Genomic DNA, 72,089 nt, shown 5'->3' on the forward strand with positions numbered 1-72,089 from the left:
CATATATATCGAAGCAAACAATGCTTGGTTCACTCTGTATAAATACTTTAAAATTTCCATTTTTGAACCAAACAGCGTTCCACTCAAAGACATTGTACTCAAAATATAGCAAAAACTAGCAGTTGATTTTAAGATATGCTTTTATGAGGCTTTCATTTATCCAACGGTATATAATTAACCACGGCGACCGACAGCGCAAGCTATATTTTTGCTTCCGAAAAAAATAGAGTAAATCGAAAAAAATTATCATCAAATTTTCAGTGCTAAATCAAGCGAAACTTTATTAGTTCATGATATTGAGGACGATTTTCATCTCTAAAGTGTGAAATAAATTATATTATATCACTTTGGTAAAGACATTTATAAATTTTTAAAGATTTATATGCATTTTTAGTTGTTTTGAGTTGAGAATAAAAATCCTATTTTTAATTCTTGTGTTTAAATTGTCGTCGTTCATGTTTGTTCCATGGAAGGTGTAAAAAAGTTCCTAGAAAATATCTAATTACATCATAATATTCCTTGAATATTGGAGATTCGATTCCAACATAAAAAAATTGGTTGTCGCTGACTTGAAAAATTGACTTTTTTCCAGCTTTTTGGGGATTTGAACCACTGTGCGGTGACTTGATTTGTTTGTAAAACACGGACTTTTGCCAATCGTCAGGATATTGTTCAGACAAAGATTTCGTCTTCATTTTTGCAAATATATTCCATTGAAATGGGAAAAATCTTCCGGCTGAGTTCCGGCCAGTTTAGCTAAGTTGGAGAGGTTGGATCGATAGACGACTTTGCCGGCTTGGTTGGTAGCGGTGAGTAACATAAATTATCCTTTTCTCTGTTGAATAAGCAGAAATTGGTTATAAGTTATAACACATTTATGCTTATTCAACACTATTTTCTTCCAGGAGCTGTTTGATAACTGGAAGCAGCAGAAAGTCATCGAATCGAACGGAAAACTGGCGAGGCATGGCATTCCATCGTCTGAGAAGCGGCTGGTCTTCCTGCAGGAACATCCGATCTTAAACAAGATGAAACATGGCTGAACGTGCGATTTGGCATTTGAGATCACCATACTAGATTTATCATGGAGAAGATCATTTTTCGATCGTCTATTGTTTACACTGAAAATAAATTTCACATAAAATGTAAGTGACCTGTGAAGTGAATTTTGGCCATTTGTGAATTCATGTGAATTTTAGGTGACCGTCAAGTGAAATTCTTATTAAAAGACTGGTCAGGTGAATTTCAAGTGAGTGACGAAGTGAATTCCAAGTAAGCCTGAAGTAAATATGAAATGAATACTCAGGTCGTTTAAATCTTTCAATAATAGTGATTTAAAGATGAAATTTCAAAATATCAATGATCAATCATCATTGTTTAATCAAAACTATTATTTATTTATTTACGAATTCAAAAAAAGACATTATTTTTTATTAATTTATTGATGGGTTCAAATCAAAGTTTTGACTTGAAAACTTGCTTGCTTTGCGCTTTTTTCCCAAAATTTTGGTTGATGATTTCTAGAAGTAATAAAAAATAATTATGTTTCTAGGCATTTTCTTTCTTATGATATGTACTTAATTTTATTTGCACTGTACTTGAAAATTCCAAAATTAATATACCATCCTGAAGCATTTCCGGAACCTGTTTTTAAAGGAAGCAGAAAGAAAAGTAAACATAAATTCAAATATTTTGGTTATTAAAAATTTATTACAACTTACATCCAACAAAAATTTCCCACCATAACAAGTTTATTCATAGTTGCACTGTAGAAGTTACAACTTCTGCCTATTCCTATTTTGGTCCCTCATTCGGACGTATAGTTGCACTATAACGTGTTACCCGATTCACAGGATGATTTGTCGGCCCCTGGAAGTACATATATATTTGTTATGAAACTTATAAATTACTCTTTTTCTGCAACTTTCTGTTACGTTTCCATAATAAAAACAATCTTTCACAACATTGCTGACATTCGCTAACTGTACACCAGGCTTTTAGAAACACAAGGTTCTCCGACTTTTACAGTAAGTAGGCGAGAGGAGTGCGCGGGGTGATCAATGATTTTGTTTACAAACATAAAATTATCAACTCAGCTGTTCAGTGGTTTGTTGGTAAACAAACTTCATGAGTTTCGCAATTGCAAAACCAAAATGACCAAAATGGCTGAATCTGGAATTTGACATACGGTAACACCTCCTATGATATACACTTTGTCTGTACATTTATTTAAGCTTTAAGTGACCAGTCAAGTTGAAATGACAATTAAGTGACGGGTCAAGGGAATTTAAGGTGAACATGTAAGTTGACATTCAGAGGAATTTCAAGTGCCAGTCATTTCAAGAAATGAGTTAGTGAACATTGATTCGGTCACTTGAAACTTATGTGAGGTATCCAGAGGATTCAGAACAAAGTTCTGAAAATGATTTTGCGGCTTCCACCTTGGCACAGCACCGAAGATCTTCATCGGATTGCGGGCATTGAATCGATCGGAGAGATGGCCAACAAAATTATCTCCAACTTCAGAGGCAAATCGATGCAGTCTTCCATCGCAGAGATTCGTTCTCTTTATGTTTAGTTTAATTTTAGGATAGTGTTTAGTTTTAAGTATAAAATATTTTTGCTATTACAGGATGTTCTCCTACATTAAAAACTTGATTGCGCTCAGCAAATTTAAATCTTATAAATAAATTTTTATAATCTAGTTAACTATAGGGCTATGAACAGTTCATTATTGAGCTGAACACCTAGTTTAATGCAATAATGTAATATAAGTGTAATGATGATTTGATACAAATAAAGACATATTTAAAAAAAAAAAAAACTTATGTGAGAGGTGAGTGAAATGTACATGAGCCACTTGAAATGAAGAAATTCACTGAACTTCCACTTTCAAGTGAAACTTCAGGTGTATTTTAGGTGTGATTTTGAGTTCAGCGCACGATTGTGTAAACCTCTCCCAGTGGCCCACCATCTGGGTTGCTATATGCCCTGATTTGTCTGTAAAACACAGACTTTAGACCATTCGTCCAGACATTCCTCTAACACAGATTTTTCCCTGATTTTTACGCAGAGTACACAGATTTTTCCAATTTTTAAATTGATTGTAGTAATCAATATTGATATATCATATACATATGTATGATCTATTAGTGCTAGATTGTACAATGCACGTGGCACAAAAGTTTTTTTTTAAATATTTTTTAACTTGAAAACAACTAAATACGAGAACACCCTTCCCCCCAGCCATACGCATCGATTAACCTTTGTTTGGTGGACTTCGCTTGTGCACAGTCATCCAGACTTTTTTTTCAAAAATGCCCTGATTTTTTTTCTTAAACACCTGGCAGCCCTGCTCACCGTACCGATAGGTCGATTCACGCACTGCCTAGCCTCACTGTTTTTGACATTTCCCGATTCCTGTTTTGATTCCTTATTTTCCAATTCTACACGCTGAAGATAGCAAAGCAAACATTTAATAGTTCTCTGCTCAATTTTTGGGATAAAAAAAATTAAAAAAGAAACTATTAGTTAAGAAATTAGATGTATCAAATAATGAAAAGTCAATCATTTTGTTTATTAATCCAGCTAAAAACATGTTTAGCTGGTTTAGCATTGGTTTCTATATTGGATTCTTCTGTCTCTGAATAGTGTTGTCGTACAAGTATGTTCATTTGTTTACAGTTTCTGGTAAAAATAACACAAGAAACTTCCGGACAATCGATACATTATGACATTCGATGGGATTTTTAGTTTAAAGTCGGCGATGTCCCAGAATATTCAATGCAAAGTCGGATGGTCCAGAACAAATAAGTTGAAAAAAGGGTTTTGAAAAGATGTATAAAATTTCAATTTTTTTTCGAAATTTTTGAGAATTTTCAACATTCTATTCATTCCCGGAGAGATAATTTAAGAAATCAAAAATTGCGCTTTTCAAATAGTTTTTTTTTGTTTATGCTCCTAGCAATTTCCGGAAACACATTTCATCTTACTTACGAACTGAGGGATTTTTTTGAGCATTTGATAGCTGATAGACCTTTTTTTTTGGCTATGAATTACGCAAAAGTGAATGATTGTAGCTGAATATTGTCTGAGAATAATACTAAAAATTATTTGGATGTGTCTGAAAAATGTTACAAGCCCTCTAAACTTCTAATAGTGTCAATTTGCACTCTAGAGCGGATGAAGATTAAGAATTATAGAAATGCTAAATAATTTTACAACTTTACATAAATTCTATGAATTTATATACGCATTTAATGCGTAATAATATTTGGGAAAAAATCAATACTCTTTCTTACTATAAAAGAACATTCATAGCTTTTTTCAAGTTTTTCAAAAAAAAAGGACATTCACATAAGACACTACTCTCTTTATAACATCCTTGAGTGTTGAAAAATTGGCACAAACTGCTGTACCAAATTGGCATTGGCATTGCCCGCTTAGCGCAACGCATTGCATATCTCTGAAATAAACCAAATAAAGAAACTCGTATCTCATTCATTATGCCACACGGAAAAAAACAAAAAGGTAAAATCTACCGAGATAGCAAGGTGAACGCTAGTGAAAACCAAAAAAGGTAATTTCTACCTCTTCGAGGTGAAAGTCACCACGTAGCGAGGCAACATTTACCTGAATCGAGCTGAAAAATAGGTACAGTTACCCTAGAATAAAGGTAAACACAATAAAGGTACTTTCTACCTTGTAGCGAGATCCAATGCATATTTAGCAAATCTCTGTGCGGAAAATGTGCTGAAAAGTGTACTGTACCAAAGATGATGTGATTGGAAAAGCATTACTGGCATAAAGACTCCAGCTCCCAAGCAAAATGAAGCATGACCACTACATTCAAACGAAACAAGAAAAACATTTGATAAGATTTTCATCCTATTGGATAATTCTTTCCAAAAAAAACATCATTCAACAATATCAATATCCCTACTGACTGATTGATTTTATCCTGCTTTGTCTTGTGTTAGGATATGGGATATGTTTTATTTGGTTTCTTTCAGACATATGCAACGTGGTTGCGCTGGGAGGACAATGCCAGTGATGAGGAAGCTAGTTAGTGCCGGTATGGCATAGAATATTATGCCGATAAGGAAGTTCAGTACTGGAGTAACAAGATTGCCAAAATCACAGAAAAATCTATAATTTCAATCTGTGTCACAGAACACAGAATTTTCGAAACATTCACAACACTCATTGAATTTTTAAATTTTGTAATTTTTTTTTAAATTATAATTTTAAGCCCTTTTTTGGATTTCTTAATTTGAGTTAGAAAAAATATGATACAATTGGTAATGTAAATTGATTTTTATGAAGTAAAATGTAAAAAAGGCCCAATTTTAAATAACTTTTCAATAAAATTCATGGAAATAGCATCACAGAAAACCATCACAGAATTTTCGGGTAGAATCACAGAAAGTCAGAATATTTTTTCGTAAAACACAGATTTTTTTTTCGGCAACCTTGGTTATAAGATCAAAGTTCCCCTCTATTTTGAATAAATATCAAATTTTGAATAAATATCGTTATCGTTATTTAACCAGCTGAGTATCATTTACTTATTAGTCAGTGAATGGGAAATAGTTAGAATCACCTTTTTGCTCAGTGAATCTCAAAAACGTAAAATTTACCTTTTTGCTAGGGTAAATGAGAAAACGGTAAAATTCACCGAGAAACTTGGGTGGAGAAAATCACCTCGGCTTCTCGGTAAATTTTATCTTTTTTTATTTCTCGTGCATCATGAGACAAAGGAGGATAGAAAGAATCACCTGCCAAGTGTCAGGATGCCAGCGAGGATAATCTCGAATGAATCAACCAAGCGCTGTGCGTGTGTATGTATATAAGCCGGCAGTTAAAAAAAACTGCACAGCAAAAAAAAATTCTGGAAAAGGTTAGAAAGTCAGAAAAATTTGGTGAATCGTCTTCGAGCTACGGTTCAATTCTTGATTGGCCGTGACAAAAAGACTATGACAATTAACCCACGTTTTCCAACTGACACATGCAGAACAAAGTGGTCCAACTGATAAGATGAGTTAAAATAGTTGTTTTGAGGTAGGTGACATTTTTTTAATAATTAAAAATTATTGTTTTTGTTTCTCGGATGAATTAACCAATAGGATAAAGATATCTTAAAAGAAATCTGTAGAATGTAGAACTCAGAATGATAATGTAAATTTTGTTAGTAAAGTTCCAAATGATGGTTTTGAGTACAAAATGTTAAGGCTATCAATTTTTTTTAATTTGGAATTAGTATAGTTTTTAACCTAAAAAAAATGTTCTCCCTGATCCAGTTCTCTTCAGTCCTCCCTAAATTTCAAACTTCGCCAACCCTATTCAACCCAAAAGGATGCAATCCACCAGAACGGAAATGACGACGACTGCCAGACAGCCAGTCGAGGTACTACGGATTCAAGGGTTAAACCTCGAAGGTCCGGGCTGTCATGCACTTCTGGCTCTTGTTGTTCATTAATCTTCGCTCGTCATCCCCGTGAAGCGAGAAGAAAAAAGAGAGAGAAATTTATCAAAAAAAAACCGACCGAATGAAATATCCGACTTTTTTTCGGAAATCTATCGAATCGAAAAAAAAAAACGCTGTCCAAACAGACAAAGCAGTTGCGTAACCTTAAACCATTTACGACCCGAAGCAGTAATACCTGGCACCTCTATTCGGATTCGGAAGGATCCCTTCGGCAGAAAGAAGAAATTCTTCGGGATCTCTGCTCAAGGGTGAAGCATATTTTGATAAATCGTAATCGAGCATTTAGGAGAAAATTTACGTGCGTTTTCTGCCATTCGCTTTCGTCTTGCATTTCGTAGGTTTCTCTGGCTGGACCAGTTTTCTCGGGTCCCGGGATGCTGTGAGGATCAAGTGGGTTTCGAGAGTTGAATTTTTTTCCGAAAAAAAATTCTTACAATAGGGAAAGAGTTTTCGGGATTGGAGTTTTCTAAAAAGTTTACTTTCTCACAGTACTTTTTTACGGTCGTTGCATTTCCATGCGTTTCCAGGCTAGGCTGTCATCGTCGTAGAGGTCCAGCTGTTTTGAAAAATGAATTCAGTGGAGAAATTCGAAACTTTCGTTGATTGATTCGAGAGTTTATCGGTTGATGAAGTTGTGGATGTTGGGTGATAAATCGATTGCGCGGTGATTGATGACATCGCGAAAAATTTCGCCAACGGATTTTTTCCAGTTAATAATGGACCGGAACCGTTCGTTTTCGTGGGAAATTGTTTTGCGAAATGTTGAAATTTGAAAAAAAAAGCATTCGATGGAGCGATCCTTTTAAAGAACACATCGCTTGACGAAGTTATCAACCTTTCAATGGATTGCTAGTAAAAATATATAGGTAAATTTTTTATTCTAAGTCTCTATTAAGGGTGGCAATGGATGAATTGGAAAAATTTCATAGTCGAATTTTGAAAATCGACCAATTGGCCCAAACAATGACCTGTGCAAAATTTCAGCTCAATCGAACTTGGTTTGGGGATGCTTCAAAACGCTCAAATTTTATTTTTTTTAACCTAAAAATCACCTAAGGGGAAATAAAAAAAAATAGGAGACATAGGAATTATAATTTCGATGTCAATTGAATTAAAACCAATTGACTTTCTGGTTCTAAGCCGTTTTCGGAATTCCGGTGCCTTTCTATGAAATGTTTCAGAGTTGCCTTATAAACTCGCTCTAAACGAAATGTTAAATACAATTTTTCAACAAGGTGGTCTAAACCAAATTTAAACAAACCAACAAATGGAATGAAAACTTAATTCAACGACAAATTACATCAAGATTTGTAAAGACTTATTACAAACATGTCCAAAATGCAAAAAAGCGAAACAAAGGAAAAATTTAAATTTTTGTTATTTTTGCCATTTTGTAATTTATTTTTGTCATTTTTAATTATTTTTTTTTATTTTGGTCATCTGTTATCGGTTTGCGATGAGCGGAAATTATTGATTAACTTTTAGCGGTTTCGATTGGCAGTCGCTAACTTTTCTGTTAATGATGCCAAACATTAGATATTCAAAGTATTTAAATATCTCGACCGTATTACAATCATGTAAATAATTCTGATTCTTTATAGTTTAGTTTAACTTAAAGGTTTTGTAAAAAAGTATCGATGTTGATCACAAATATTTTGGTAAAATTTTACCAAGATAATTTAATAAGAAGTTGGTTTTATTTCAGGCTCAAGCAAATAAAGTTTTTTATTTTCAAAAACTTAAAAAAAAATCAAATTAATTTTTGTTATGAATTTTTTTTGAAACCGTTAATCAAACATAGTTTTATCCAAGTCCCCATTGCGTTCACGATATCAATTTTGAAATTCTGATTTCAAAAACTCATTTTATTGGGCAACAAGTTCCACAGTTCCACAGTTCCAGTTTAGAGTTTTGGGGATTAATTAACAGCATATTTATGTTTAAAATATAAAATAAAATATTAAAAGAAAAAAATGTTTCTTTTCAATTAAAATTCATTCACTGTATTTTAATTTAAATTGAAAAATTTCAAGTGCTAAATAAAAATTTAAAAAAAAATAAGCAAAATGAATTCAAAACTATGATTTTAAAATTTATGATAATGAAATCAGAAGTTAACAATCAGAAATCAATAAAAATTAGAAACTCATTGTTTAATTTCAAAGCGTAGTAACATTTTGATTTACTGTTTTGCAGTACAAATTGATGGAAGTTCGAATATCAGTATATAAAGTACGCATAGGTACTTATCAAAAAATACTCAAATCTAAATGCAGAACCCATTTATTTGAAGTTCAAGAAAAAAATGTTATGCCTATATGCTTTTAGAAGAAGAAAGTTTAAATCAGTGATTCAGAGTAAAGCTACTCTTCTACGCATATGAGTCATATGTCCATTTTTATCATTTTCGAGTTAACTATGGAGAACATTCACTTTCATCTTCAATTTGAATTTAGAAAATCAGTTTTTGTGCAAATTTTGTTTCCAAAGTTTTGAGGAAAAGGCCACTTAAAGTGCGTTGACCTATATCTATGGATAAACTTATAAAAATTTATCAACGTTAAAAAAGCGGTTTTAATATGAGGCTGGTTTCGGGCAACAGGGAACTGTAACTGGTCTAAAAAATGATATACCTCCCTCAAGAAACATCTTTATTTTGAGTGTGGTTCTTCGGGTGGAATTTATGAAAAAAATAACTGTTCCGGTTAATGGTGTAGCTATAAAATTTGCTGTAATCTGCGCTGGGAAACAACTTGTTTATCAGGAAGACAAATTTTACCTAAGTTTCTGTAAAATCAAGCTGAGCTAATCTTGCTAAGCTGAAACTAATTTTAAGGATTTATGCAAAAATTAAGTATACTAGTGTAAAAAAATAAGGTGTTAAAATCGATGAAACTTAATAGTTAACATTAAATTTTCAACTATGGAAGTTAAGTTGAAAAATAAAAATTATTATAAATCATAATATGTTCTTGATTTCATATCTGTAAACCAACATAACTATATCAAAATTATTAAGCTTTGAGTAAAATCAATCATTAATAACAAATGGGAACAGTTTTTTTTTTGTGCCTCTATTTTAATAACTGATTTTGGAAGATTAAGGCGTCCTGAATTCAAATCATTCGTCAGATTTAGTCTACTTATAGTTTTGGTGAAAAGACGTGTAGAAAATTTAAAACTTACAATTGCGAGTAAAACCGATTTTTTATAACTGATAAATTAATAAACCTACATGAAATCCATGTACAGATTTTGAATCTATTTATTATCCTTCGTTCAACAAGAATTCAGACCTTGCTTATATATTTTAGATTCAGAAATACACCACTAAAAAATTAAATTCTATAATTTTTAGAAACTAGAATAAATGAGATTACAACTATTTCCATTTGCTTATAATCTTCTTTGAAATTTCGTCAAAAGGCTCGTGTTTTGAAAATTGGAATAAATTGACAGAAATAAACTTCTATCACTTTTTTCCTCCGAATTCTAAATTAATCGCGGTCTTCGGGAAAGTTGATCATCTAATAACCTCAATTCTTAGAAGCTATGTTACATAGTATTGCCAAAAAAGTGCACAAATTTGTTTAAGAAATTTTTACCAACCCTCTCTCAACTATTTCAGACATCACTGAAGGCCAAGGCAATGCGAAAGGGGGGGGGGGGGGGGGGTTTAGGGAGGCTCATGGAGATTTTTTTCAAGAAAAATTTTCACCGTTGTATCGGAGAATTATTTGATCTTCAAAGTAGTCGAAGATTCCTTTGAATTCAGCTACAGTAGCTGTAGCTACATACTGTAGCTGAATTCAAAGGAATCTTCGACTACTTTGAAATCATAGTTTCATTCAGCTAAGAGGTTCTTCAAACCTTTGATTATTTGATCTTAAAAAGTGATTAAAAAAAAATAAGTGTTAACAAACAAGTCAGAAATTACGGCGGAATTTACTCTTCAATCACCCTAGGCTTGAGACGTTTCGTTTTTCGACACTACATGACGTTCACGAATTGAAAGTGATTTTTAATTGTAAATTTTGATTTGCAATTCCATTATCCTTTTGTATTGAAACTCTAAACTTGACATACTAAAACGCTACCTCATCTTTAGAATGGATTTTTATAAAGAAGTGTAACTAAACAAGAACAGAGTTTAAAACGAGCCTTGAAATTAATTCATCGAATCCTTCTCATCGAATTTTTTCTGTTAGACATGTTTTAACCAACTTTTGGTAATTCGCGTCTATGAATGAGGAAAAATTTCTTACTAACTACTAACACCTTACATTTTAAGTATCCTCTACCTTATTACTAAACATTTTGATTTAAAATAAATCGGCTATGCCATTAGAAATGTTATGCTTATATGAAATATTCTTCATGGCCCTAATTTCAGTCTCAATTTTATGTTGTGATTCTCGTTGTTCTAAATGCTCAACATTATATTTAAAAAGGTTTTGATAAATTGCACAATGCCACACAATTATTATTTTTCAGAGGTGCATTGAATTTAAAACGTAATTTTGCCTAATGCGAATGCCCTGAATCTAAATAAGCTATTATTCTATCAACTTTTTTTTTATTGAAATAGCTTTTCAAAATAGGTTAAAATTATTTAAGGAAGTTCTGATCTTTTTGACAAAACTTGAAAGTAAAAACATAACATTTTAAAATAAAAGTTTTGAATCATTTACCAATTTTCATCGAGGCTTCAAATAATTTTGAGTTCTGCGAAAAAGTTCTAGAAGTTTTCTATTTGTTTACTATTCCTCATTTAACGAATTTTCTAAGAAGTTTTAAACCAAATTGAATTTTAGTTACTTTTAAAAGCCTAAATCTAATAGCTTTGCCGATTCAAACAATTTTGTGGATGAAATTATGTTTTTAGATTTTAATTTATCGGCCTAGCGGTGAAAAGTGATGTCCTTTTTAGTAGGGCCATCTAAAGATTATGATTTTTTTTATAGGTGGATAAAAGGTTAGATGAAATGAAAGATGTTGAAAATGAGCGGGTAAAATTTATTTAGAAGCATATCATCACATATCATATTTTTGTTCCACCATCACTTTTCACCGCTAGGCCGATAAATTAAAATCTACAAGTATGAATTACGGTGATTAATCCTTCATTAAATTATTATGTTTTTATTTAAACTTTCTGCAGCAATGTCAAAAATACTTGTGATGATATCTTCCAAAATTAAAAAAAAAAAACTGTTGATTTTTACTTCTTTAGCTCATGCATCATCATCAAAATGTTATTCCTTGATTGAATTAAGTATAATAAGTGAAATCAGAATCAGTTTTTTCTTGAATATTAGTTGATTTCACTTTAAACTGACACATTTAAATACTCTATATAATCAAAACTAAACGTGATAGTTCAATTTGACAAAATATTTGAGTCCAGGACGCTAAAATATAACAAATCAATCATTAGAACATAATCACCAAAAAGCTGTTTCCTTGAGTTATCAATTAAATTCTGTAAATAAGTTTTTATAATGCTTAATGGTAAGGCGTGTTATAGAAAAAAATCCTGTTTAAATGTTTAAAAACTTATCTTTTTTATCTTCATATGTATTTTGTTTTAATTTTCAAATGAACGTACCGGATTTTATAGTTATGTTTGTTTTTCAATTTTTGAATAAATTTACCGAGTTTTAAAGTCAAGCTTTTTAAATTTTAAGAAATATTTTTGTTTGTCTATGTTTTTTTCAATTCTGAATTTTTGTGTTCGAAAAGCATAAACCTTTAATTTTTCTCCTAATAAAAAACTCACATTTCAAATCGCGATAATTTTTTTGAAATTCAAAACACTACAGCGGAATTTTTCAATCAACTCTTCAGTTGAGAATGAAGAAAGAAATGTAAACTGAGAGCTTTTTTATATTTTACCAGATCTGACATTTCTTTTAGAATTCTGATTGCTTTGGAATCTGTGTTTTGAAAATAATTACTTCAAATTTGAAAACTCTACAGCTTGGAAATTATTTTGAAGCCAATTTATAGTTTGGCATATAGGACATCATTTTGAACAATTTATAAATGACTTACCGAAAATATCATTGATTTGAAACTTTCATTGTTATTTGTTTTGGAAATTTTGATTTATTTTATTAAAAAAAATTGAGTTTATGTGATAGTCATGAGCAAGAAAATGAAATTATAAATTCATTTTCTTGTTGTCTCCACATAAAAAAACACAAAAAAAATTAGAATGAGGCACAATTCAATGTTGAATAATGGTAAATTTTTTCAAGGATTTTAAGCGTTTCGTCTTCAATCTACATCAACACTGCCATTACAAAGCTTTTGGGTATTTTTTACGGTATAGCTTGAAATTCCTATGGCTATTTCGAGATAATTTTCATTGCAAATTTTTAGGTTTTCTTCAAATTTCTGCCACGGGTCAGGTTAGAAATTAGTTCACTGTAAATTTTATAAATTTCCGTGAATTTTAAAAGAAATTGTGACATAATAATCTGTAACAGTTCATCGAAAAATTGATTTTGAATGCTCAACTTAAAAAAAATAGTTTTAGATCCTTGTTGATGTTTTTTTTTTCAAACAGTGCGTTTGATAGGATATAGTTTCCTATTTAACACCGCAAATTTTCAGAGATGGCGAATTTGTTGTAAAAAGTTTCAAAAATCTCACCCTTCCGTGCGTTTGTTTTTTTTTTTTTTTAAATCGTGTCCTGTGATAAGCTCTTGAATATTTATTTATTTATTTCTGAAGTCTTTGACTATTGTCATACAGACTGATTGCTTAAGATTAGCTTATAACTAAATTACATAGCAATTAAGTTAGGTGACATCACGGATTGCACATTTAAACTTTGATTTAGTAACATGATAGTCAAACAAGTGAGAAACAGCATTGAAAACTTCACAACGTCGAACGAGGGGGTGATTCTGTCCGAAGACTGTCCTTTTTCTTGGCAGCCAAAACATGGTTTGATTACGCAGTCGGCGTGCTGGAACGTACATGTTCAATCTCTGGAGCAATTGCGTGCAGTCAACGGCATTTGTCAAGATATCGTGGACGAAGGTGCGCTGTAGAAAAGTTCTTCTTTGGCTCAGAGACGTCATTGATAGCAAGGCACACCTCTCAGAATAGGGTGGTAACCGTACGGGATCTTGCCATGGCAATCGTCGCAGTGCGTAGCGGAGGAATTTTGTCTGGATCCTTTCGAGTCTTTCGCTGTGGACAGAGTGGTAGGGTGCTCAGACTGGTACTGCGTATTCCAGAACACTGCGTACCAATGAGCAGAAAATTGTTTTCAGAGCATACGGGTCCTCAAAGCTGAGTGTATTCCGACACAGGAACCCGAGCAAAGCAAAGGCTTTAGCTGCAGTGGTCGCGGTGTTGAACAAATGAGAGCTTTTGGTCAAACGTTATTCCGAGGTCTTTAATAAAGGTTACTCTTTCGAGAGAGGTGTCACTCAAACCGTAGTCGTAGACAACAGAGGCTCTGGTTCTAAAAAAGCTTATACACTTACATTTTTCGGCGTTAACTTCCATACCGTGTAATCCACACCATGCTAATAATCGATCGACTCCTCCTGAAGCGCAACACAATCCAATATCGAATCAATGGTCCGGTAGATTTTAAGATCATCTGCGAAGAGCAGTTTCGGCGACTGAAAGAATGTAGCCAGGTCGTTAATAAAAATCACGAAGATGAGCGGTCCAAGATGACTACCCTGCGGAACACCAGACGGCATGTCGAACACGGAGGAGTGAGTCCCACGATTGTTTATGAAGCCTTGACGGTTAAGCAGATACGAATACAGCCATTTAGTTGCCCACTCGGGAAATCCATATCGATCAAGTTTTTTTCTTACGATTCTGCGAGGTACTTTGTCAAAGGCCTTGGCGAAATCTACGTAAATCGAATCCACTTGCAGTTTTTTACCTGTTGCAGAATGCAAATCGCTGGCATAGATCATTAGGTTTGTCAAGGTTGAATAAAACACTATCATTGGAATGGAAAATAAAAAAAATACGTTTTTTTTACATTTTCAAGTTTGCAACAAAGAGTTCTGAAATGAGAGTTTTTTTCTTTCAATTTAGACGCTATTGATGAGGGATCAGAGTAGTTTGAAAATTTCAAAACTAATGATAACTGCTGAATTCTGATATGGAAATTTAAACAATAATTCTGACCTTTGAATTTTAGGTGAATCCTTAATCTTGAAATCAAAACTGATTTCTTGGTTTCCTTTTGCATTTTTTTTTCCAGGTTTTGAGTTTGAACTTTCCCAGTTTTCCTGGTTTTGTGTTCACTCTGCAGTGTTATGGAACTTTTTGTTTTTTCAATTAATTTCAATATATGAGATGAATCCGGTATCGTGTGAGGTTGATTCAATAATGCAGGATTTCTCAGCGGTCAACTGTTGAAATAGATGGTACATGGTTTATTTGGTTATGCTTTTTAGAAGTTGGGAATTCATAATGTTGGGTATTTTGGATGCTTAGTTCGAACTCGCGGTGCGGTCAACAAAACAAGATTTCTCAAACTTTGATATGCAGCTGATAGTCGAGTTGTTTTTTTTGTAATTTCAATCAAAAATTCAATAAATCTGAAAAGATATTTTTTATAAAAGAAAACGTTCATACATCATTGGTCTTGGCTCAAAATATTTGCTTTCCAGGTGTGATCTCGATTGCAATCCGTTTAACTACAAAAGCATCCTCAATCTGCCAGGAAAATCTTTCCCGCGGGATCTCTGGTAGCGTCGAGTCGATCACATCCAACAGATACCCATCGTCATCATCATCCTCAAATAGCAACAACACGGTATTGTTGTATCGGAAACAACCCGAAACAGCTGAACGGCGGCAGTTGTCCCGGCAAAAAATCAATAAAATAGAATTCCCGAAAAAAAACTCAAAAGTTTACAAACGAAAACTTCAAATAAACCCTTTTCCCATAAAATTATGCGTCATCCCTTTTTTTTCGTTGGTTGTTTGGTGCGGATCGAAATTTCACCCCCTCGCTACCGTCTAGTTGCTGCTGCTAGATTTTCCATTCCAATTTTTTTTTCAAATCTGAGATTAAAAACATAGGCACACAAAGGTAGCAAGCAGCCAGCAGCAGTCAAAAGAATTCAACAATTTTTTTTCATTCGTTAAATCCTTCGTCGATCTAACGAATAAAACCCTTTTCATACCCTTTTCTTGCGCCACCTAAACCCAAAAAAAACCTCCCTCTCTTCACCTCTTTCTTTGGACCCAAAAACACATTTCATACACATTCGCACACGTAACATTTCGCCAAAGGACGAAAACGTGAGGAATCCGAATTTCAGAAGTTTCCTTTTTTTTGCGCGACTCATCATCCGATACAGGATGAAATCTTGAAATCGGAAAATAAAATAAGAAAAAAAAAACGAACAAATTTTTCAACCCTACTTATTATCGTTTGCTCGTCGCGTTAGGTCGATCTCCTGCTGACTGACTGATTATATTATTGTTGCCGATTTCCTAGAAGAGTTGGACGTCCTGTTTTGTATTTGTGATGGAAATGTCCGGGGCGCTTCGGAAAAATACCGTTGGCTTCCAGGCGGGATTTCTTTATCGGTTGACGCATAGCAAATTTTCATATTCTCCGCCGGTGTGTAGCCGATTTGTGTCAATTTTGATTGATTAATAACTCGATTATACAAGAAAAAATAACGTTTAACCCCATTTACAAGGCGTATTTAGAAAAACGGTTGAACCTGCATTATAATTGTGTACAATTAAGAGCTCGCTTTATTCTAAACGTGAATTCTAAACGTAATATTTATATGAGTTTGTTCTGAAAAAGGTTTCAAAATCTTTGGACAATCCAATTGATCCAATGCCAAACCAAATAATTGACACTATTTTGAAAGCAGGTACTCCAACCAGGGAATATTATTAACAGTTCTTGGTTTTTTGATCATTGATTTCGACGTTTTCCTAAAAAAACATGAAATGCGCTTACAGAAATTTATACCTTAAATTTTTTTAATGGTCTCAGCTAATAAGTTGTAATATAGTTAAATATGTGTAGTTTTGAAAGATCTACCACATGGTATCCTTACTATAATGATTTTTTTTCTTTTTTTAAATAAATGCGACGACGCAATATTTTAAATAGTTTTTATTTTTTTTTACATTTTTAATTTGTATTATTTTATTATTTATTGGATTGTTTTTAATTTTTTTTTTATTTATTTTGTTCGGTAATAATTTTTAATTTTTTTTTAAAATGGTATTTATTCAATTAATTTTTTATTAATTTTTTAGTTTTTTTTTATTTTTTTATGTTTTTAATAATTTTTTTTTATTTATTTTATTTTTTATATTCTTTATTATTATTAGATTTTAATATATTTTTTTACTTTATTTTTTTTTTTTGGTATTACAGGCTTTTTTCGTTTTTAGCAACTCGCTCAAGAACTTTGTACTGCCAAAATCGATCCGTGCCGAAATCGAAAGGTTTTTTCATCAACTTTGTTTTTACCTTTTAATAAAAATAACAACAACACTTAGTTGTTAGTCACTTTTTGTTATCTTTTATCATGTTTGAGACCCATTTAGAACTTTTTTGTTATGTTTAGAATGTTCGTAATTTTTTATTTTATCATTTTGGATCTTTTTTATATTTTTTGGCATTTCTAATCATTTGTTTGCATTTCTTTTGATATTTTCGATTTTTTTTATGATTTTCGTAACTTTTAAATGCTTTATAATTTGTTTTGAGAATGTCGTTTCCTGTGTTTTTTTTATTTTTTCATTTTTTATCTTTTTTTTATTCATTTATTTATTAATTCTTTTTCAAATTATTATTTGTTTTTATATTTATTTATTAATAATTTTCAAATTCATTTTAATTTTCTTAATTTTCTTTTTATATTCTTACATATGTTTTCATTTTTAGATTTTATGTTCATTTTATTAAATTTTTTGTTGATTTTTATATAGATTTTGTTTTTCAATTTTTAAATAAATTTTTAAAAATATTTTTATTTTGTTTTGAATTGTCTTTCTAAATTTTCTTGTTTGTTTTTTTTTAAGTTTATGTTTTTTTTCAGTTTTTGTTTATTTTTTCAGTTTTTCTAACTTTTTTTTCAGTTTTTGTAAATTTTTTTCAGTTTTTGTTTATTTTTTTAGCTTTTTTTTTGTTAATTTGTTAATTTTTTTATTTATATATTAATTTATTTTATATATTGTATTTTTAAAATAAGGTTTTTTATTTCTTTGTTAAGGTATTTTTTTGATTTTCTTTTATTTTCTTGTTCATTTTGTAGTTTTTTTGTTCACATTTTTATTTTTTTTCGCCTATTTTTTTTTGTTTGTTTGTTATATGTTTTTGTTTATTTTTGTTATTTTTTTTGTTTCTTTGTTGACTTCCTTTGTAACTTTTTTTCAATTTTTGAAATATTCTTTTTGTTTTTTTTTTATTTTTAAATTTTTGAGTTCTTTTGTTTTTTTCGTATATGTGTTTATATTTTGTTTTAATGTTCTTGTTATTTGTTTATTTTTTTAAATTTTTTGTTATTTTTTATATATTTTAATTTTATTTTATTTTAATCCATATTATTTTATTGCATTTTTCTGTTATTTTTGGTTTTTTTTTATTTCTTTATTTAACATTAGTTTTTTGTTTATTTATTTTTTTCATTTAGTTATTTTTATGTATTTTTTCAATTTATTTTTAAATTTATTTTTAAATTTTATTTTAGGTAATTTTTATTTTTTCTTTTGTTTTTTTTTAATAGAATTTTTATTTGTTTATTTATTTTGAAATTTTTTTGATTACAGTTTTGTTTATTGATTGATTTTTATGTTTTTAATTGTTTTTTTCTATTTTTTTTTTGTTTTTTTATGTTTTTTTTTATTTTTTTTTTTTACATTTTTCTGAATTCTACTTTTTTTATTTTTTTTTTTCTGAATTCTACTTTTTTAATTTTTTTGGTTACATTTTCGTTTACTTTCTTAATTTTTTTTATTTTTTGTTTATTTTTTTATTATTTTTATTTTTTGTTTATTTTTTTGTTTATTTTGTTTATTTTGTTTATTTTTTGTTTGTTCATTTTTTTAATTTTTTTGTTCATTTTTTTTATTTTTTTGATTTTTTGTTTACTGTTTTATGTTTTAGTTTATATTTTTGTTTATTCTGTTTATTTTTTTGTTTGTTCTGTTTATTTTGTGTTTATTTATTTTTTTTCATTTTTTGTTATTTTTATATTTTTTGTTTTGTTAATTGGAATTACATAAACAATTTTGTAATTTTTAATTTTTTTTGTTTTATTTTTTTTCTTCTTCTTGTTTTTATTTTTTTAATTTTTTTTTATTTTAATTTTTTTTTTATTTGTAAATTTTTTTTATTTTTCAATTTCTCTTTATTTTAATTTTTTTTTAATTTTCAGTTTTTATTTAATTTTTTTTTATTTTTCAATTTTTTTTAAATTTTTTTTATTTTGCATTTTTTTTTTAATTTTTCTATTTTTTTTTTTATTTTTCAATTTTTTTTAATTTTTTTGATATTTTTAATTTTTTAGTTTTTTATTTTTTTTATTTTTTTTATATTTTTTTATTTTTTTTATATTTTTTTATTTTTTTTTATTTTTTTTTATTTTTTTTTATTTTTTTTTATTTTTTTTTATTTTTTTTTATTTTTTTTTATTTTTTTTTATTTTTTTTTATTTTTTTTTTATTTTTTTTTATTTTTTTTTATTTTTTTTAATTTTTTTTTATTTTTTTTATTTTTTTTAAATTTTTTTTTATTTCTTTTATTTTTTTTTAGTTTTTTAATTTGTTTTTGTTTTTTTTAAATTTTTTTTAATTTTTAATTTTTTTTTTTTAATTTTTAATTTTTTTTTTATTTAATTTTTTTATTTTTTATTTAATTTTTTTATTTTTTATTTAATTTTTTTATTTTATATTTAATTTTTGTATTTTTTTTATTTTTTTTTATTTTTTTATTTTTTTTTTATTTTTTTATGTTTTTTATTTTTTTTTGATGTTTTTTATTTTTTTTTTGATGTTTTTTATTTTTTTTTTTTTGATGTTTTTAATTTTTTTTTTTATGTTTTTATTTTTTTTATGTTTTTTATTTTTTTTATGTTTTTTATTTTTTTTTATGTTTTTTATGTTTTTTATTTTTTTATGTTTTTTATTTTTTTATGTTTTTTATTTTTTTATGTTTTTTATTTTTTTTTATGTTTTTTATTTTTTTTTATGTTTTTTATTTTTTTTATGTTTTTTATTTTTTTTATGTTTTTTATTTATTTTATTTTCTAGATCTTTTTCCGTAAATTTTTTAGATCTTTTTCCGTAACTTTCTTAGATCTTTTTCCGTAAGTTTATTAGATCTTTTTCCGTATTTTTTTTAGATTTTTTTCCGTAAATTTTTTAGATCTTTTTCCGTTAATTTTTTAGATCTTTTTCCGTAAATTTTTTAGATCTGTTTCCGTGATTTTTTTATATTTTCATATTTATTTGCGTTTTTTGTATTTTTTTAATTCCTTTGTACATTTTTTCATATTTTTTTAAATTTTTCTGTAATGTTTTTTTTAATTTGTTTTCAATTATTTTTCAATTTTTTTTAGTTATTTTTTTTAATAAATTTTTTTGTTTGTTTTGTTGTTTATTTTATATATTTTTGTTTATTTTTTTATGTTTTTGTTTATTTTTTTTAATTTTTTTTTTTTGTTTATTTTTCGTCACTTTTCATATTTTAAATTTTTTTAAAATATTTTTCTATTTTTTTTTTTGGTTTTTTCATTTTTATTTTTCATTTTTTTTTTGTTAACGTTTTCTTTTGTTTATTTTTTTTAATTTTTTTATGTTAAGTTTTTTCTATTTTTGTGTTTATTTTTTTTTATTGTTTATTTTTTTGTTTATTTTTTCTTTTTTTGTTTGTTTTTATTTTTTTTGTTTGGTTTTGTTTTTTCTAATTTTTGTTTGGCTTTTTTTTTAAATTTTTGTTTGTTTATTTTTTAAATTTTTCTCTTTATTTTTATATGGTTTTTTAATTTTTTTTGTTGATTTTTTTTAATTAAATTTTTAATGAGAATAAACCCCAGAAATGTGTGTGCGTAAAGGAATTGCCACAACTTCTTGGTTTTTAATGAATTTTGGGCAACAGATTCACTTCAAACGTAATTTCAAGCAATAAACACATTAATAATAATAAATAGCCGAAGACTTAAACACTTTTTTGGCTATTTTTTCCGAAATATGAATTTTAGAGAAAGAACACCATAAAAAAATATTTCTTGTTGCTGAAAAACAGTGATCTGATTATTAAAGTAGGTACGTAATTTGTTTGTCTTGTTATTTTAATGACCGTTATACGTTTTGACTGAAGATTTTTAAAGATATTTGAGTTTTTCCCTTAGTTTTATATGCTATATTTAACTTCGAAATTTTAAAATGTTTACCCAAAACCTCGATTTGATTTTGTATTTTATTTTGAGGTTTTGAAAACGAAGCATATGTTCCATTTTACACAGACAGTTTCAATTTGACCAGCATCAATATTTTAGAATACCTCTGAATGAGTGAAAAATGGAATAAATCATGATAAAATAAATACCCCGCAGGCTACCATCATAACCTCTTTTTTCTCGCCAAATTTACCCCTGTAATATCTTATTGAGTTATGGAATAGAAAAAAAAAAAACCAGCTGGACCAGAGGTCGTTGAAACGGGATAAAAAAACAGCCAATGTTGATTTTTTTTTTAAATCACCCATTCCATTCCCTAGGGGTAAGCTACCAGCCAGAATCCTTTATCGCTAAAAGTATTTTTTTTGCCAATTTCTATTTTGCGGGATTCATCTCCAAAACAAATTCAATAAAAAAAAAAACTTTAAAACCCCGCTGTGACTCTCTCGCCGATATTTGCACACGATCGACCCGAAGAAAATCCTTCCGATTCGACCGAAGAATCTATCGGAAATAATAACAAAAAAAAAGGCAAGGAAAAGTTCAACGGTCCCCTCGATTTTTTTTTGGGTTCGACTTCGACTTGTCCTACGTTCGATCGGATGTCCTGGTCCTTTTTGCCCAGCTCGGTTCCGTTTTAATTTCAAATCCGCTGAAGGCGCCTCAATTTTGGCACCCATAATCTTCGGGTAAGATTATTTTTGAAAATTCGTTACTCTTCTGTCCCGAAGAAAAGCGATGCGATGAGAGAAAAATTCGGGATAAGTTTAAACGATTTAAATCTTTGAAATAATTTGGAAATAGGATTGTGGTTTTAGTTCATACGACGTTTCGGCATTTTTTACGTATTTTTCAAGGAAAGAGTCTTGATACATAATTTCTATTGCTTTAAAAAAACACAGAAGAAGATGGATAAATGAGAATCGCCTTTGCAGAAAACTTTGGCATATTTGCTTTAAAATATTTGTGCATAAATAAAAGAAAAACGTAACAGCCCAATATGTCTGGCAACACTTTTAAACATGGTTTTATGACTAAGGTTTTAGAAAAGACAATACTAGTAAATAGGCATAAATTTATACTCAAATCTCATTTTTCCGAATGATTTTTTCAATGATGCAAGCATTTGAGGCCATAAAGCATTCATATTCACAAAAATATGAATAAACAAAAATGTCAATAGTGACCAAATAAATTAAAAGAACAGTATGAATCAAACCAAAATGTTAATAAATAAATCAAAAAAATAATTTTACAGCAAAATCTGGCTTTCAGAAACATATTTTCCCGGTTAGATTGTGAGAATGTCGATCCAGATTTTTCATACTCATTTTCAGTATTCAGTGAGAAAAATCCAAGCCACCCTTCAAAGTCATTCAATTGATCTGTTCATGCCTGCCAGAAACTTAGCAAAACTGAAGTGTGCAAAGTGCGTTTGTCATTTTTCTTCATCGGCATTCTTTTTCTACTTTTTGGAAATTTCTACCGCACCGCAGTTCAATTTTTCAAATTGGGGTAATTTAGCTTCGGAAAAAAAAAGTTTCTCACGGGTGACCTCTTGGTGCAGATTTTTTTTTCTTTTTCGAAAAAAAAAATTTAAAGTCCCTCTGTTTTTTTAAAGGGCACACCAGCAAATAACTCATTACTATTATCATCGTTTGAACCCGGCAGGGGACGACATTTGATACCCGTATTTTATTTTATTTCATTTTTCAAAAACCTCGGGGTCCGGGATCTTCTTTCGGCTTTGTTTCCCGATTTCGGAGGTATCTGTCTCTTACTTTTTAGGGAATTTAAAGGGATTCGATGTTTGCAAAATTGTGTGCCTATTACCGGAGTTTGAAAAAAAAGACGAGGGGAAGGCAAACTTCTTTTTAGATTTTTGAGGATAAAAATAATTTTTAAAATGGGCAGAAGGTTAAATGTATCATTAGGCATTGATTTCCTCATTTTTTTTATCTCTCAACTAAGAAGCAGGATATGCAAAGGCGATCTTCTGCGAGACGATTTATGGGTCTCTTAATGGAGGGGTCACAGCATTGAGAGATCTCAAAAATTCAAATGGGACTCTGGTGCTAATTGAAAGCTTATGGTCAACACTTAATACAATATAAATATTCGAGCGGATTTTTTTGGGATCGGCAGGAGGTCACCGTATTGACAGTTTGAATTGCAAGAAATGACGTTTCCACTTAATTTTTTTACCTCAATTCGTTTTTTTCCTATTTTCTAATCAATTAGACCAGGAACCGTTGCAAAAATCGTGAGAAATTCTTAGAAATTTGAAACGTCTAGAGAAACACATCAGTTACTGATTTTCGATGGTCTCGAATTCGAATCAAAAGGAAAAAGGGTTAACTTTCGATAACCCCTGGTCATTTGTTTGTGGTTCTCCGTTCAATTGAATTAGGGTTAGTTGTAGCTAGTCGTAATTTCAGCCTCAAAAGAAAAAAAATGAGAAATGAAACCTTTTCTCGTTAATTTTTCGGACTACTTCGGCTTTCGATTCCAGTTAGGACCTTTGGACCGACCGATGATGGACGTAACCCAAGGCTTAAAAAAATTAATTTTGAAAAAAGGTTTGCAATTTGCAATGACCTCTGCTAATTGCAGGCGTTGTTGTCCAGGAAAAAAATATTGAATTACCGGCAAAAAATATCCCAAAAGTAGAAAATAAATAGAAAATGCAGCTGGTGAGATTTTTTTGAGACATTTTCCTTTTCTTATCACTTTCTACTGTCGGTTAATCGTTGAGAGGAGTTAAATCAAATCCAATTAAAACGTTTTTCACTTGGGAATATTTTTCAGAAAAATCCAGCTTATTTTGAGTTTTTTTTTTTACAAAAGATTGAAATTATCAGAAGGAAATGTTATATTGAGACAATTTAATTTTTAAATTATTATTTTAAAAGGATTTTGAATTTTTTATATACAGGAACCAGGGTTGCAAGCTATTTTTCATCATTATTCAAATGATGTTCCTTAATATGAACTAGAAATTAGCTTGAAAATAAATTCTGAGCAGTCTAGTTTTCAATTTTGAAATCAATATTTCCGAAATACCAGAAAAAAAATGCAAATCAAAATCTCGAAAAATGCTTCGGACATACGAATTGATGCACATAAATAAAATACATAAAATATATCGCCTGATTTTTTTAAAATCTGAATTCTCAAATTAATGTCAGATCACGTTAAAATTTAACCATGATTAAAAATTCTTAGAAAATGTTTAATGATTGTTATTTATTATTCATCTTATTTTACATCTCGTTTCTTAATTTTCAATGGGAGGATTAATGATGAAAATCCGCTGATTAGGAAAAAAAGAGCTAACAATTTATTCAATAGTTGATAATTCAATTTTCTTTGATAAAAAGAAGAAAAAAATTAATTTTATTTCTATACTGCCAGTGATTAAAGTAAAAAATAAAACCCTTTTTTTTATTACAAATCAATTAGTTATTTAAATAAAACGCTAAAGAAGTTCTGAAATTCTAAATAATAACTTTATATATTTATAATACAACATGTTCAATCATACTGACAAACTACAGATTGGGAAATAATCTGATAAACTAAAAATAAAAATAACGAATTCCAAGTTTTGTTGTTAATGTTGAAAGCACAAAGATAATTCAAATCTAGTTAACATTGCGCATCACAATTAATCTTAAAGTTGCTACTTCGTATCAATTCAACTATAGATAAGATCAATTAAAAATCATTATCGATTAAAAAACATAATTTAATACAATGAAAATTAGAGAAACGTTGAAAATTTTCAATCGAAGGTTTTAAAGTTTAAATTTCAAGATCTGAATATTTTGTCGCAATCAATTGGAATATTGGGTCCTGAAAGGACAGAAGGTGGAAACTGTGTTTTTCTTATTTAAAAAGTTAGTTTCAATGGCATGCAGAGGATTATGGTTTCAGACACCCAAAAATTCAGCATTGAAAAACAAAGACAATTTTATGAAAAATATTTCAAATAATTGAAATAGTTTTACATTAAAATTCGGTAAATTTATTTTAAAATAAAACCGAAATATGAAGATGAAAAAGATAAGTTTTTCAACATTTTCAAAGGTTTTTTTTAAATTCGTATGATTATTTAAAAACAGTTAAAAAAAGAATTGTCCCTTTTTCCCTGAATAACAAAGTATGCATTATAGAAGGCGCACGTGGCGCCCAAAACTCAAAGTCGATGAACTTTTTTATTGGACGCTATTTCAAAAACCTCTTAACAGAATGTTACAAAACATTTCACATGTGAACATTCTATTACTAGGCAGCTTCACTGAAAATATCCATCCATGCATTCAAAAGTTGTTCACAAAAAAATCCTTTTTTTTTCGAAGTTATCAATCTTGGTTGTATCAATCTTGGTTTTCGAGATGAACATTCCTTCAATAAATACCTGATTTAACTGGATACAATATAAAAATGGTGATGTTAGTAAGAAACAAAAATAGTACAATTTGATGCATTTTAGTTTCTATCTCATCAGATAGGTGCAGCGATCAGCTGCTCATTAGAGATGTTTACAGCTTCCTAGATGAATCTCTCTTTATTGTCTGTTATCCTCACATAATGACTCAGTGTTGTAAGAAGCGTGTTCGATACATTATGAATTCACACCACACTTAAAAAAAATGTTTTACAAGCTTTGATACTTTTCACTCATTAAAGATAATTGGGTCTATTTTTTCCTGAGTTTCGTAAAGCAAGGGCACCACTATTACCAAAGTATTATATTCTTACATTAATTAAAGCACCAAAATGGATTACCAGAACTTAGCTAAGCTTCACATTTCTTAAAAGTTTATTCTTTTAGTAAAATTTTTATCGACTGGTTGGGTAATGAATAAATTGATTTTCGGCGATTTCAGTCACGAAATAATCCTTAAACGATTTTTATTCCTTCATCCGACGTTTCGGCATTTATTATGCCTTTTTTAATTCAAAACTTGCAAAGTGTTCTATCCATCTCAACCAGATCAATAGTAAGTACACAGAAAAAAATTTGGAATATCACGTGTCATTGAAAATGGTTATCTGTAAATTAATACAAACTGTAATTTCGAAATCACGTAATTTTTAGTTGATTGGTTGAAAAGAAATGTTAAAATTATTTAATTTTACAGCAAATGTCCTGTAACAAAAAGGAGCAGGACATGTACTGTAGTTTTACAGGTCACAGCATTTATGTTTAAGTGAGAGCATTATTTACAGGCTGGTTTTGAATTTCAGGACTGTAAAATACGAACGATTGTGGCTAGTGTTTGTGAATGCTGTTTAGAGAATGTTCGTTTTGCGGGATGTGAATATCAATTGGTACAGTTCACAAGTAGATCATGAAATGAAAACTACGCATCAATTGTGAAAATTGCAATATTGATTGGCCAATGTATATCAGCGCGATTAGACTCGTTTGCACACATTTCGATTGATTCCGTCGATTGATGGCTTTGTTGACGCGCTGAGGTAAATCTTCCGGCTAGGAAGATGCAACACCAGTATCGACGGTGGAAGGGACCGGAAAATCAGGAGCTGAACATGATGGAGGGGAACTGCATACAGGATAACTAACAGGACAGACCGCTGAGAAACGCCTGCAAACGGGACTAGCACCGGGTGGATTCGAACGGGTACATCCGGCTGCATTATCTGCTGTGAAAATTTTGGTTTGATTGCTAGAAATTTATTCTACGGGAAATTTCACTTTGACTAAGATTTTTCTGTATGCTATCGTGTTCTGTAGCAAATATTTCACATAACTTCCCATAAACATACTCATGAACGTAAACTAAGTGGATGATAGAAAATCATTTTTGATTACTTTTTCACGAAGGTGTAGGTGTACGAGGTGAAAATTCTTATAAGAAAATCGAACAGCTGACTTGCACTTGCTGCTGCGCTTGTTTATATTCATTTTCAATCGAGTGTAACGAGATTTCGCGACCTTTTTGTAATATTGTCAGTATTGTGATGTGTTTTCCTTCCGTGAATTTACTACCTGCCCCAACGAATGTTCACGTAATCTTCACTTCTAAATCACCAGCATAGCGGCACTTCCAAATCACCCCAAAGGTAAGAGTCAAAGTTGAAAAAAAAAACAAACCCGACCGAATCTGTTTTGTTTGATACCACCGCTAATTTGGTTGCCTTTTGCAGATCAAAGTGGTATAACACCGTCGAGTGCCACGGAATTGTCGTTCCACTGTTCCCCTGGGTTAAAGAAGAATCGAAACTAGTAACGGAAAGAAGTAAAAAATCGTTGAGGTCCGTCACGGAGCATCCAAGTGAGACCAGAAGGAAATATAATCACGGAAAATCCTGCTATGCCAGCCTTATAGACAGAGGTAAGTTGATTTTCTAGAATATGAAAATGTAATCATTTTATAAATTGTTACAGTTATTAAAACTTCATTGCTAAGCCTGGATTATTCTTGCTTGATATTGCTGATTGGGACAAATTCACAATCGAGCATAACGGAGCTCCTGCCGAAAACATGTCGATAGCAGTTTGCTTAAAAATGATTCTCCTTGGACGCTGGTGCAAATAACAACAGAAGTTTGCTATACTGAATCAAAGATACCCTGGTCGAGAATATTGAGATCCAAAAACTGTCTTCGATGATTTTCACTCCCGAGATGAAATGGTACCTGGATTCACTATGAGCCATTCCCTCACGGAAGAGGGATCCGCACCACCACAGGTGAGCAGTTTTAGCGAAACGAAAATGTTTTGTTTTGCTATTAAAGAAGTTTCTTTTAAATTCTAGTACAGCGGGTAATACGGAACAAATTCAAAGAAGAACTACGACCAAACCAGGAGCTGGAGATGGAGGTTTTCCGGAAAGGAACCGTTAAAGGTAACAAGCATAGCCAAATTGATTTTCATTCATTCAACATTCGTCCTTTTGATGATCGAATATGTTTAAAATACTGTAAATAATGCTTATTATTTTGTTGAAGGTTGGTTCACATCGTTTTAATCTTCGAAATCGGATTCTAAGACATTCTAGAACTAAAAGATTTAAAAAACAAAAAAATGCATAGGGCTTTTACAATTTACAAAAGTTTATAAGGCACTAAAACTTTTGAAGACAGCATTAATTGAAATTAAGGATATTACAGTCAAAACAATGTTCTCATCAACCTTACGATGTGAATCGGTCATTCAATTTAAACATTAACATTTGTTATTTTTACTAAAATATCCAAATGGTAACATATTTTTATATTTTTATTTTCGAATTCAGGCAACCGGATAATAATGTAGCTCCTTCAAAGAGGCCACCTGGAAAGGATATATTAAACCTAATTGAGGTCACCTATCAGAGTTGAACCCTCAGCCAAACAGATTCAGATAAGGTATTTTATTTGTATTTTGTAAGATAGACTCCAACACCTTTCTCATTATGCACATTCATTGTTTTTTTTATTAATTCAACAGGACATACCGGAAGATCAACTCCCACATCTGCTGTTACTAGTAAAGCTAGTACCATTTTATCATGCGCCCGGCAGCTCTACAAGCCCCAATTGTTCAACCAGATGGTATTGGAACTGAACGCCTTGGCCTCGAACCTCAAAGTATCATCGAAAAGTATACCGACTATATGCAGTTTTGTTTCATCTGTAACTAACTGAGCAAGATTATAACGGTTGTGTAGTCAAATTGCATCCGGTTTCGGTTTGCACCGCTGGCTGCAGCACAGATTCTTCCCCGGCTGGAGCATGTCGTTGAAGCCGAAAAGTGAGCGATTTAATACATTCCTAAATGAAATGTCATTTTTTAAAATGTTTTTTTTTTCAGTTTAAAATTTCTGAAGACGTAAGAAAGCCCTTATAAGGTTCTGAACGTGTTGCAAGTTGCAAGTACCTGGATAGCATTTAAAGATGTAACCGAGCGTAAAAGCCACATTACCAACATCGTTAATTGGTTGCTGAATGTCGGAAAATTCCGGGAAACTTTAGAAAGTATGATTCCATTATTTTCAATGTTTTTGTGAAATTTCAAATTTACCAATTTTTTGTTTCAGAAATTCAAAAGCTGAAATCCAATAAAGGTTGAGCCCTGGAGGATATTCACTACTATATTCATCGGATGGAATTTCCTGGAAATCGCAGCCTTCGAACAAAGGTTGGCCGGACTGTTTTAGCAACGCCCGCCGTATTGGAAACGATTGTATTGACTTGCCAGCCGCATTTAGACGGAGGAAAAGCATCTTTCGAATATTGAAATTGAACAATAAAATTGTCATGAATGGCATTTAAAAATAGATACGTTTTAGTTTTTATTATTTCTCATCTCATTTCATTCATTTGTTTTATAATGTATCTGAAAAATGAGGTAGAAACTACAACCCTGAACAGTGTACACGGCTTTTAATTACAGGCCCGTAATTTTACAGCAGCCTGTAAAAAAATATGCTCACGTAAAAATAAATGTCGAGTAATTTTTTTTACGACCTGTACAATCACGGTAAATGTCCTGCTCCTTTTTGTTACAGGATATTTGCTGTAATTCTACAGTAAATAATTTTTGCTGTGTAGAACAGATTTCAAGGAAGATTGCATGCAAGTAGAAAGCTCAACTTTGAATATTTTTGCTATACACCACAGACAACTGGACTTACATTTCCCGATTAGACAGTTTAGCAGATTCAAAAAACTTTTTGGACAATTAAAACGAGAAATTTCAGTAAGTACACCATTTATTGTAACACCTTTTTAAACACATCATTAATTTTGTTATATTAATAGACTCCTTGAAAAAGGCATAATAAATGCCGAAACGTCGGTTGAAGAAATAAAAATCGTTTCAAGATTATTTCGTGACTGAAATTGCCGAAAATCAATTTATTCGTTTATTCTTTTTAAAGACATGTTTTCAATAGCCACTGCATAATATCTGTGAGCTAAGCAATAGTTTATGCTCAAGAATTTTTTTTCTTCTATATTTCGGAACTGAACTGAAACACTTCAGAGAACTTAAATGAGTGCGCTGAGCTCAAATATCCTAATTTTTTTAAGCAATTTCCGACTTTTCTCCGCTTTTTCCGAATCGAATTTGAATCTCGAATCTTTTCCGCTTTCCTCGAATGGTTGGCCACTCTGAAATAAACGACTTTGAAATGTAAAGCTTCTGGGAAAAAATAGTCATGAAAAAATGAATGAATTTTAGAATTTAACAGGTTTATGTTTGAGAAAAATTATCCATAAAAAAAATCTAGGTTTTAAATGAAAATTGTAGAAACTTATGTTAAGCATACGTAAAAGCTGAAATTATATAGATATTACTAATCCTTTGCATAAAACATGATTAGGGATGCCATATGGCCATACATGGTATGGGAGAGTGGGGAATCATGGGCCACTTTTTTTCGTTGTTCCATAACTTCTTTGTTATAAAAGATAAAATGAAAATAAAAAATGGTATGGTTTTCTACATTTTCGAGGTATCATAAGGTATTTTTTTATAATTTTTAATAAGTTTTTTTCCTCAAATTCTGACTGTTTGAAAAAAAGCAATATTTTTTGGATTTTGAAAAATGGTGGGGAATCGTGGGCCACCAAATCCAAATTGAACAAATAACATGCAAAGTTTATGAGTTGACCCAAAACTGTGATTTCCTAATTCATTACGTTATTTTAAAGCAATTTCAGATGAAGAAATAAAAAAGAAAGCTGTGTATGATCGCATAGATTCGAAAACCTGGCTCGCGAACGTTTTGGCAAAATTTCTTATATAGGATAGAAAATATTTTTCATAACTCTTCATTTGGCATAAGAAAACTTTACAGATAGGAAAAACGTATTTTAAGTTCTGAATGTGTATAAAAACATAAAAATATAGGTGGTTCAAGATGTGTGGCCCACTATTCCCCACAAGCTTTGATTTGCAAATTGGTTGCGTTTGAGTGACTTATTGATGTTTCATCAAAAATTCCTTTTTCACGTGAAAGATCCTGACAAAACTAAAATCATAAGCGTATGAGCATATTTTTGTTATGCACTTTAGGTTCCCCATCTATGAAATAAGCGGGTGTTTTTTTAATTTATGTAAGTAAATTTTTCTAACTTTTTTTAGCTTGTTAAATAAAAGAAGCATATGATGTGTATTTCAGTTAACAACATATAGAAATATATGCTCACGCAAAGCGACGACGATTGCAGTTGGTTTGAGATTTTTATCTCAACACACATCTGAGATATTAAAAGTGGCCCACGTTTCCCCATGGCCCACGATACCCCACTCTCCCCTAATATTTTATTCATACCCTATTTTTATCCGATCAGTATTAAGCTCTTTTATTTTCACAGTAAGATTGTAATCAGAGCGAAGATTTGATGTTTCTATGATAAAAAGTTTAAAAAATTATATGGCTAACCTATTTCTTCTCGAATGAGGCATTCAAAAACAACTTCATAGAACAACAAAATAGCTTACATTAGTTTTAAGTAGTTTTAAGTATTGTAGTCTACATAGTTTGACTTGACTTAATAAATAAATTTAATCTGACTGATATGGGCATTCAAAACCTGTCCCTTATTCCAATGCATTATCATTTATAGCTTTGCTAAAAGCTTCAATTTGATGAATAACAGATTTTCGGATGAATCAGAAAGAAAAATCATTCACATTTTGTTTACAGATTCTGTACGCACGATTGTTAAAGTTCAATATATTTGAACAAGGCTGTTAAAAATCTTGTTTATTTTTTTATTTTTTTGACTTTGTGTAACAATACAAATTTTTCATGCCATGTGCAGTGCACTGCACTGATTAGATATGTTGATCTATTAGCCATTTTGTCAATTGCCTGTATGCGTATATTAGCCAATATGCATATTTACACTAACACTTTTTTCTACTAGTAATTTCAATCTGGCAGCGCTGGTTTTTGATCGACCGTCTCGTTTTATTGTCCCGCAGTTTTATTGAAATTTATAGTAGTAATACGTATTTTTTAATCCGTGATGAGTTTAAGTGGCGTTATTTAGTGTTCAGTGTGCAAAACCGTACTATGATTTTCTACTTTGGATTGTCCTAAATGTGTTAAAATTGAATTTTCCTCTGTGCTAAAATACATAAAAAAACATACCCCAAGCGTTCGTGTGGTGAGCTGTGTATTGAAAGTCACTTCTCTAGGTTGGTGAGTAAAGTGAACTTTTCTTTCTTATTACTTTTCACAACTAACATTCTCAAGAGTATATTGCACAGCAGCAAATCGTTGACCAAGCATATATCTCAACCATATCTGCATGCGTCCACCGTTTGTCGGTCTATCTGAGTGAAAAAAAACTGCCGCTGTTCAACTTCTTGTGGTTCTATCATTTGCTCAGCTGTTAGTAAATCTCGTCGCTGAGCGGTGTAGTATTTGGCCAACCTCGGGGCACTTGCAAGTAGTGCGAAAGTGTGTGTCTCTGTTATTAGCGCACTTCAAAGGGTTGTGTTTCTTGCACTTGCTAGCTTGTTAGTGAATCTCGATCGCTAGCGGTGAAGATTAGGCAAACGCAGCCAGCGCACATGAGTAGGTACGAAAGTATTGTTGCTTCCGTTAGTAGCACACATTGTTGGAACTAGCGTTTGCTGGTTTTCATGGTGACTCGTCACTTGTATTCTTGATAGTCGTACACAGTGCAACATAAACTTGAAAATTGTTCTTTTTGGAAAGCAATGATTTTAACTTTCGATTTTATTAGATTTTTTTTTTATTGTGCGTTTAATATGTAATCAATTTTCTTTTATTTCAACGCTTTTAAATTGAATTATCTTCATCTCCGTACACACACATAATTTAGGTTTGTCTTTGTCCTTAAAATTTTATTTGTTTTGCGATTTTGACATTGAACCCTTTTGAAAAACGCTTTTTAATTAAATATTTCTCATCTCCGTACATACAAATAATTTAAGATAGCTTATGATTTTTTTTTTAATTTAATTTTTTTTTCCTCTTTTCATAACACTTTTTCTTTGAAATATTTATTTGTATTGTTTTCTTAAATAATCTTAGTTTGTGCGTTTGTTAAAATAAACTTATAAGTCTTTTATTTCTTAACTTTAATAATTTCTAGCTTTAGTTGTGCGTTTCATCAAAAGAGTTAGTTCCTTTTTAGCTTTTAATTGTTGTATTATGGCGATGGCGAACATGGAATGTGATGATGAAGTTATTTGTATTGAATGTAATAATGTTGAAAATAATCTTGATAAAATACTTACTTGTGCATATTGTTTCAAGAGCGTTCATCTTCGCTGCAAAAATCTGATTGGAAGTGCAGCTCGCAAAATGAAAGCGCAGCAATACTTTTGCGATGCCAACTGTGCATGTATTTACGCCAAAATAATAAGTTTACGGAAAGATCATGAAACAATTATCGAAAATATCCATACTAAAATTGAAACGACCGTACATAATGTGGTTTCACATGAATTGACCTCAATCAAAACGGATATGAGATCAGTTACTACTGCGATAGAGGCTTCGCAGGAATTTTTGTCCACGAAATTCGATGAAATTCAGACTGATTTCAAAGACATAAAATTCCGAAACGATGCTCTTGAAAAAGAAGTAACTGATCTCAAATCTAAGCATTCAAATCTTACCAATCAGGTCCATAAATTGGAAATAAACCTCGACCGATTTAACCGGGAGGCTGTTTCAAAAAACCTCTTGATCTTCGGATTGCCATACAATAATAGAGAAAATACACAAGAACTTGTACGCAAAACATGTGGCACTTTTGGCTACGACCTTAAAACTGAATCCATTTTAAACGCTGTTAGATTAATATCATCCAATAAACCCAATGAAAAGTCTCCACCAATTAAAGTTCTATTAAAAGATACAGTAATAAAAGAAGAAATTTTCAGTAAAAAAAGAATTTTTGGGAAACTTGCCTCTTCTTCAATAGATCCTTCATTAGTAGTTGATGGTAAACCACTAAACGTCACAATAAGGGATGAATTGACGCCCTTATCCATGGAAATTTTAACTGAATTGCGCGAATATCAAGACTTAATTGGAGCCAAATACATTTGGCCCGGAAGAAATGGTGCCATTTTGGTCAAACAAACAGATAATTCAAAACCTGATATAATCAAAACTAAATTTGAAATGAATCGCTTCATGAGCATGCATGTCACTCAGCAAAGAAATAACACATCCACGATTCCAAATGAAAGTCCTTCACCCAAACGAAAAAGGAACAATGCTGATCCACGATCAAAATAAGATCTTAGATCTACAAATGTTTAAAACTGAAATATATTTTATTCAATGGATAGTTTAATGAATAGATACCATGAAAATGTAGAAGATTTTAATTTAAGTACTTTTAATAATGATTCAAGATCCTTTAGAATTTTGCAATGGAACGTACGTAGTATGAATAATTTAGATAAATTTGATTGCATATTACAGACCATTGATCATTTTAATGTTTGTATCGATGTTATTGTTGTTTGTGAAACCTGGCTTGGTAAAGATAACTGTTGTATTTACAACATTCCGGGATATACATCGATTTTCTCTTGCCGCGACCAACCATATGGAGGCCTAGCTATGTATATAAAGACAAATTTGAAATTTAAAACTACTGAAAATATAACTTTTGATGGCTTTCACCGAATTAGTGTCGAAATTTGTACAAGTGGTCAAGTAATTTGTGTTCATGGCGTATATAGACCCCCTTCATTCCCGTTTAACATGTTTTGTGATCAAATTGAATCTCTTCTAACGTCTGTTGCTGATAATCACTCCTGCTTCATTGTCGGTGACCTAAACGTTCCTGTGAATTTGATTAACCTGAATACCGTAGCAAAATATAGATCTATCTTAGAATCTTTTGGATACGCTTGTACAAACACCTTTCCTACTAGGCCAACAACTCAGAATATTCTAGATCACGTTATATCGAAGCAAATTGACTTAGATCGATTGAAAAATGATACAATCTTTTCTGATGTTAGTGACCATTTACAAATACTCACATCATTCAATTTATTATGTGATAAAAATGTAACAATTCTTAGGAAAGAGATAGTTGATAACGCTAAACTAAACAGCTTATTTGTGAATTATTTAAACAGTATTCAACTACCAGAAAATGTTGATGAAGGCCTACAAGAAATCACATCAACTTACAATCGCTTTGTGAAAATTTCTTCTCGAACACTTAATAAAAGGGTAAAACTTAAAGGAAATTGCTGTCCGTGGATGACATTTGACCTCTGGACACTCATCAAAATAAAAGAGAATTATTTAAAACGATCGAAAAAGCATCCAAATGATATCAATTTAAAAGAGATGCTAATTCACATAAATAAAAAATTGAGTTCAAAAAAACAAGAATGTAAAAGGCTCTATTACGAGCGCTTATTAAATAATTCACCACATTCAAAGCTCTGGAGAAACATTAATACGCTCTTAGGTAAATCTAAAACGACTTCCTCAATTAACCTTTCAGATGAAAGAGGTGTTATAACCAATAGTACACAGATTTGTGAGAAATTTAACAAACACTTTTCCACAATTGGAAAGAACCTGGCTGAAAAGATTCCAGTAAATACTGAAAATGATCATTTGACTCAAATCGAACAGGTAGAAAATACAATATTCTTACGGCCCGCTAGTGTAAACGAGGTTCGACTTGTAATTTTTTCACTTAAAAATAAAAAGGGTCATGGACCAGATGGTTTCCCTGTTAATGTCTTGAAAAATAACCACGAAACATTCTCGCACATACTTACACAATACTTTAATAAAATTTTGGAGTCAGGAGTTTTCCCGAACTGTCTAAAAATTGCGAAAGTCATCCCTGTTTTTAAGGCTGGCGATTTGCTTGACGTCAATAACTATCGCCCTATCTCGACTTTAAGCGTTTTTAGTAAAGTGTTCGAGAAGCTTCTTGTTAATAGAATTGTAGACTTTCTAAATCAGAACAATATACTTTATAAACTGCAATATGGATTTAGATCAGGTTCGAGCACTCAAATTGCCATCTCAGAATTAGTTGACTCCATCATATGTAAAATAGAGTCAAAAAATATTGTTGGGGCACTATTTTTGGATCTCAAAAAAGCCTTCGATACTCTAAATCATGACATATTATTGTCCAAACTGTATAAATACGGGATAAGAGGAACAGCAAATAATATCCTTCGTAGCTACTTAGAAGGTCGCAAGCAGTTTGTGGCTATTGAAAACACAAGAAGCGAATTAAGAAATATTGATATCGGTGTACCACAAGGGAGTAATATCGGGCCATTACTTTTCCTTTTATATGTCAATGATTTATGTAACCTTCAACTTAAAGGCACAGCACGTTTATTTGCCGATGATACAGCAATTTTTTATTCTGAAACTTCACCTGATATTATAATTCAGCACATTGAAGACGACCTAAAACTGCTTTCAAAATATTTCAATTCAAACCTACTTTCACTAAATTATACTAAAACAAAATACATGTTGTTTCGTTCTTCGCATAAAAAGCTACTTCGTACTAATGACCCAGCTATGAATGGAAATACTATTGAGAGAGTTAGTTATTTTAAATACTTGGGAATTTACTTAGATGAAACTCTCTCATGGAATCGTCACATTGAACACTTGGAAAAAAAAATTACTCCTCTTTGCGGTGTTCTTTGGAAACTGAGAAATTTTGTTCCACAACATGTTCTCTTTAAATTTTATTTTGCGTTTATCCACTCTCAATTGAACTACCTTATTATGATATGGGGAAGAGCCTCCTTGTCCCACTTACAGAAACTTCAAACGCTCCAGAATAGATGCTTGAAAAACATCTTAAAGCTCCCTTTGTTATTCCCTACCCTTCAGCTTTACTCTTTAAGAACGCATAACGTTCTTCCAATATCTGAACTCTGTGATTTGCAAACTGTTGTATATGTCTATGATAATCTACACTCAATTGAAAATATTCAAAACCTCCATTTTACTACGGGGTTGCGAACTCATAACACTCGCCAGTCAGATTTCTTGCAACGAAGCCGATCCACAACATCATTAGGGCAAAAAAGAATTTCATTTATTGGACCTACTAAATACAACACCTTACCAACGGATATTAAAAACATAACCAATCGTTCCATGTTCAAAACCAAAGTGATACAGCTTTTGAAAGAAAAATTGAACCATTAAAACAGTCGATCATCAACCAGTCTTTGTTTTGTTTACCTTTTGTACTTTTGTAGCGTTAATATCTAATATTATTTTTCTTAAAAATCTTGTAGTTTGTATTTTATCTTATAAAATTATTGAACATAACATAATAAAATTAGCAATAAATAAATAGTATATTAGTAAATATCGAATAATGAATCTCTTCAAAGGAAATTATTTTCCATTGAGATTTCATATTGTAGTCAATTTAGTTAAATAATACATTTCCTCGCACGACATTATAAATATTTGTGTTCTCAGCATGATTAAAATTTGCTCGCGTTTACTCTTATTATCATTTTGCTGCCAGACATGCTGAGAACAGTAGCGTCCATTACCAGGGGGCTCAATTGAGCCTTTTGGTGTGGGGGAGTGTGGTGGGCCGCTACATAAAAAAAAAAAAAAAAAAATACGAAATTTTAATTTGAGAATCAATTTTAAGTCAGTGTCTACTTATGAGACGATTTTCATGAGCTATAATCCCGGTCAAAACTTATCTCGTAGCGAGGTATAATTGACCTGGATTGAGCTAAACAAAACGGTACAATTCTTCTAAAAAAAAAGTAACTATTCGCCGAACCCGTTCATTGAGGTTAAGCTGTTTTGTCATTCTAGGAACAAGTTTTGCTTTGTGCCTAATATGTGAAAATCGGAATAGAATGGTAAGTGTTCTTAAATATCATTTAGTTGTGCTGGTTGTGCTGGCATAATACTATTGATTTTGTTTCAGATCGGCCCATAGAGCTTTGAGGTGTATTCCACGTCATCCTGCAGCCGGAAAAGCCGAACCTGACCGGATAAGTCGAACGGAGGAGGCCATGAATGTACGCAACGCAGGTGGATTCAGCGGCCATAGCGGCTCAGAAGAACGTGAAGCCGAATTACCAGTCCCTATTTATCTCCAATAAATATCATTTTTGAAAGAATTTTGTGTTTTTTTAATCTTATTGAAGAAAACAATCAAACCAACCAGCATTTACCTTTTAAATCAGTAAATGGAAAAACGGTATTATTTACTATTTTGCTAGGTGAATGCGAAAAAGGTAAAATTTACCCTTTTGCTAGGTAAATTGAAAAAAGGTAAAATTTACCTATTTGCTAGGTGAATGAAAAAAAGGTAAAATTTACCTCGAAAGAGGGGTGGAAAAAATTCACCTCGCAAAAAGGTAAATTTCACCTTTTTTTTATTTTCCGTGAGGTTTTGCGTCAGAACAAAGCATTTTTCGTATCGGGGTTCTTTACGAAACGTTTGTTGGACAATTTTAACACCATGAATTTGGAAAAAAAATATGATCCATACATAACCAGAGAAAATATCAGATCGTGCAACAATTGGTCCGCTCAATCCCCTTCTGTCCTATTGCTGTACATAAGTCAACTACAAGATTTGTATGGAAATTTCAAATGTATTAATATGTTTACCTTCAAAAACTTTGTTTGCTTGTTTTTACTGCCAAAAATAGCATTTTTTTTTTTGGAAAATTAGTCCTGATTTAGCGCAACGTGTTTTGATTTGTACGGGAAATGAAAATTTTTATTCAAAAACCACCAGAGATGTACTAAAAATTCAAAAACTTTATTTTTTTTTATTTTTGAAATATTTTTTGGTACTTGCATTACATTTCCTGGAACAAAATCAAATCCTTACTTGTACTTCAGTAATAATTTTCGTTGTCATACGAAAAATTCAAAATAAAAATTTAAATTTTAGTGATTTTGTTTGCTAATTTGAAAGCTGTTCAACCGTAGAATGGAAATAAAACTCGCAATTAACTAACTTTTCATAGCCAATGAGTTTGTTGATTTATAAAACCTTCGCAAAACGATGTCATGAAAATATTGAAAGCTCCAGCAAGCAATACCTGCAATTTTACAATACTTTCAATTTTTATTTCGAAATGGTTATAACTTTTTTCGTGAAATACTTTGCATCTGCTCATGTTGGCAAAAAAATGAAGCTTAAGAATAGGTAAAATCAATATTTTATCAAAGACAAACTTCCTTTCAAGCTTATTTGAATTTTCTGAATGATTTTATTTGCATTCTTGCAAAAATTTTGCATACAGTTTTTCATACAAAATTTAACACGTTCATTGATTACATGCAAGTGAAAAAAACTTGAATTGTCTTTTAATATGACATTTTTTTTGCTAAACAAGTGGATATTTACGTTTAACTATTAATTTTATTAATTTCTGTGCTCTAATTGACTCTTTTCCACTCAGAATTTTCATATTTTGTGCACTCAATGTTGATTTTCAATAATTCAACATTTATTCAAAGACACTTCATATTTCCATGAAAATATTTTTTCTATATTAAAATATTAAAATTGAAATTTTGAAATAATTAATTTCATTGAAAAACATATCAAAGTATTAAAAAGTCGGACAACTTGCTATGTCCGAAAAGTGTCAAAATCACTTAAACTGCTTTGGCTTTGAGGCAGTACTTTTTTATCAGATTTATTTTGAAATCTTTTATCCCAACCATTCACTCAACTTTTTATGTAAAGTATCTAAAATTTGTTTTAAAAACCTGTTTGACAAGTTTCGAGACGAGAAATTTAAAAGAGCTGTATTTCATGTTAACCGAAAAATTAACAGTCATAACTTCTTGAAACTTCATTTGATCAAAACAGTTTTTCAGCCGGAAAATTGTTTGGAAGGGTCGCAATGTGAAATGATTGTTTCTTGACATTTATTACAAATAATCCCACTTTCATGAAAAAGATATACAAAATAAATAAACGTTTTGAAAAGAAATACTCAATAAATCAGACGAACGATCTGAAATTTTTTGGCGTAGTTGAGTCCAATACACTAGTTTACAAAATTTAAAAAAAAAATCGTGAACTTGATTGACTGACCAATATTTTTAATGTAAAATCGGGCGCTGAATCCGAAAATGAAATTCAAAAAAAAGTTGTACTTAGATTAAAATATCTCGGACGGCATAACAGTAATTTGAAATCCCTCTTTCGCATATTGAAGGTGAATAAATTTTCTATCGATCATCTGAACACTGTTTTTGCGTATGATCAACAGTATTGTTGATATTAGTGACTTTATGGTAGAAAAAAATAGAAAAAACGCATTTTTTTAGAGAAAATTTTGTTTCAGCGAAAGTTTTAGACTCGATGGTAACATTAAAAGCCTAAGTTGAGACAAATATTTCACCCGAAGACTGCAACACGATTGGACTTGAAGTAAAAAAGTTATTGCAATTCTAAGGCCGCAAATTTTGTCCAACACTCAATGAGTACTTTTTACGCATTGCGTTTTATACGAGAATTTTCGACCAAAATACAATCTTGGAACCACAATAACTTTCCTGTTTCAAACCCAATCGAGTTACAGTCTTCGGGCGAAATATTACGCATTAAGAAAATCAACCATAAAAAACAATCGGCTAGTGATGAAAAACGTTATTGATAAAAAACCAGTATTTTTCCTTCCTCCCGGGCAAAATACCTTAAAATTTTATTCACGTTTGAGACTCAAGCAACCCCTCCCTATGGTTAGATCTTACTGAAATTTGGCATGTGACCTTTTGGTAAGCTAATTAATAATTTTGACTTGGAGCGAGTGAGATTTATCATGTTTCATTCTTCCTATACTATGATAAGTGTACTGCGGTTCGTTAAATTATTAAAAACTGCTAAAATACTGTTATGGTAAAGTAGCCATAACTTCTTCAATTTTCAACCGATTTTGATAAATAACCACTTGAAATCTTTGTTTTAAATTGACATTCAAGCGCAAAAGAAAATCAGATTTTTTAAATGTTACCATCGAGTCTAAAACTGTCGCTGAAACAAAATTTTCTCTAAAAAAATGCGTTTTTTATAATTTGTTCTATCATAAAGTCACGAATATCAACAATACTGTTGATCATACGCAAAAACAGTGTTGAGATGATCGATAGAAAATTTATTCACCTTCAATATGCAAAAGGGGGATTTCAAATTACTGTTATGCCGTCCGAGATATTTTAATCTTCATACAAGAACTTTTTAAATTTTTCCAAAATTTCATATTTGGAGCATAACTTAAAAACGGTTCTACTGAGATTTTTCTGAATTTCATTTTCGGATTCAGCGCCCGATTTTACATTAAAAATGACCTTCAGTTCACTTAGTTCAAAAATGCTGTAAACTAGTGATTATTAAGCTTTAAATTGATATTCATTATGTAACAATCGATTGACTTCCAAGTGAGTCCTAAAGCAATTATTTTATAAAATCCCACTTTCTTCATAGGGGTAGAGGGGGGCAAAACAGAATGGGTCCTTTTATCCTTTCACCTGTAAATGGGCACGTTAAAAAAGTTTTAAGTTCCTTTCAGTTCCTTCTATGGGATTTCAATGAAACAAAATTTTATGTTGATAGGACATACATATAAAGAAAAAACTCAATACTGGGCAAATAAGGTCAAATAAAATTCGCTCAGATGACTTCGGTTAAATTCAGCGGCAGATTTGAGTTTCTGAGGAAATTTCACGTGTGATAAATGATATTCTAGACTTTCAAACCGGCGGCTTCGTGTTTTTTTTTCGATTTTAGGTCCGAATTTTCCCATTGTGCATTGAACGGTTTATATGGAAGACCCCCCCTCAAAAGGGGCCGCCTTCAAATTGGTTTTCATTTGAACTAGAAGTTCTCATAATAAGCTTCCTCAACAAATGTCAGCTTGTTTGAATATATAATGGCTGAGCCTTAAGAAGGTTTTTAAAATGTTCAACCATTGGAAAAAATTGGACAACATTAGGCACGATGTAAATTTTGCCTGTGTAACTATTAGGCACAGACAAGCTGTTTTAAATGATTTTTTTAAATTTTTATGTCACTTTTTTCGATGACTTGAGCTTTTGGATCTTGTTGACCAATCCTGTATGAGTGCAATCGACAAAAAAAAATCGAGTGAATTCGATTGAAATGACTAAAATACAGCATAAAAACCAAAATCATGTGCTTAGCTGTTCAATGATTGGCAAATTACCCTACACTTTCTGTGGTCTGATAGTTTAAGCATTTGTATGATGCTAGCCATCATAACTGTATGCTTAGAGATCTTATCAAAAAAGATCTTATCAAAGAAACACGAAGTTTTACTGAGATCACATGTGTGTGTTTGTTTATAGTAAACAAATTTTGATAATTATTATCTTTTCATCATAATGAACAGTTCGAATATTCATAAATCCTAAAACTACACCTGAGCATTAAGAATATCGCAAAACAATAAAAATAAAAACGATGGTCAAAATTTTCGTCAGCTAAAGATAATGTAGTAAAACATCAGCATGCGGAGATAACAGCTTTCTTCATCACGTTTCATCATTTAAATAGTTCGCCTACCCACCGCTTGGGTCGCTAAGGAATGTTGACTTCAACCCACCTTCATTAACCAACTCCTCTACCAAACAGAACCGTGTCGAAAACGGTAGAATCAGTATCACCTTTTGCCTCCTCTCTAACATCTGTTTCCGTAGTGTAGTGGTTATCACGTCTGCTTCACACGCAGAAGGTCCCCGGTTCGAACCCGGGCGGAAACACAAGCAATTTTTTGTTGGTGTAGTTTGTGAAAATTCACAAATTCACGTTTTAATAAATCGATGCCTAGACATTAGTATTCGTAATTTTATTTGTTGAAGATTGTTAAAACGACAAGAAATAAAACAAATTTAGGTTCTAATAGTGTACGAATGGTGTAAGGAAACAGTACGATTGCTAAGCTTTTGGGCGAAATGTCTTATTGGATTGAAATCAGGTAGATATCTATATATAGACATTTGCTGCATGGGCATGTTGTGTTTGTCATCCAGAAGATATTTACCTCTTTTGAAATAAATTTTTGAAAATTGAAAAAAAAACTATGATTTTTTTATTTAGAAACACTAAAATCTTTATTCTAAAATCTTTTCGACTTAAAATATAAAGGCTAACTTTCAACCACTAACTTGTATTGTAACAGTTAACAGCAATGGGACGGATATGTTTCTTTACCTTTTGTAATGGTACGGCTTGAAAACAATCTTAATCAATCAATCGGAATGTTTCGTTAGAAAATTAAAAAAATACTTTCGATTTTCGGTAATTTAACTGCTAACTACCTAATGGTGTACGCTCAGATCTTCTAAAATCGCAATGAATGTAGGCACTTTAGAGATTTCCGTTCCTCTAGTTATTGATTACAATCTTTGATGATTACGCTTCTTGTCGCCAGAAGCTCAGCTAGGGTTAGTGATTGTAGAGATATCTGGCTATGGTCAGGAATGCCATCGTACCCAGGAACACTGCCATGGACATCGTTGATGGAGGGGAGCCACTCTAAAAAATAAAGGCGAGATACGGTTAGGTGAATAACTGATAAAAGTTCTCAGAAGGGATGATTAATAAATTGTATAATTCTGGATTTGTTACATTCCTGATTGAATTTCTGTTCGCAAAACAACACGTCGCATCGTAATACAACTTAAGTGAAGACAGTAAAACAGTCTCTTCCCTCGTTTTTCTACGGGTACTATTAATAGTTTAGTTATACATCGTCAATTCCAGTTTTCGTTTTTTTTTCCTTATCCTTCGGCTCTTTTATGTCAGCTCAAAGATTTCGTTTCTAATCTGCCTCAATCTACTATTTTCTGACTGATTCTGAACTCAAATTGTCAATTTGCTGTCAAATTGTTATTCTAAATCTAAATTACGACCTCTTTCAAAAAAAAAAAAAATGACTAATCATAATGGCAATACTCACAATAACGTAGTAGTTGCACCGATCCCCGAGGCAGCACTCGGAGCAGGCCCAATCCTCGTACCAGATGTGGGTGCAGTAGGGCATGTACTTCCGGCGCGTCTTCTCGCACACTTCCTTGGAGGCGCACCGTTTCGAGACGTAGAACTGCTTCAGCGCTCCGAGCGAAAAGTACGGGGTACTGCCCCACCGGATCTCCGTGAGACAGGCTTCCTCGCCCTCGTTGCAAGTTTTAATGGTATTCAGACATTTTTCCGTGTTCCCGGTCTGATTCGAGCAAACGTAGCATTCATGGGCGGCACCTTGATGCGGAGTTGTGGAGGAGGAGTGGCGATATGAAGTTATTTATTGTGGTTGGTATTCAAATCTGACTCGCCTTGAGTCTGGGCTCAGAAATTTATGGATCCGGGAAGGCGAAAGCCCTAACTTGTTTGTTTATACTCACAAATGTTGAACAGCGAGATGGCTAGGATGAGCGTTGCTATCACTTTCAGTGGATCCATTTTAACTTTCTGTCTCGAACTTAACCTTAATTTTAAACTGATAGTCTAAAAAATAACAATTATTGAATGAATTGAGTGGCTGATTCAACCGCAGCCAGCGTTAATGGAACTGTTTTGTGATGACCGTCCAAATTGACAACTTCGAGTACACGCCCTGCTAGCTTTATGATACCAACTAAAAGTATACCTGAGGCAGGTATCATCATTACGTTATAGTGTTTGTACCAAACCATATACAAATCTGTGACGTCACAACTTCTGTGTCTAGTCGAAGTTCTTCACAAAACAACGAACAACACAAATTTCATCGTCTATCTTATTCAAAATACTTATTTTTTTAAACAATAAGACAATAAAAAATCAAACATTAGAAAAATCAACTGAAAACGGGTTGCAATTTCCAAGTCGTTAACGCACACTTCACAAGAGCTGATATTTTTCATACCTGCCATGAATCATCACACGTTGATTCTACTGAGTAACAAACACACACCTGATGAGTCAAACTTTGTTTGAAATGTGCTGCATGTGTGTTTGTTCATCGTCGTTTGTCAAATTCGCCTCGCCCGAAGTTTGTTTTTGTTACCGCGTCGTTGTCCCACGCAGCAAAACAAAAGCTCGTTGAAGTCTCCGGCTCACAGTAAGCGAGGAACCGACTTTTTTTTTCTTATAAGACTTATTTTTTCTCAACTATGTACTGATATCGATAATAAACACTTAAATTAAAGCCACGATTTTAATCTTTTCTATAAAATTTCTTGAACAAAAATAAATCGCTTAAAAGAAAGTATATGGTTCTAATTTCGTACTTAAAATATAACTCGAAATGTCTTATCTTAAAATTTTATCCAAAATCGAAAATCCCGAAGGGGGAAATAAATACAGCGAAAGGTATTTTAAAGATTTTTTTTGAAATTCTTCAAAAATTCAAACAATTGTAAGAGCAAAAGTCAAAATGCAGAAAAGTTGGAGTTGTCATCTTTTTGATTCGAGAATTTCTTCAAATTGTTGTTCTAAAATAACTCGATTTTTATATTTTGTCTACAGTGCACAGAATATAAACATCGAGTTATTTCAGAACAATAATTTGAAAAAATCTCGAATCAAAAATGTATGCAAGTTTGTTGCATGCAAGCTTTTCCAATTTGTTCCATTTTATTAAAAATTTGGATTATTTTTTATTATCCACCACCTCGTGATGTCTAAGCTCCAAGTGACAAAAGAAGGATTTGAAATTTGCACCACACTAACTGACATTCAACAATCACGTATTTATACTGCAAGCCAGCGAAAGTGTAGTTACTAATTTGTGGTGTTCGAAAATACAAACAGCACCAGGCACTCTAATATGAATTGACAGCTCCTTGATGATTTTCAGCACAATTAAACAGAATGACATTTTATGCGAATGTTCAAAACAAATTTAGATTTGAAATAAGATTTGAACGCTCTGTGAGAAGTCCAAGTTAAAGAGTCTACATAGTAAGGTGTGGATGCAGGGTCAAATATTGAAAAAACCGTTATTTGGTTTGATCTAGCTTTGTTAAAAATTTACAACTCACCCGATGGCAAAACTAGGCTTCATTAAAGTATCTATATATTAAAAGGTGATGGCAAACCCAAAGTTAAGCATCGATAGCTGAGCGATAGCACTATATGGTGTCGATTTCTCAATGATAGTTAAACAAGGCTTCATTATGGTTCATTTATTTTCATAGAGCAGAAAAGCAAGATCCCAATGATGGCATGATTTGGCATTCAATTGTCTTTGATGAAAAATCATGTTCAAATATAAAAAAAAAGCTGGAAACATACAAAAAAAAAACAAATTCAGTTATTACCGATATAGTTCTTTTTAGTGTTGAGTTCTCAGACATGACAAAATTAGGTATCATTGCACAGGAAACAACATTTTATAGTGTCTGTTTTGAAAATTAATTTTGGAAGAGTTCGGCATATAACATCGAGAGCTGAACTAGGCAGCATTTTTAATTTTTATAGAAAAAAATAATTGCATTCTAACTTCAAGTTTATACGATTGACTTTGAACGTGTTTTAGTCATAATCACCTTTCAAAACTGTTGTTTCTTATTTCGCTAAAATGTTTGTGACGAGTCATGAGACTATAAGAGAGGCTTGGCGAAATTTGTGGCCAATCTAAATAATTGAATTAAAGTGCTGATGAGCGAAGGCTATTTGGTTATTGGCTTATCGCCATGCACTCAGTAATAATGGGAAAGATTTTGCGACTCACATGCGTGCTCTCCTCCGTGTGATACGCCCACTTCCGGTGCACACCATGGAGTGCTTAGATTTCTCCGGATGACGTCTGCTTCGTGACCCACGCTCTGCTGATGCGCCTGGAGTTCTCCAAGCTTTCTGGAACTTGCTGGCCGGCTTGGCTGTCGCACCGATTCCGCACCTTCGTGCCAGTCCGCTACTTGGGGTATTCTCCACCCCCACTGTCCGCCGAACCGCGGAACGCCTAGCAGAGACAGCACCAATACTTAACCCAGACCGCTCGTTAAAGATCCATGGCCCTTTGTTTCCTCCTCCGCCGCGTGACCACCGATCTCATTTTCATATGTGATGAAAGAAATTAGAGAAACATGAACTATCAAAGAACGAAAGAACATAAGCCGTAAATATCATGAAAATTTCGAAAAAGATACAACGGCTCACCGACAGGACTTGAACCTGCAATCTCCGCTTCGGTACAACGGCGCGTTAGCCAATTCCACCACGGTGAACGTGATGGAACCGGCGAACACGAGCAATCGAGCTCTGTGATCATTTTCAGGTACAAAGATGTACCAAGCGATTTCATAACATCAGTATTGACCACCGATCTCTTTTCTTCGACGAACTACTCCAGTGGCACCACGCTGTCCAAACGAACACACACGCTCTCCCGTTACTCGACTCGGGGTGATTTCAATCGCACACTTCCGCCAGCCCAAAGAATGAGCCCGAAACCTAACCTTCTATTCCCGGATAATTTGCACTCCGATAGAAGTCAACTTTTCTGGGCGACGTCGAAAGGTCACTCCTTTTCTCCGCGTTTTAAACACGAACTAGCTTCCGAAGCAGTTATAAGCCGAAATTCCGGCGCGAATGGATCTAGATTTTCCGCTCGAGAAAGATTTTCCAGCCGCCTATCGAAAAACGCACCGATCCCCTCCTTTTTTACTCGCCGCGTGGAATCTCTTTTTTCTTTTGTTTCCCCCGTGATTTTGAGGAGGCCGACTTGAATTCGGTTGTTTTGTCGCAAATTTTCTTGTCGGGTTCTTGTTCCGACACACGGTCATGTTCCCTTGATCAATGTTACAGCACTGTGATTCGCATTTACCCATTTTTGAGTGCATTAGCCGTATTTACACACATTTGATCTAAGTAACGTTACATGTTTAAATAAATTAAAAATATATTTCAGGAGAAAAGGCTATCAGCATAACACTAGTAAAAAGTGTTCCTAATTAATTTCTTTCCCTCTCATTCCCAACCACATGTTTCTGCAAGGGTGCAGAGGTTACCTCGGTCCTTAGGCACAAAGTTGTTCTTTTATCCCTATCTCATTTTTCCTAACCTATCTATTGACTACTAGGACGTGGCCGGAGCCGTTATTGATGTTTAAAGAGAGAGCATCAGTTTTGTGCATTGTGAATGTGTAGTCAATCCCAGGTTCCGTTCATTTGACCTTTGAACAAAATTGATGACCTCGGTCAATCACGGAGTAGCAACCATTGGCGATGTGGAACTTGTTCTACTGAGCCACTCCTGCGATCTTGGAATCCGAAATGTATTGAATGTATTTAAACCAAGCTTAGAAATCAATCACAGAGTTTACTAGAATACTTTAAAATTAAAAGACTTTTAGAGGTACATTTCGGGTTCCATAATTCAAGGTGGATGTGAGTAGTCAATCAAGCTAAGCTAAGCTAAGCTAAGCTGATGACCCAACCCAACCCAAATTTTTTTTTTTTATCTACATGTCCCAAACCAATCGTGTGACAATCCCTAGTTCTTAAATGAATCCTATTTAGAGTTTCTGGACGTTTTGAACAAAACGGTAAGAAAAAATTATGTTTAGAGTAGAAAAACAGCATTTTATTATTCTGGCTGGACCCCTTCACCTCCGAAATGTCACCGAAACCTTCAAAAAGTAGGATAAGCGTGGTCTTAAATCATCAAGGCCAATAAAGGTCATTTCAACCAGGGCCGTAGGAAGAACTACCTCATGGAGTAGGAGATTCTATGACAAAAATTTTTCTCCAACATTTTTGCTATATATTTTTGCATATCTTTCTATATGTTGTTGACATGTACGCATGCTATGTTTATCAAGCTTTAACAAATTTACTTACATGAGCTACATAATTAAACAAGCACCTGCAAATTGCATCGATGGGGAACCTAAAGTTCATAATGAAAATATGCTCGGCTCATACGCTTATGATCTTTGTTTTGTCATGTTCTTTCACGTGGAAAAGCAATTTTTGATGAAACATCAATAAGTCACACAAACGCAACCAAGTTGCAAATCATAGCTAATGGAGAATTGTAGGCCACAGAATTTTTTTCGAAAACTGTAGTAGATTTGTGGACCTGGGATAAGATTTAGAGGATTTGGCCTTAGTTTTAAGTCGACATTGTTACTTTTGATTCACTTTAGTCGTTCTTTTATTAAAATTAGATTAAAAATTTTAAAATTTTGAGTTTAGAGAAGAACATTTTGCTTGACATTTTTGGACCCTCATAAGGGGGGGGGGGAGTTGAACCCCCAACCCAACATCCCGAAATTCAAATTTAGCTAGAAATAATAACAATACCAAAAATGAACAATAAATTAGGAAACTGATTTCTAAAGTCATTTTCTTAGTTATGAGTCATGAGCACAAACTCGAAAAAAACTACTGATATGATTCAGAATAAATATGGATCCAAGTTTCTTTATCTTTGTTCTGAAGTTTTAAGTCAATATTTTCGAAACTTCAGAAAACGAATGTGAATTTAAATTTGAAATTTATGCAGAATTTAAAGTTTCGGACAAAAAAAATCAATGCGCAGAAATAGAATACATAAGACATAACACCCCCCCTACCTACCTAAGGGTCCAGCGCCGATTGACCGGCGCATAGGGCTGAGATAAAAGATCTCCACTGCTGGCGATCCGGAGCCAGCGTCTTCACTTGCTGCCAGCCGAGGTTCTCGTCAGCTGTGCGGATTTCAGCGGCTAGACTTCGCCGCCACGAGCTTTTGGGCCTGCCTCTTCTTCGATGCCCATCTGGATTCCAGTCAAGCGCCTCTCTGCAAATTTCGTTTTCATCTCTTCGCAGCGTGTGCCCAATCCATCTCCACTTACGTTCCCGAATCTCGATTTCTAGCGCCTTTTGATGACACCGGCGATGAAGTTCAACGTTTGAGATCCAGTTGCCAGGCCACCAAGCGCGGATGATGTTCCGCAGGCAGCGATTCACAAAAACTTGCAGTTTTCGCGTCGTCACCGCATATGTGCACCAAGTTTCACACCCGTACAGCAATACAGATTTGACGTTTGAGTTGAAGATTCGGATCTTAGTTCGTAGAGAGATCTGGCGTGACCGCCAGATGTTTCGGAGACTCGCAAACGCAAATCGGGCTTTTCTGATCCGGGTCTCGATGTCCTTCTTGGTCCCACCATCAGGCGTAATCTGGCTACCAAGATACTGGAAGCACTCCACTGTCTCAACCTGTTGTCCAGCTACCACGAAATTGGAACGATTTTCTGTATTGATTTCCATCGACTTGGTCTTTCCGACATTGATTTTGAGACCTGCTGCCTTGGAGCTTTCGGTAAGGTCGTCGAGTTTGCTCTGCATGTCTTGTTGTGTTTGGGCGAGCAAAACAATATCGTCTGCCAGGTCAAGGTCGTTTAGTTGCTCCATGGTTGAAGGATTCCACGGCAATCCTCGGTTTGGTCTACAGTCAATCGATCCAGTCAAGATCTCATCCATTACGATGAGAAAAAGCAGCGGTGACAAAATACATCCTTGTCTCACTCCAGCAGTTACCGGGATTGGTTCGGACAAGACACCGTCGTGCAAGACCTTGCACGAAAATGCCTCGTACTGTGCTTCGATGAGATGGACTAGTTTCTCTGGGACCCCTTGTCGTCTAAGAGCAGCCCAGATGTTTTCGTGGTTCAGTCGGTCAAATGCTTTTTCGAAATCAACGAACACCAGCAGAAGAGAGTCCTGGAATTCGTTGATTTGTTCCAGTATTATTCGTAGCGTTGTGATGTGGTCCACACATGATCGTCCGGATCGGAATCCAGCTTGTTGCCGTCGGAGTGTAGCGTCGATTTTCTCCTGGATCCTGTTCAGGATCACTTTGCAGAGTACTTTGAGGGTTGTACAGATCAAAGTTATGCCACGCCAGTTACCGCACTCTGTTAGGTCTCCTTTCTTTGGGACCTTTACGAGGATACCCTGCATTCAGTCGGCCGGGAATGTTGCAGTATCCCAAATGTCAGCGAATAGACGGTGCAACATTTGTGCTGACAAGGCAGGGTCGGCTTTGAGCATTTCAGCAGGAATGCAATCGATTCCAGGCGCTTTGTTGGATTTCATGTCCTTGATTGCCGCTTCTATTTCAGCCAGCGAGGGCGCTTCCGAGTTGACGCCATTAATGCGACTTACTGTGGGCGCCTCGAGCTGTGGGTTCTGTTGGCCATTGCTATTTGTAACTCGAAAAAGTTGATCAAAATGCTCAGTCCAACGCTTGAGCTGATCTGTTCGATCTGTCAGCAGCTGACCTGCTCGGTTTTTCAGCGGCATTCTTGCATTAGTCCTTGCACCACTAAGGCGGCGAGAAATATCATATAATAATCGGATATCTCCAATGGCGGCGGCCCTTTCTCCCTCTTCGGCTAGGGAGTTTGTCCAGGCTCTCTTGTCTCGTCTACAAGCTCGTTTAACTGCCTTTTCCAGCTCCGCATATCGTAAGCGGGCGGCTGCTTTGGCTGACCCGGTACATGCCTGCTCAATTCCGACTTTCGCCTTTCTCCGATCATCGATCATCCTCCAGGTTTCATCCGACATCCATTCACTTCGTCTTCCACAAACTTTACCGAGAGTACCATGGCTCGTCGTGATAAAGGCATTTTTGATTCCACACCACTGTTCTTCGACTGTTCCGTCTGTCGGCAGCTCCGAGGCTCGGGATTCTAGCTGTTCAACGTATGCCCTTTTCACCTCTGGATTCTCCAACCGGCGGACGTCGTATCGACACCCGACTTTCTCCTCGCGCCGTTGGACACGCGCAACTCTCAGTCGTATCTCGCCTAGGACGAGGTGATGGTCAGATGCAATGTCTGCGCTTCGTTTGTTGCGGACATCAAGAAGGCTCCTTCTCCATTTTCGGCTGATGCAGATGTGGTCAATTTGATTTTCTGTTCGGCCATCTCGGGATACCCAAGTGACCTTATGTGCTGGTCGATGGGGGAAGAGCGATCCACCGATCACCATGTTGTTGTTGCCACAAAATTCTACAAACAGCTCTCCGTTTTCGCTCATCTGTCCTAGGCCATGGCGCCCCATGATGCGCTCAAGGTCTTGATTGTCGGAGCCAATCTTCGCGTTGAAGTCGCCCAAATGGATTTGAATGTCACCCTTCGGAATTCTCTCAACCACGCTGTTCAATTGACTGTAAAACTGCTCTTTCTCCTGCAAATCGGCAACGTCAGTTGGCGCATAACACTGGACCATTGTAAGGTTTCTAACCCGTGTTCTGAATCTGGCTACGATTATTCTTTCGTTTATCGGTTCCCATCTTATGAGGGCCGCATGGGCCTGCGGGCTTAACAGGAAACCAACTCCTCGTTCACGAGTAGCATGTTCTCCTCGTATGCCAGAGTAAAGCAGTACTTGCCCGGACTGTGTCTTGTGTTCTCCAGTGTTAGGCCAACGGACTTCGCTCAGTCCCAATATCTCTAGCTTGAGGCGGCTAGCTTCTCTAGCAAGTTGAGCCAGCTTTCCTGGCTGGGCAAGGGTCAAAACATTCCAAGTTCCAATTCTAGTCCGTGTTTTCATGCTAAAAGTCGTTGCCAAAGTTCCAATTCGGTTATTTCTTCTCTCAGTTTCTGTAACAATAAAAGATTTCAGGAGCAGTAGGTTGTTAGCCTAAAGTCCCTATCCCGCGATGGGGCTGCCATCTTGGACTTAGCTGGCGGGAGCCGCATTTCATAAATTCAGCCGCTTGCTGCAAGACAGACGCTGTTTGAGCCGCCCCTGACCTGGAGAACAGACGCTCGGTTGTTGTTGCACGCCGCCCCTGACCTGGGGAACAGACGCGTGCGGCCACCTTCTCAGTCTGCATGCGACCAAAGCATCCACCGGGGTTGGGTACCCGATCTCCGCTTAGGTTACTCGCACCCCAGCCGGCACCGCGGGGAGGTAGAGATAGGAGTTGTGAATAAGAGGTGATATGACCACTATGGGGTCTCGTGTTGCACATTATCCACCGTTTACCAGCCAAAAAAGACATAACACCAGTTTTAAAAAAAAACAAATTAAATCCAAGTTCCAAAAAAAATTCAAATCAGATCAGAAATTAATCATGATTAAAATAATATTAAATCAAGATTTGAAATGTGATTTTTCGAGAAGAAAAGGAAATTCTAATAAAATTAAAGAGAAATTGTTCAAAACACATAGATATTGATTAAATTTAATCGGTTAAAAAAAAAATTATGTCAACAGAGCTAGTGATCAAATTCAGAGATGGAATTCAGTTTTATATTCATATTCTTACAGTTATCGAAATAAATGGCTAAAAATTTAATGTTTGGTTGAAGTTCACAATAATAACTTTGTCAATTTAAAAATATAAAATAAGGAATTCCAAGACGTGACTTGTAAACATTGCACATTAAAATCAACTCTTAAAGTTGTTATTTAGATTCGTTTTTCGAATTATTCATGGAAAAATTGAAAAATCACGATCGATTCTAATAAAAATATGTGAAACGTTTAGGTATAAAAAAGTTAAGCTAACAAATCTATATGAATATAAAAAGTGATCCACTTTATTTAATAAAGAAATAGTATTTTGATGATGATGATGACGATTAATGATGACTAAAAAAGTAAAATCCTTCAATTTTTCAAAGTTTGGAAATACAAGTATTTATGACATTACTGAAGATGTTTAAAAAAACTTTTACTTCATTTAACAGATTTGTGGAAGTCTGCAAAACGATTGGATTTTTGCTTATAAAATGTAATTCAATTTATTAATACTTACTAGAGAAGTACTGAATATTCGGCGCCGAATACCGCCCAAAAACCGCTAGACCGAATATTTGGCTCACCGAATAGTTGTACTAACTAAGTATTCGGCCGAACAAGCCGAACTGACCGAATATTTATTATTTAAATTTATACAATAACCGACTTGTCATTTTTTTTTCAAATGATTTTGGATAATTTATAAAATATCCTAAAGTAATGTTGGAAAAGCTACACAACCAGCAAATACTTATGGTTACAGTTGAACATCCTAGGTGTATTCGTGTATAACTGTAGATCGTACAGTAGAATGCTAACAAGTATCGCTTTTTACTTTGATAATCGTTTATTCCAAATTTTCTTGAAATATCCAGACATGTCCAAAGATCCAATGAAGAATTCGAGATAAGTCAAATCTGGCCGAGATACCCGGCTTTATTCCATTTATTTGCTAAATCAAATAAAAACTCTAATTTCTCAATAAAAAATTCAAGATTTTGTGCTCAAAAACGATTTAAAAACAATTTAAAAATGAAAATAAACTTTTTGTTAAATCCTTTAATACGATTTTAATACTACTACTGTTATTCAATGAAAACTTAAAAGTTCAAGTAACTTTGAATATATGTACCTATTTGGACCGTGACCAGTCAGAATGACTGGTAAAGGGGAAATTTTTTATTACATTTTATTTTGAACTTTTTCCCTTTGATATTATTTTGTTACTTGTTCTATGATATTTTTGTTATAAAATGTAAATATTTTTTCACCATGGGTGCACGGAATCACCTCATTTTGGTATAGATGACGAATGCGTGTATGTCATAAAATGATTATTTCAAAAAAAATTCAAAAAATTAAAACACATTATCAATCTTATAAGAAAATAATGTTAAATGGTTATGGGCATTGAATATGAGTGCACGGTTTCACTTCAATTTTGTCGTAGTTGATATTTTCTAGCACCCATCCCTCTGAAGATTTTCAACATGTTGCTTATAAATTATACCTGATATTGTAGATTTTAGAGCATAGTTTTTCTATAAGTAGAGCAATTTACCATATGTGCACGGATTCACCGCCATTAATCTAAAATCAACTTTTTTGCATGCTAAAGGTAAAGAATGAAGGCCTTTATAGATTCAAAAAAAAAATTGTGTTATATACATGGGTTTTCATTATGGGTGCACGGATTCACTTCATTTCCATCAAATATTGGACTCTTTTTAAAAAGCACTTTGACAAATCTTAACTAAACCAAAGTCGAAACCATGCCTTTCATGTTGAGACATAACGATTTAAATAACGATTTATATTTTTAGTTCCGTTTTTTTTTCATTCCTGGAAAAGAAATATTTCAACTATATCTTGAAATATTAAATTTATTGATTTTATGTTAAAAACAGGTTTTTGCAATCGTATATTTGTCTAATAAGATGGTAATTAAATCAACATCCGAGAAATTGGAGAACGGTTATCATGGACTGAGTGAATTTAGGAATTATGTGCATCAAATTATGTCGTGCGACAAAAACAGTGAAAATAAAAATAATGAACCAATATTGTTAAATTTTACGTTGATTTGTTTTTCCTGAATAGTTTTTCAATTGGCCAATATTGCATTTCAAATACCTATCATACCCGACTCAAGAATATTTTGAGTTCTGAAGCAAGTTGAAAACTATTTCACTCTATATAATTTACACCGGCGAATTTGCAGCTATTCCGTGCACCCATGTTGAAATATCCGCATCCGATGTGGTCTAGCAGATAAGCTTGCGCAAGTCTGGTCTTAGTATGCCAGGAGTACTGGGTTCAATTCCCGGTATTGGCAAGAAAACTTTAGGGTTCGAGCCCCATAAGTGGCCGTCAGGTAAATATGTGTCCTCTTATAACTGACTGTATAATTAGAATGTTCAATCAGTTGCCAGCTGGCCAGGTATATACACGGGTGTCGGAATACCTGTAAGTAAACTTGCATTGGAGATTTGTCGAATCTAATAATCTCAGAATGCATGTGAACACATACTTAGGCAGAAATTGCGGTGAGTCCGTGCACCCATGATGGATAACCAACATATAAAAAAACCCATGCACCCAAGTTGAAATTACATTTAAACTATTCAGTTTAATAGCTTATGTCTTCAAACTTGAATAAATTAGTACACAATTGATAATTATTTTACTGATACTAGTTAAGTATAAAACATATTTATCACCTAAAATAACTCAATTCCTCGGATGGACATGTATAAAATCTAAAATAACTTTTACAAATCTTGATGAAATTTCGCCAAATTTTGTCAGAAAGTTTGATTATAGTTGAGCAACAAAACAGACCGAAAAAATTGGGAGTCAAGTGCTTGAAGCTCTACACTGCGGTCAATCCGAGAACTTTTTTTACAAATCTTCGTGATTTCGCATCGAAAATCATCAATTTCATAACGAATGACACATTTCTGCCCACCATAAATCAATTAGAGATCATTTCCTTGAATGTAGATTGCAAATCAAACCAAAAGCAAGCGAAATTTTTTTTTCTTATTTGAGTTATAGGATTGTGAATTTTACCAGTCATTTTGACTGGTCACGGGCCAAGTGTCCATGGCGATTTTTTCTCGCTTATTGAAAAAGCGTAGAGATTCAAAATTCATGAAAAGTCATATTTTTTGCCAATTTTTAAAGCGAAGTATTTGAAAGATATTCAACAAACGAAATGTTCAACCAGTCAATTTGACTGATGCGGTCTTTCTAGTGTTTAAGTTGTGTCAGAAAAGCGCAGAATTTTCTTAAATGATTTTACCTATTTTCAAAAGTTTAGTCAAAAAATAAATCAAAATTAGCGCAGATTTTTTTTGCACTTAAAAAAATGTGAATTTTATGGCCTTGTGTAATTTTTCAAAACCCTTTTGAATGTGGAGTTGAGAATTCAGAAGAACAAGAACTCCAAAATAAAATTTAGGTTGAAATTTCATATCAGCATAAAATTCGAATTATTATAAACGATATTCTTTGTTATCAAAGTGATAAGTAATACAGTAATGGGTGAATTTGTTAAGATACCCTTCTTAATGAATATCAATTTTAAAGACAAGGTTGGGGTTTTTGTGAGTTTCAGTACAAAAGGCCTAAAAAATTGCCCTTCGAAATTGACAATTGAAACTAAATTTCAATTATTAAACGTCATGTAGTGTCGTAGAATGAAATGTCTAAGGGTAGAGTAGAGTGATATAGATCTAAATACAGCCGAAGCATGTTCATCAACACTTATTTTCTAAACATCTTTTGAGATCAAGTAACTTCACGTTTCTACGGTAAATCTATTTCTAGAACAGATAATTTTACTTGAAAAAAATCTTCATATGCGTAGGTTAAACCCCTAACCTAGTTAAACCCCAAACATTAATTTATATGATTTTAGCTTGTAGAATTTTTTGTAGTATCGTTTATCCCTAAATGTATGCAGAACACTCTGATGCTTTTTCTTTAAAAAACATTTTTGACAAAAGAAATGTAAAATTTAATTCGAAAAAACCAAAAATTACTACAATTGGTGCTATATGCGTTATGACAACACAAATATATCAAAAACTATAAATTTTTCAAACGATTTACTTTGATTTTTCATTAAAAGCTAAGTTTGTTGCAACTCACCCCTTTTTCTTAGTAGCGTGAAAATCCATTTTTTTTTTTTGTAAATTTAAAAATAACTGGTGAAACCAATAATTTATCTGACTACGTCAATTGGATGTCCCATCAACCTTTAGATTTTTAATGTACAAGTTGTATCAGTGGGCATCAAGTTTTCGAAAGCCATTGAAGTTGAAAAGTGTTACATGATGCCCCAGTTGTCGGTATCTATTAATTTTACTGTCTGAAAATTTGAAACAGGTCGGTCATAACATTTTACCAGTGATGAAATTTGATGTGGGACACCCTTTACATCGCTAAGAACCGTTTGAGATGAATTTCGTATTCCGCGCCCTACTTCAGTTCTAGCGCAGCACAAATTTGGCAGTAGCACTTCTTATGCACTATTCGTATATCGTTTCGCAAACATGTGACCTTTCTGTAGGTATACGCTTCAACTATCTTGGAACGACGCAAAAAGAACGAAAAGGAACCATTTTTCCCATTGGAAAGTGTTCACTTTCATCATAAGCATTACATTTCTCGTACATTCAGTCGAGGCGTAACGTCCAACTGACCCCTTATCATGGAACGTGATGATACGCCTGAGCACTTGGGAAAGGGACGTAAAGCTCTTTCTCACTCTTGAACGGAATTCGCTCGTTCATCCTGCTGTTTTTCCTGTAACGCAACGCATCTGCCATCAGCATCCTTGTAATCGATTCATTCATTCGCTAACCTTTGTCCTGGAAAGAGCATAATCGGATCGGTGTTGTGCAGCCAGACAGACAGACACGCAGACGGTTGAGTTTGACCTTTTTCTTCCTTTGAGGCGTTTATCGATTGGAGTGACGTTTTTCTTTCGGGGAGTTGATTAGCGAAAAGCTAGACGCTTACTGAATCGACGGATTTCGTGACTCCCTGTGAAATATAGGTACAACCGCGACGTCCATCTAAGCATAGCACAGGTAAGCTCTAGTTAGATGTCTAGCCGTCTACTAGGTGGTTTTCAAGCGTCGGCCTCCGCGACGCCATGGACGCCACCTTAGATATCTATATCTAATGCCATACATCGTCGTCGCTGAAAACGGTTCCGACTCAAACTAGCGCGTTAATTCACGGATTTTTCCCCTTTTTCTCTGAACATTATCGGCGTATAGGTTGCCCGCAGCTGTCTTCGTGTGAGGAACAACCGATACCAGGTTGAAAATAAAATACAAAATAAATCAAATACAACGACTGAACTCCCCCACCCGATCCGAGAATCCGATACTAGCTAGCTAGCACCGAGCAGCAGCACGATGGATGAAACGAATAGGAATAGTGCGAAGCTAGATATCGAAGCGGCCAGACTGCAGTCTGCGGCCGACGACAAGGACAAACAGCAACAGGAAGCGAAGGAAACCTACAAGAAGCTTTCCGAATCGGAAGTAGAACAGCAGAATCCAGTTGTAGCAGCACCTCCAGCAGCGGACACTAACGGTTAGTAGTCTAGTCATTATACAATAATTATCAGCAGAAGTGACATAAGAGAGACGGAACGCGATAAGACCACCTAGTGTCCGAACAACCTTTTTCAAGTGTCAGTTCTAAGAAAACCCCATGCACGCAATGGAAGCCACATTCCATTCCATAAGGTCTCGCGCACTCGCTTAGCAACAACAACACATTGATAATCGCAAGTGAACAAACGAACGAGCATAAAAAGGGTTTTTTGCCTGACTGCCATAAATTCAAGATGGATGACGCAACCAAGTTCAAGCTCGTCGTCAGAATCTCGTTCGTCGTTCGCGGCAAAACCGCATGCGGTTGATTGAATTTTGCTTCAATGAATTTTTCCTACAAACGGGAGGACGATAGACCCAGAATGTCAGAAATAGAGCACAATTTGTGGGGTGTGAAGGTGTGACGTTTTGAAGCGTAAAATTTAGACTCAATTGTGAAAAGGGCTGATGTGCTTATCAGGGAAGAATTGGGAGAAAAAAAAAAGAAAATTGTAACAACATTATTGTTACAAACCAGGACCCACACTGTCCTCCACATAAGCTTTTTCATGCGTGGAACTATTTTTTGACGGTCGCCAGTCTACGTCATACTTAAGCTTCTTCATTTCGATGCACGATTTTGCATACCAAAAACAGGAATCGAATCCCCGACCCATATTTGTCAAAGTTATCTGAAATTTATATTCTAACAGTTCTACTCATTTTACTTCAGTCATTTCAGTTATCGTCATCACTAATAATTCAGTATTATGTAAAGATTGAAATTTTAAAATTGCTGCACACAACCTGTGCAAACTGCGACATGATCCCGGATTTTTAGGCAATAACATAGGAAATTGTAACAAATTAAGAAACTTCAGTTCTTTTTCGATTGACTTGCTGAACATTCAGCTCTCTGACTGAATGGAAATCTCTAAAAGGAATATTTGGAGTTGTGCAATGTTTAACATTTAACATATTCGGAATTTAGTTTGAAGAAGCAAAATATCGTACAATGGAGTGACGCGGGACAGTTTTTGGACTATTTTCATAATATTTATGTCAAATTAAGCTCTTTCAGATTTTTTAAATCGTGTTTTTGTAGATCTTAACCAAACCTAATATGTACAGTAATTTTTCGATTTTATCACGAATATTGTTTCGATTTTATCACGCTTTTATAGAAATCATTCAGAAACCATTTCCAGAACTTTTTTTTCAAAAGCGTAGAGCGTCTTTGTTCATGATATTTTTTATGGTTTATGAAATGGTGTGGTAAGTTTTCAATAATATGAAAATGCCATTCTACTTCTTACTTTAGCTGTACAGTAGACTCAGTCGATTTGGGGTCATTTTTGAATTTCTCAAACCCTGGGGTCTAAAAAGCTCCTTCTTGGCTCTTTTCATGCAATACTTCGCGAGGCTCCAGCAGTGATGTCTATTGAATTTATTGTTTATCAATGTGATAAGACATACCTCTGTTAAACAGTTCATAACTTTTTTACCCAATTAGATACGAAGTTACGGTCTCGGACAAAGTTGTTCAGCGAAAATTTTCTTTAGGAATTTTATAAATTGGTACAGAAACTGTCAGCTGATTCGATTCCACAGAAGAAACAAAAATTATGTTGTACAGAAGTACAAAATATTCAATTTTCCCATACAAACCTAAAAATTCAAATTTACTCATGTAAACGTTACTTAAAAATCCTGCAAAAATGTAAACGTTACTTAAAAATTCTGCAAAAAATCATGGATGAGTTTTGGACCAAGAAGAGGCTTTTTAGACCCCAGAGTTTGAGAAATTCAAAAATGACCCCAAATCATGACCCCAAAAATATTTGTAATAATCGACCTTAGTATTTTAACGTCACGCTAATGCTAGTGTTGTTATTTGTGCTTGGATACGATCTAAAAAAGTAAACTTTCTTGGTTATGCGAATTATATAAAGATTTGGGTGAATTTAAGCGTTTTTGGAATGAGATAAGTGTCTCTGATTTATTTTTTTAATTTGTTTATTCTTTTTCAAAATCGTTATAAGAGATTACGACTGTTAAATTTCCATAAAAACTAAACAATTCACTTTAATAAGATGCACACTATCAAATTGATATTCTACATGGTTTAATTTCAAGAAAAAATCTTAAAATTGCTATAAAAAAGAATAAATTGAACTGAAATCGATTCATTGTGTTTAGTAAACTGTGATAATAACATCTAATGATCAAAATTTATTGATACAAAACTTTTCCACTACCGAAAACATTATAAATTATTAATTAAAGACAATAAAAATACTTTTTTCCAGTTTGATTTTTTGTTTCGCCAAATTCACAATTTCGCCATATTCAAGTTGTAATTTTTTTTATCGTGACAAAATCGAAAAACTACTATAAAGATATGAGAAAATAAGAAGATTTTTCACTACAAAGTTTTATATATCCCAGGGATGTTATCAGCTTTTGTATCACCAACTTGAAAGTATGTTTTAATACGTTTTACATTATTTTCCAAGATCATAGAGACTGTTAAACAATATAATTTACATGTACTGATTGACTCCATAATATATGTGCCAAAGAATGGGGTTGTTTAGTTGGAGCGTTTGAATTAATTGTTTTTCTTTTCTCCCTGAAATTGCGTTAAAAGTATCCTGTATCTTTTAAAAAACTTGCATACATGGCACATCACTGAGTTTACCAGTGTTCCAAGGACTAGCCCGGATATTCAATACAAAAGGTTAGGGAATTTCCGGCCTAGCCCAGTTGCCCGGATTTCGTAGAAAAATGCTCTGATTCTGTCCGAATGCGTTTTCTTAATTTGTAAAAAAACGCACAGTTATTCAAATTGAGTAATAACTATTTTTTATTTTTGCTACAGGAAACGAAAATTTATAAACAAAAGTATCTTGTTTCAAGTGTTATTCTTCTTAATTATTATTGAGCTCTTCCTAAGATTTTCCTAATTTTGTCCAAATATTGCCAGGTTTTTTAGCTGAAAATGTTCAAATTAAGCCGAATCAGCTCGCATTTTGCCCAGTTTTAAGATAACATAGTCCTGATTTGCCCGGCCCGTCTGCGTACACAAAAAATTCTGGCAAGTACGCAAGTAACACAGATTAAACCAACTAGCATTTGAAAGTTTGATTATGGTTTTATATATTTAGCTAGTTTTATAACTGTTTTATCATGGTCATAAAAAAAGCTTAGATTCTTCATTCAACTATTTGTTTTCAGGTAGTTCTGAAAACGCTTATAAAGCTTTTAAAAAATATTACTATTTAAGATGTTTAGAAAGAGATCAGAATGCTCCATTAAAACTCCTACAAAACATAAACTAAGAACTTTTTTCCGAGCTTTTTTTCATGTTTTATAACGGCAAGTGCTTGATTTCAAAACCGTAATAAAATTAGGCGACAGTTTTTGATCAAGATGTCAAAACAGGAAACGCTTAGGGTAGATTGCATATATTTGAATTGGATTTCCCATGTTCACACATTTTTGATAAATCATCCCAAGCAACCAAAAGTTCGGATAACATTCCTCTTGAAAAACTTGAAAAACTAGATAAACACGTTTGAATGAATATTGAAATTTTTGCCGAAAGCTGAAAACCCGTCACTGTAGGGGCATAATGAGAACCCCTCTTGGGACAGGATAAGCACCAATAATCGGGGTACGATGTGCGTTTTCTGCCGAATCTAGCAGCGAATTCAACTCGATGAAGTCAACTGAATAATAGAGCAACAGCTTGACTTGTTTCATCTGACGATTTGGCCTATTGGTAAGGTGTCGGGGAGCTAATCAGAGGACTCGAGTTCGATTCGACATTTTTTTTTCATTTACCAGTCATGATCGATGCATTTTGCACTAAACGGTGAGGCGTAGATCCATCAAACAAAGCAATAACAAAATAATTTAGGTCTGTGCGTAGAATACACGCTCATACATTATTTTTCTGGTGCTTTGCGTGGCAGATGATGCTACTAGCCGTATAATGTAACAATCACAAAAATCGATCATGAATGGTATATGAAAAAAAATCACCTCGAACAGGAATCGAATTCGAGGCTTTCGATAATCTCTCCGACAGTTTACCAATAGGCCAAATCGTCAGATATAAACTAGTCAAGCTGTAGCTCTATAATTCAGTTGACTACACCTAGTTGAATTCGCTGCTGGATTATACGGCAGAAAACGCTCATCGTGCCCCGATTGATAGTGCTCTGTTCGCCCCTATTCAGCAAATTAAAGTAAAAAGGCTTTTAAAATTGATTAACGTGAAAAATCAAAAATTTTATGATCGTGAAAATTGAAAAACAATGTGTAAATCATCTTGCATTGCGTACATTTTAGATCAAGATGATTTAAAGGTCATAAAAGCTTATTTCGTGGAGCTCAAAAATTGTAATATTTTCATCACTTGAGAACCTAGCTGGTTTTTTTTTAAATATTTCTGTAAAGACGATAAGTATATTTCTTTTTTGGTGAAAAGTTAATACTTTAGGAAATACAAAACAGATCCTTATGAAAATTTATTTAAGAAAATATTTACTTTTGTAGAAAAGAGGAGTGCTTATCATGCCCCGGGTGTTCGTTATGCCCTTATCTCCCCTACTAAAATTTTCTTTGTTCTGGTCAGTCACCTACTTTCAGTTTCTGCGTTCCATTCTTGCCGTAGCTGCTTGACGTCTCCGTTTGGCGCTGGTGCGGTGACCAATTTTGGCCCGAATTATCTCCAAATTATCATCATCGCACTCATTGTTATGTTTATTTGGGTAGGGGTTTTCATACATACATAGCTCACGGCAGATGGAACAAGCTCATATCTGCTAACCACGGTATTTTCGCAAAATTGAGCACAACTTCCATCATAATTGTCTTGTCTAGTTATACGTACGCAAACGACGAAGATGACGACACAACGCAGTTTGGTGTCTCAATGTGAAATTTATTTATATTTTGTTCGTTTAGCTGCAACCCAAGCAGCATGTAGGGGCAGGCACCATTTTTTTAAATAAAAATCTTCTTTTTCAGATGAGTTTTTTTAAATTTCGACATTGATTTCGACGTTCCAAAAAAATCAAAATAAACATTTAATTGCTTTTTCTTGTGATCAGAATATTGATAATGAACAAAGATAGAAATGACTCGATATAGGTGCCTTTATCCTACATAATTTTTTCATCCAGGGCGAGATATCAGTAGGAAGTCGCGCTTCGAGGCGATTCTGGCAACAATATTTATTACATAAATTCACGCATAATATGAAGAAAACGTGCTTTATGAGTACAGATACACATACAGAAACACCGTAGGGTGCTTCAAAGTGAATTTTTTTAAATCAGTGAATTATATTGAATTTCTAATTCACTTCTAACTTGTTGACTAGAATGCTTTAAAACAGGTCCAATGGAACTGACAAACAGAAGAAGTTAAGAGTAAAGTATACATTGAGTTGATAATGGAAAGCGCATGAAAAACCGAGTTTTACTTCAATGACAGGAAAAGTATTAATAATCAATTCAGTAAAATATCGATGTGATAATGTTTTTTTTTTTTTTGATAAAAAAACCTTTATTCAGTATTTACTTAAAAACTAGATACAAACATTTTAAATCTAATTAATGCTATCCGTAACTATTACACACATTTTAATCATTTGTTATTTCTAGCAAATATTAAGATTATTTCCAAAGTGTTTTTTGCATATTATCAAATTATTCCATCTTTGCTCTCTTATATGTTTTTTAAAAAACATATAGACTAGGATTTTCATAATGAACAATATTGTACACAATGGCTTCAGATACCAGCCATACGGCGGCCTTTCTAATACAATTTTCATCATATATACTAGTATACAAAATTTCTTCAGGCGTTTTTAGTTTAGTCTTAAGCCTTTGCTTCAGTATTTTTTCTTTCCAATTTCAAACGATAACAAATTTAATACAAAACTTAATTCTATGGAAATTGGTATCTGGTTGATTACATATTTTACAAAGATTACTGTTTACAAGATTCGTGTAGTTGTAAATTTTAGCGTTATTCGCAATGACATCATTGAAAGCTTAATAAAGCATTGATCTTGTATGTAACGAAAGAAAGTTTTTGTTTATGTTTTCCCAAATATAGTCCCACTCTAGCGTAGGGTACTTTACTGTGATATCCGGAACTATGTCCAGCTCTTTTAAAAACAAGGAAAATATGTTTCTATTGGATAGTTCAATATCTTGCCCACTTAATCGTTTAGCTTCCATTATCCAATTTTTGGCGTTTAGTGTAAGTCCTTTAGCATTATCGATTTTAGTTAAGAAATGTTTAATTATTTCTTCACATTAAACCAAAAGATTTTTAACAAATAGTGATTTGCATTGAGTTTCTGGAACTAATAATTTTAGTCCTCCTTTCTCATACTCTAAGTACAGCTGATTTCTTTTAATTTTAAAAAAGTGTGAGCGCCATAGAAAATATCCCGCATATTTTTTGATTTCCGCGATGTGTGCATTTGATGGTGGTATTATTTGAGCGGTGTACCATAATTTAGAGAGCATGTAAGTATTGAGCATTATTACTCTGCCTAGTAGAGACAAGTGACGCGCAGTGTGTAGTTTACAGGTAACTTTAAAGCGGTTTATCAGGATTTGATAATTGTTATCCGTCATTTCTTTCCATGTTCTTTTGACCAACAGTCCAAGTATCTTCAGTTCATCTTTTTCTTTTACTTTTTGCGGCCCTAATGTGCAATTATTAAATCTTAGAAATCCAGATTTTTTCACATTAATTTTAATTCCGGCTGCTCTTGTGAAGTCATCAAAGCATGACAATATTTTCACACCTCGAATCGATAATCGTGTCTAGATTTGAATGCCTTCCAAGACGAATTCCATTAGTTCTTCTTCGCCTAATGAAGAATATTTATAAATTTACTAGCTGACCCGGTGTGTTTTGCTACACCTTTCATGATCAAATGATATTTTCAAAAATTATTCAAATTTATTGTTTTGTTGGAATTATTTTAAATCAAATTATAACATATTTCATAAGCAACCACTACAAAATGAGAGCTGCAGCTGGAGTTTCGAATTGCAACACAAAGATAACTTAAACAAATATTCTGAATCTTACTCTATAAATTTGTGTTCAAGATCTGATAATTTTAATCTGTCTGTAGGTTCCTATATTCCCAACTATATCCTATATTCCCAATTCTATCATCCTACTGCAAGAAAGGGTACTCAAATACTTTTTGATGCCAAATATGGTTTCATTTGCTCGATTAATTCTTGAGTTATGCAAAAAATTGTATGGAAGCCCCTCTTTCCCGCATTATATCTTTCCGCTGAAAAAGGTGGGTTATCTCTCGTATCTAAATTCCTTCACATGATATGGTAGATGTGGTTCAATTTGCTCGATCAACTCTCCAGTTATACTGAAAATTGTAAGGGAAGGGGTCTCCCCCTTTTCATCCACCTCTTTGAAGGTGTAAGGGATACCAAATATTCATAGAAGTATTTCTCGTACCCAAATATCGTTCCATGCCATATTTGGTTACATTTGCTACTGTAGTTCTTGAGTTATGCAATAAAAATTATATGAAACTTCCCTCCCCCTTTCATTTCTACCCGCTGGAAGAAGGAGGGGTCTCAAACAATCATTATAACATGTCACGTTCCCAAATAGCCGCCCATGCTAAATTTGGTTCCATTTGCTTGATTAGTTTTTCAGATATGTAAAAAAATAAAAAGAGGGCCCCTCCCCCCTTTATATCTCCCTACTGGAAAAAGGGAGGGGTCTCAAATAATCGTAGAAATATTTTTCGTATCCAAATATCTTCCCATGCCAAATTTGATTCCATTTGCATTATTAGTTTTTGAGTTATGTAAAAAAATATGAAAGAGGCCCCTCCCCCTTTCAACTGCAAAGAGGGAGGGGTCTCAAATAATCATTGAAATATGAGTGAGGGGTACCTTATATTCATAGGAATATTCTTCGTACCCAAACACCATCCCATGCCAATTTTCATACCATTTGCTTGATGGGTACTCGAGTTATGCAAAAAATTGACTTTTGTTTGAGAGGCCCCTCCCCCCCTTCATGAGAGGGAGGGTTCTCAAACCATAATAGGAACCTTCCCCGGCCTCCAATACCCCCCCCCTGCCAAGTTTCGCGCAAATCGGTTCAGTAGTTTCCGAGTCTATAGGGAACAGACAGACAGACAGACAGACAGACAGAAATCCATTTTTATATATATAGATTTATTTTTTTAATTTTTTTTTGCTCATTTCTAGCAATATTTATAAAAACTTATGATTTTCTGATAACTGCCTCGTTTATTATTTTGTCTCCAATCCGTATGGATTGGAATTTGCTTACACGGAAAAAAATTGAGTGGTTATCTCAAAGACGCTGTCATGATAATTTTACCATTTCAGTGCTATAGTATTTTCAACCACGAAAAGTTTAACATCGATTTTGTAAAAGTGCGCATGAAACAATATTGAAATTACTATGTACCTGGTAATTTTCGATAACTCTCAATGTTTGTTGTCGAAAATACTATGGTCATGATAATTTCACCATAATTTCTGTTACAACTAGCGTCCGCATAGTAATTTAGACATTGTGGCACCAATTCATATCAACAAAATACTACGCACATGGTACTTTTGAGAACAAAACATTATTGACTCAAAAACATCAGTGCGTATGATAATTTTACCATGCAAAACATTCTTGTTGTTTACACTAATTCAGGATCATTAATCATCAAACCCGTGAGAAAAAAAAAACTAATTTTCAGCTGCTTTAATGTTTCACAACAAATGCGAGGAAGAATGACCTTAACGGGTTAAACTCCTATCAAAAAGAAAAAAAAAAAAAAAAAAAAAAAACTTTGAAAATCATTCCAGAGCATCGGGAGAACACACTAACATCGACCGACGTGTGTCGGAAGTGTGAATTTTAATGTTTCAAATAATGTCATAATGCATGCATGCAAATAAACAAACAAACATACATAGTAATTTTACTATTTAAATCAAGCTCCTCGCTCCTCCTAATATTTATCATAACACATACTAGTTTCATCATGAAACATATTAATTTTACTATGGACGAAGTAAAACAATGCATCATTTCATTGACAATTTTACTAAAACGCAGTCGAATTTACTATGCGCAGCCAAATTGAGCACATAGTAAAATAGCTATGCGTAAAGTATTATAAACAACAAAACATATTTGACTCAAAAATATGGTTGCCTGTTGTTCATTTAAACCACGGATTTAGTAATTTTACTATGCTTTTTTTTGTGTGTAGTCCCCCAGCTACTCTTCTTGGTTTGATAGTTCAAGCAGTTTTCTTTTCCATTGCGAACTGTTAAACAAAGTAAAAGAAAAAATGTGGGTAAAAGGATTCCACAGAATTAACATGAAACTTTGATTTTCATACTCACGTAAATTCATTTTCAAATGTTGTTGGCTCTAATTCCTTGATTGTTTGTTTAACATTTGGTGAAAAGCCTACTTTGAGAAGGATATCTCGTGTTGGAAAAAGTGGTAGAAATTTTGACACTTAGCTCATTTTGAAAACTTTACCATGAAAAAACATTTTCAAGATCCGCGGCCTTCAAGTTTATTTACAACACGTGTTCTATTTTCGCATGCTGTGATGCAAAAACAGCTCGATTTCTATCACACACGACTGAAATAGAAACAGTGTTGTAAAAAAAATCAACGCCCAGAGATCTTGAAAACATTTTTGCATGGTAAAATTTTTAAAATGTGCTACAAGTGCCAAAATTTCTACCACTTTTACCCAACACCAGTGAACTTGCTCTTAAGAGTCGCCCATGGTACAAAGGTAACGTGTTCAGCTTTCACTAGGAGGGTTCAGATTCAAATCTCCCAACTTTGCAAGTTTTTAAAGTGAGTATGAAATTAACTTAGTGAAGATTAATAACATAAACCCTTTAAACCAAGTTTAAGAGTTATTATATTTCAAAATGAGTAAAAAGTGATGAAAGCTTTGTTTTTACCCTTTTTTCTGTTTTAAAAAAGTTTTAGGCCAAGGCTGAATAGCTTTCTTCTCGACTTTGATTATAGAACTTGAAAGTGTGGATAAGAACTTAAATTTTCAGCTGAACAGAATGCTGAGCAGAGCTGAGTAAGCTTTTAAGAGCCTGAGATTAAGAGATTTTCCGGATGACCGCTCTGGTTTCCGACTTTAAGTTTTCCCTTTTCCCTGCACCCTGTAGTGTTGTTTAGTCAAAGTTGGAAAACAGACACAAAATGGAAAAAATCGCTCAAATGTCAGATTGGTGTGATTAAATCACCGACCAGTGAGTGGGTAACAACTTTTGTTTCTTGAAAATGGTCATTATAAAAACTTTTTTAAGTCTTTAAGAAAGTTTTTCATTGAACAGGTTTGCAAATTCATGCCTTATATATAAAACAATAGTTTTTTTTTTATATTATTTGATTCCGGCATGATTTTTTATCTAAAACAAATACAACTCTTTCTAAACACTGTTCAGTTTTTTATCGAAAAGTAAAAAAAAATACTGCAGCTAATTTCTATTTGCGTCACCTAGCTGTTTAGTGGTTATTGACTTGAATCTTGTGAAATTCTGGATGGCATTTTTTCCAGAAAATTGAAGATTTGTTGGCAACAAAACAGAATAATATCCAGTTTGCTCTGCATATGAGGCTAGATTATTCAGCTGAAAGTCATTATAAAGAAAGATATTCGGCAAAAATACTGTAAATAGAAATTTATTTATATGTTTCGGAGATTTGTCATACCGAACATTTTTACCATGTTTAGTTGATATTACGTAATAAAAAAAATCCGTACTTTCACGTACTATTTAAGTGATATAGTTTAACCCTAATCCGCTTTTGAGTGTCAATATAACACTTTTGAAAGTTTGGCGACTTGTAACTTTGTTCGGGTGCATTCAAATAATACATTTCTTCGGGGAACCTCAATGAATTCTTGAAATCTTTAATTTTGCAACATTATTTTTTCATGGACGCACCCTGAATGCCCAGGAAAAAAAACTCTCGATAAGAATTTGAGTGTCAATTTGACACTTATCGCTTCAAATCGCTATATCTATCTAGTTTCTCAATCGATTTTTATTTTACTAAATTTATAGTTTTGGAAACCTCGTAATATAACTCAAATATGTTTCTTAAACATTGTTCACATACAACACTTCAGTTTCACTTCCGTTATTCAAAGTCTCAGAAAAAAATCCGAAAAAAACCTGCTTCGAAAAAGACTGTAGATCAGTTACGTAATGCTCAACAGAAAATTCACTCAGTGTCCTAGAAAGCTGAAGTAAGAAGCTACAAGTTGCACATAAGGGTATATTTTTCTGAAATTTTTAAAGATCATGACCACAAAAAATGTAAAAAAGAAACCGAACTTTTCAATCAATGAACCATCACAAATTGTTTACATCACACCAGATAAATTTAAAAAAGTGGATTGTTGACGTAATTTTCAATCAATGCACCGACAAGACTGTTTGCATCACACCAGATAAATTTTGAAAAGTGGATTAAAAAGTTGACGTAATTTGGCACATTTTGCATTTTTAGATTGTCAGAATACGAAACACAGAATTTTTAACAAATTTTCGAAAGTTGCCGTTTTTGAACTATTTGTCAATTTCATTTTTTTCAGATTTTCTTGCACTCTAATTCAACTTTGCACTGAATTTTGAGTATATCGACGCAAAATTTTAGCAATAAATTTATATTCACCAGAAATTTCAATTTTATACTAAATTCAACAACAATACATCGCGGCGATTAACCAACATTCATCACTTTACAAAATATGATATTTGGAAGAACAGCTACCTTTGTAAATTTGTCAAATATTCTGTGTTTCGTATTTTGACAATCTAAAAATGCAAAAATGTGCCAAATTACGTCAACTTTTTTATCCACTTTTCAAAATCTATCTGGTGTGCTGCAAACAGTTTTGTCGGTGCATTGATTGAAAAGTACCGTTTTTTACACCACTTTTTTACATTTTTAGTGGTCATGATCTTGAAAATTTCAAAAAAATTTATACTAATGGGCAAGGGCAACGTGTTGCTTCTAACTCCAGTTTTCTTGAACATTAAGTGAATTTGTGTTGAGCATTACTTAACTGATCCACAGTTATTTTCCGAAGCATGTCTTTTCGATTTTTTTTTCTTAGACTTTTAATAACGAAAAACTGAAGTGTTGTATGTGAGCAATGCCTGAGAAACATGTTTGAGTTACCTTATCAGGTTTCCAAAACTATAAATTTAGTAAAAATCGGTTGAGAAACAAGAGAGATGTAGTGGTTTTAGTCAGGAGTGTCAAATTGAAACTCCAGGGACTGTACCGGGTAAAATTTCACGGGCGGGCGAGAGTTTAAAGACTTTTTAAACCTAAACCATAACTTCTTTTTACCGAGAAAATATATTTGGTTACATGGTAAAATACAAATTTTAATAATAAAAAATTATAATCTATATATATAAAAATGAATTTCTGTCTGTCTGTCTGTCTGTCTGTTCCCTATAGACTCGGAAACTACTGAACCGATTTGCGTGAAACATGGCAGATGGGAGTGTTGGAGGCCGGGGAAGGTTCCTATAATAGCTTGGGACCCCTCCTTCTTTTTGCAAGGAGGGAGGGGGTCATATAAATAAAAGTGATAAGTCTTCATAACTTGAGAGCTGATCATGCAAATCAAACCAAACTTAGCATGGGAGTGTATTTTGATACGAGGAATGTTTCTGAGAATATTTGGTGCCCCTCCTTCCTTCCAGTAAGAAGATAGGAATGGGGGAGGGGGCCTACCTTACATTTTTTTACATAACTGGAGAACTAATCAAGCTAATGGAACCAAATTTTGCATGCGAGGGTAGTGGAATACGATGAATGGTTCTATGATTATTTCAGAACCCTCCCTCCTTCCAGTAGGGATTCAAAAAGAAGGGGAGGGGCCTTTAACCCCTTTTTATTTCATAACTTAAAAACTATTCGAGCAAATGAAACCGAATTTGGCTTGGAAGGGTATTTGGGTACGATAAATAGTCCTATTAATATTTGGTACCCCTCCTTCTTTCCAGTGAGGAAGAAAAAAGAGAGGAGGGGGCTTCTTTACAATTTTCAGCTTTACTGGAAAAATAATCAAGCATCTATGATATTTTGAAAATCCTTCGTTCTTCAAGTCGGAAAATCATACGAGAGGTGAGTGTTCCCATTCAATTTTTTACATCATTCGAGCAAATTTGATATTTGAGTGCAAGGAATGTTTCTGTGAATATTTGGTGCGAAACCAAATTTAGCA

At 33.2% G+C, this 72,089-nt stretch overlaps 2 protein-coding genes, 1 non-coding gene and 1 pseudogene across 3 annotated transcripts in view; 3 read left to right on the forward strand and 1 right to left on the reverse strand.

Moving 5' to 3' along the window:
• The first annotated feature begins 27,575 nt into the window (after positions 1–27,575).
• LOC129759763 (replication factor C subunit 5-like) lies at positions 27,576–29,164 on the forward strand (annotated as a pseudogene).
• Positions 29,165–42,592: 13,428 nt separating this feature from the next.
• Trnav-cac (transfer RNA valine (anticodon CAC)) lies at positions 42,593–42,665 on the forward strand. Its single transcript has one exon. It is a non-coding gene; the product is annotated as a tRNA-Val (tRNA).
• A 373-nt stretch (positions 42,666–43,038) lies between these two features.
• On the reverse strand, positions 43,039–44,519 carry LOC129739073 (uncharacterized). The gene is made up of 3 exons (XM_055730453.1): positions 44,307–44,519; positions 43,865–44,163; positions 43,039–43,440 (listed from the first exon to the last, which is right to left on the reverse strand). Exons 1-3 carry the CDS (start codon positions 44,362–44,364, stop codon positions 43,351–43,353), a joined length of 447 nt encoding a protein of 148 aa, XP_055586428.1. The 5' UTR covers positions 44,365–44,519; the 3' UTR covers positions 43,039–43,350.
• Positions 44,520–57,987: 13,468 nt separating this feature from the next.
• Positions 57,988–72,089, forward strand: part of LOC129739153 (neutral and basic amino acid transport protein rBAT) — a 28,496-nt gene continuing 14,394 nt past the window's right edge. The window contains exons 1-2 of the mRNA XM_055730559.1: positions 57,988–58,228; positions 58,421–58,742. Of these exons, the coding sequence (XP_055586534.1) occupies positions 58,562–58,742 (181 nt within the window). The 5' untranslated portion in view covers positions 57,988–58,228; positions 58,421–58,561. The remainder of the gene's footprint in view (positions 58,229–58,420; positions 58,743–72,089) is intronic.

This window comes from Uranotaenia lowii, chromosome 1 (genome assembly GCF_029784155.1).
Source record: "Uranotaenia lowii strain MFRU-FL chromosome 1, ASM2978415v1, whole genome shotgun sequence".
In the NCBI taxonomy this organism is placed as follows: Eukaryota; Metazoa; Arthropoda; class Insecta; order Diptera; family Culicidae; genus Uranotaenia; species Uranotaenia lowii.

Coding starts and splice junctions, on each gene's coding strand:
- LOC129739073 (XM_055730453.1), bottom strand. CDS start 44,364: ATGGATCCACTGAAAGTGATAGCAACGCTCATCCTAGCCATCTCGCTG. Junction 44,164..44,306: donor CATCTCGCTGTTCAACATTT/GTGAGTATAAAC, acceptor CTCCGCATCAAG/GTGCCGCCCATGAATGCTAC. Junction 43,441..43,864: donor GGTGCAACTACTACGTTATT/GTGAGTATTGCC, acceptor TTTATTTTTTAG/AGTGGCTCCCCTCCATCAAC.